The 60948-nt window shown below is 35.4% G+C and overlaps 2 protein-coding genes across 3 annotated transcripts in view; both read right to left on the bottom strand.

The window, feature by feature from the left end:
* Positions 1 to 4071: 4071 nt before the first annotated feature.
* On the bottom strand, positions 4072 to 43364 carry rfx3 (regulatory factor X, 3 (influences HLA class II expression)). Of its 2 annotated transcripts, none has more exons than XM_073830002.1 (16): positions 43233 to 43364; positions 40385 to 40476; positions 35152 to 35419; positions 32459 to 32533; positions 29713 to 29894; positions 29500 to 29619; positions 25230 to 25354; positions 25026 to 25138; positions 24824 to 24939; positions 24589 to 24743; positions 21782 to 21879; positions 21534 to 21683; positions 10689 to 10897; positions 9158 to 9311; positions 8998 to 9040; positions 4072 to 4723 (listed from the first exon to the last, which is right to left on the bottom strand). In XM_073830002.1, the coding sequence occupies exons 1-16, from the start codon at positions 43362 to 43364 to the stop codon at positions 4449 to 4451; spliced, it is 2307 nt and encodes a 768-aa protein (XP_073686103.1). In that variant the 3' UTR covers positions 4072 to 4448. The 2 variants fall into 2 exon arrangements, with proteins under 2 accessions (XP_073686103.1, XP_073686104.1); XM_073830003.1 differs by having other exon boundaries at positions 43245 to 43364.
* Positions 43365 to 51171: 7807 nt separating this feature from the next.
* Positions 51172 to 60948, bottom strand: part of glis3 (GLIS family zinc finger 3) — a 58456-nt gene continuing 48679 nt past the window's right edge. Inside the window, exons 10-14 of the mRNA XM_073830184.1 lie at positions 57981 to 58157; positions 57763 to 57895; positions 54674 to 54872; positions 51412 to 51465; positions 51172 to 51297 (exon numbers count right to left, since the gene is read on the bottom strand). Of these exons, the coding sequence (XP_073686285.1) occupies positions 51172 to 51297; positions 51412 to 51465; positions 54674 to 54872; positions 57763 to 57895; positions 57981 to 58157 (689 nt within the window). The remainder of the gene's footprint in view (positions 51298 to 51411; positions 51466 to 54673; positions 54873 to 57762; positions 57896 to 57980; positions 58158 to 60948) is intronic.

Here is a 60948-nt window from a genome sequence, read left to right as displayed (position 1 = left end):
GATGCTGTGATCTCCAGACCTCTCTGGAGATTTTTTCACAGTACTTAAAACAGCAAACAAACTATAAACAAACAACCTAGATCTATTACCAAATGATCATCTATACATGCAGATTAAAGGACTAAAACTTTCAGAACAAAAATGTACAGATAATTTAAGACACGGTCACGCATGCAAAATTCCCTCGGATGCTGCGACGGTTGTGATATAAGTTTTTAAAGAGTTAAATTTAACACGTGACAAGTAATGATAAATCTAAAACAGTGTTGGGGGTAACGCATTACGAGGAATGCAAGTTACATAATAACATTAGTTTTTCCAAGTAACTAGTGAAGTAATGCATTACTTTTTAACTGACAAGAAAATATCTGAGTTACTTTTTCCCCTCATGTATTGATTAAAAGCTCTCTTGTCCTCATGTTGAGAGAAATCGTGAGTAAGATGTTGCTTTAGTTCTAGAATAAATGTGAACATGCATTAATTCATCTCACTCACTAAAACCTGTAATAATTAAATGTTAAATAATACTAATATCCTTTATGTATTTAATCCCATTTTATTAACCGATGTCTTTGCTGCTGACCTTCGATGATCCAATTCATCCATACTAATAAGCAAAAATTACTCAAGATAATCTAAAAATTTTTTTCCTTATTTTATTGCTGAAGAGTTGACATTTTTTCTTCTGCGGTCTACTGTACAGACGTCAATTTGCTTTTCTCTAAGCCTGAGGCTTTTGGTTTAAAAAGACTTTTATATTTGACAGAAATAGAACTTTTTATATTAAAAACAAACAAACAAGCCCTGGCCAGATTTAAAAAGTAACGCAAAAGTAACGTAACACACAAGTAGTTTTTTAGGGAGTAACTCAATATTGTAATGCATTACTTTTATAAGTAAGTTTCCCCAACACTGATCTAAAATGTAAAAACACAATCTACTTGTTTCCCACAGCGCTGCATTTTTAAATGTGTTTTTTCCATTTATCTACGAGGTCATGCTGTGACACATGATGTGAACTTTTGGAATGCAGTGAAAGTTTGCGTTTCCGGTCTGACGCACTCGCATGCAAATGAATAGAAGTCAATGGAGTGAAAATTCTAGTGTGACCGCGGCTTTACTCATCCAAGATGTTCCTGTCTTTCTTTCTTCAGTTGTAAAGAAAATATTTTTTGAGCAAAACATTTCAGGATTTCTCTCCATATAGTGGACTTCTATGGTGCCTGTGAGTTTGAACTTCCAAAATGGGGTTTTAATGCAGCTTCAAATGATCCCAGCTGGGGAATAAGAGTCTAATATAGTGAAACGATCAGTTATTTTCTAAAAAAATAATAATAATTACAATGTATATACTTTCTAACCTCAAATGCTCATCTTGTCTAGCTCTGTGTGAACTCCGGTTCAAAACGATTAGGGTATGTCAAAAAACTCTCGTAATTTTCTCCTCCAACTACATCAATGTTTTAGCTTTTTTGGTAAAGGGTGCTTGATCTTCTTTGTACTTGTTTGTAAACAACTGGTCAGTACTTCTGCAGTGATGTAGGACGATTTTGAAGTTGGAGAAGAAAATAAAATGGGAGTTTTTCACAAACCTAAAGGCCTTTCCACAATGAGTGCGAAAAAGCAAAACGAATATCGCACGTGATGACGCACTGTAATAAAACAATAGATTACTATAGATGCTTCCAAAAAACATTTGCGCACCGAAAAAGTGATTGATTTTTTTTTTTTAACAACCAGACAAATATTTTCAGAAAACACAGCCGTCCAATAAGATTTGAGCATTACATCACATGCCCAAAGCAGCTGCTGTTGCACAAAAGGACTGTTTTGAAAACCAGCGTAAACAAACACAGAAGAGGAGTATTCTGAGAGAGAGGAGGATGTGCTCTTGTTTTCATCTGATGATGGTTATTCGCACATGCTCTTAATGTAATTTCTATAAATTCTCTAGTGAATTATGTGATCTAGAGGAAAACACTTCGTTTTCTTTCTCGTTCGCGAGTGTTATACGAGTCAGCGCGTTCACTCTAGATCTTTCGTATTAAAAAAATGATTAAAACATTTTTCTACTGTTCTACACATGAAATATGAAAGCAAACAGGCATATGATTGTTATATATATGATATATTTTCTGTATTTTGTATGCAGCTCATGGTATTTTGATAAAAATAAAGGCTGTTTATAATAATAATAAGCAGTGTGGCGTGCATGTCGTCCTATTATAGAATCAAAATCAACTGCAGATCACAATCAGAAGTTTTTCCAAGCACTTAATGATGGTTTAAAGTGAGTTTTAAGCAAATACATTAATAGTTTTATACATTTTCAAATATGTGACCCTGGACCACAAAACCAGTCTTAAGTCGCTGGGGTATATTTGTAGCAATAGCCAAAAATACATTGCATGGGTCAAAATTTTTGATTTTTCTTTTATGCCAAAAATCATTAAGAAATTAAGTAAAGTTCATGTTCCATGAAGATTTTTTGTAAAATTCCTACTGTAAACATATCAAAATGTAATTTTTGATTTGTAATATGCATTGCTAAGAACCTAATTTGGACAACTTTAAAGGTGATTTTCTCAGTCTTTTTGATTTTTTTGCATCCTCAGATTTCTGATTTCAAATAGTTGTATCTCAGACAAATATAGTCCTATCCTAACAAACCATACATCAATAGAAAGCTTATTTATTGAGCTTTCATATGATGTATATATCTGTATATATCAAATTTAACCTTATGACTGGTTTTGTGGTCCAGGGTCACATATAGCATGATGCCAATTTTATGTCTATTTATATTTTAAGATGTTTTCTTGTAAGCATTTATAGATAGTTTGTGTTTCTTGAGTAGAACCAAACTTAATCTTAAGTTAAAGCTTTATATTGAGTAGCGGACGATGTTAAATTAGCAGAAAGCGAACGTTTGATTCACGCTCGGTGTGAAAGGACCATTCGTCAGCGATTTGCCTCGGGTTTTAGCTTTAACTGCCTTAAACCGCAGTGAACAGAGTATGCATGCGCATCGCTAGACAAGATGAGCATCTGAGGTTGAAAAGTATATAAACTGTTATTTTGTTTAGAAAATAGCTGATCGATTCGCTAGATAAGACCCTTCTTCCTCGCCCTTTGAAGCTGTGTTTGAACTGCATTTTGGAAGTTCAAACTCACGGACACCATAGAAATGTTTTCCTCAGAAAACAATTTCTTTACGACAAAAGACAGACAGACATGAACATTTTGGATAACAAGGGGATGAGTACGTCATCTGTACATTTTTGTTCTGGAAGTGAACTTCTTTTAACAAAAATAAAGTCAAAGGTCTCATAGGTAAAACAAATGCTTTGTAAAATCAGTAGTACAATGTTTTCACACTGAAATGAGACCCACTCTTAGCGTTTGGTCCACGAATCGTGATGTGAATTCAAATGAAAGTAAAATGAGAACATGTGGGTCAGCAAAGAACAGACACAATCCCGTCAGGACTGGCGTCTGAGACCGGCAGCGCCGGCGTGAGGTAGGGTGACACACGTAAAACACACGACGACAAACACCTCGGCCAAATCGCACACACACAACTTGACCTGACTCCAGAGGCGCGGGAACGAACCTCGACGTGGGATAGGGAGCGATAACTGAGCGAGACACACGTTATAGCGCCAGTGTCAGAGCACAAATCCAGCCACGTGTCCACCGCGATAAACCTGGTGGCAGATGTCTAACGCGAGACTATGAATATTCTCCTGCCTCCTCGCTCTCGCTTGGGCGCTTCAGACGAAATGAAAAGCTGTTGTTTGGGTTAAGGCACTAAGATGAACCCGAGGTACATAAAATCCCTGACATTCGCTCTGTTCTGCAACATCGCACAGGCGCGAGAGGCAACCGAGCTTCGAAATGGCCCGTCGTCTCTCGCTCTTGTGTTTTTGGTCCAATCGGTAAAAAGAAAAACTCCAAGACCCACAACACAGTTCGCACATGCAGCATATGTACAATGACCTCCTTTTCAAGCTACGAAACGACTAGAATCTACAAACGGAAGGCAAACACTCGGACTGCAAAGTACAGAAGGTGAAAAGGCAAGCTCATTACGCTCTGGTACAAGTACGGTCTAGCCTGCTTTGATTATAGCAGCACAGTTATACAGCGAGACTTTCCACTTCCTAACCAAACAGCAAGCGACGTTTGGCCAATTACGTGTTTTCGAAACGAAACTGTAAACAATGACCAGTACAGTAATAGAGAAGTGATAAACATCGACTAGGCAAATGGTGGAACCAGTGGCTTGGATTTGAGTTCTGGCTCATCCAACAAACGTTTTCTATTCACATCAGGGCTTTAGAACTTTACAATCAGCACTTCCTAAAGTTGATTAACTAGTTTGTGGGAGTTTTGCAAGGCCTCCGTTTTTGCTGGAGACTTGAGATGAGAGCGAAAGGGAGGCTCTTTCAGACCGAGGCGTATGTGTTTCCCACGCTGCCGCAGTGGCGGATGGTGCTGGTTCCGGAGCTGAGGATGTGCTCGGTGTGATTGCCGGTGGTCGGGGGCAAAGAGCTGAGCATGCTGGGTTGAACGACGCCCACCACCGCGCTGCTGCCGTCCTCCATGGCTCCCACCTGCAGCACCTGGATGACCTCCGTCTCCGCTTTCTCACGCTTGGCCAGAGGCTCGTCGGAATCCTCCATATCATCGTCCAAATCGCTGTCCATCTCGCTCACCTCATCTAGAGTGAGAAATAAGAAATGCCGTTCATAATTTCGCTTCAGCAATTCAATTTTAACCCTTTAAGCTTGTAATACCGGTTAAAGGAGTTGCATCGTTGTTGTTGGTTTTTTTTTTTTTATATTACACGTGTTGGAGCACAAGTATAGACACATGTGACCCTGGACCACAAAACCAGTCATAAGTGTAAATTTGTCAAAATTGAGATTCTTACGTCAGCTGAAAGCTGAATAAATAAGCTTTCCATTGATATATGTGACCCTGGACCACAAAACCAGTCTTAAGTCGCTGGGGTATATTTGTAGCAATAGCCAAAAATACATTGCATGGGTCAAAATTATAGATTTTTCTTTTTTGTCAAAAATCATTAGGAAATTAAGTAAAGATCATGTTACATAAATATTTTTTGTAAAATTCCTACTGTAAACCTATCAAAATGTAATTTTTGATTAGTAATATGCATTGCTAAGAACTTAATTTGGACAACTTTAAAGGTGATTTTCTCAGTATTTAGATTTTTTGCACCCTTAGATTCCAGATTTTCAAATAGATGTATCTCGGCCAAATATAGTCCTATCCTAACAAACCATACATCAATAGAAAGCTTATTTATTGAGCTTTCATATGATGTATATATCTCAGTTTTGTAAAATTTAACCTTATGACTGGTTTTGTGGTCCAGGGTCACATATTGTTTGTTAAAATAGGACAATGTTTGTCTGAGATACAACTATTTGAAAACCTGAAATCTGAGGGGTGCAAAAAAATCTGAAATCTTGAGAAAATCCCCTTAAAAGTTGTCCAAATGAAGTTCTTAGCAATGCATGTTACTAATCAAAAATCAAGTTTTTATATATTTACGGTAGAAAATTTACAAAATGTCTTTATGGAACATCATCTTTACTTAATATGCTAATGATTTTTGGCATAAAAGAAAAATCTATAATTTTGACCCATACAATGTATTTTTTTGGCTATTGCTACAAATATACCTGTGCTACTTAAGACTGGTTTTGTGGTCCTGGGTCACATATAGTATCTTTTGAAAGCTTCTAAAGCAATCTAAACTTTCAGAATACATACATCATTTTAGCATTTATGTTCTGTTTTGCAGTTGGGAGAAAAAAGTCAGAAGTGCGAGATACAAACTTGCAATTGCAAGAAAAAAGTCAGAATTGTGAGTTTATATCTCGCAATCACAGTTTTTTTTTCTCACAATTGCAAATTTATATCTAGAAAAAGTCAAAGTGCAAAATACAAAGTCGCAATTGCAAGAAAAAAGTCCGAAGTGAGAGATACAAACTTGTAATTGCTGTATCTGTATTCGCCCTCCACAAACAAGGCGCCTGAAGATCGACGTAATAATATTCATATTAATGTCACTCAAACATAGATGAGTCATATATCAAATGAAAGCTTTCATTCCCCAAAATGTGATTATGTAGTTATCTAACTATTATTTAGTTATTTAATTGATCGAACACTTTACAGAGTATTGAGATCAAAAGCATCACGACGATGAAAATAACTTCTGTAAACAAATAAACATTTATGTCTTATTCCTGCTCTGATTGCTACTTCAGTGTGCTAACTACTTTATATCAGCACTTAGATTAGGTTGTTATCTTGGAAATGAGACTATGCTCACTTTTCTGTGAGCTTGTATGGCGACACGGATTTACAATATATTACAGATGGACCCATCAATGTGTGCGATGGAGTTGAATAGTGCAGTTTCTACTGGTTTTGCCTCAACACGTTTATATTGTCGTGCAATTACGTCATCATATAATGAGTCATATGTCTGAAAAGCTACCAATCAGATCTGTCCAAAAAGATGTCGATCAAACACATAGACCAATTCGTTGTTGATTTAAGCCTTTCTAAAGACGCAGAAGGAGCGCACTCTGAACTCTAAATGCGTACTAGCGGCCAGCTCAATGCAGAGTTGGGAAACTATGGATTGTGAACAAATACAATAATGATTATGAATTATTCCACCTATGTGTTAAACCTTAAGGTGTTTTGTGTAAAATGAGACCGTTTTTATCCATTTAGCCCAATGTATGTGGGAATGGGACACTTTTGAATCTAGGTATACCTTATCTTGCAAAATGAAGACACCCAACGGACATATTGCCTTCATTCAAATAAATCTCTAACTTTTAAAAACAAAATGTTACAAAGAAAATTATATTTCCCCTGTTTACTGGCACCTAGTGAAATCAACAGAAACTTTCTGCAGGATGATGGGCCAAACAGATTAAAAAAAAAAAAAAAAAACTTTCAAATAAAAACATCAGAATTATTTTTTTTATTTGTGTTTATCATAAAATTATGAAAAAATACTATAAAACTTCAACTTTTTTACCATTTTTATCAAGTTACTCCAATGTATGTGAGTAGGGCACTGTTTTAAATTCAGGTTTGCCAAAATCAGTAAAAAAAAAATCCAAAATATGCCAAAGAGGTTAAAGGAAAAGCTTACGCAAAAACTTAAATTAAGTCATCGTTTACTCACCCTTGTGTTTTTTTAATATTATATGTGACCCTGGACCCAATTTTTAAAAATTTAACATTCATAAGCTTTCCATTGATGTATGGTTTGTTAGAATAGGACAACATTTGGCTGAGATACAACTAAGTGTGCAAAAAAAAAATCTAAATACTGAGAAAATCGCATTTGAAGTTGTCCAAAAGTTTTTAGCAATGCATATTACTAATCAAAAATTAAGTTTTGATATATTTGTGGTAGGAACTCTACAAAATATCTTCATGGAATATGATCTTTACTTAATATCCTAATGATTTTTGGCATAAAAGAAAAAAAGTCAATAATTTTGACCCATGCAATGTATTGTTGTCTATTGCTACTAATATACCCGTGCTATTTAAAACGTAAGACTTAAGTATTGTGGTCGAGGGTCACATATCAGGGTTTCCGAATGTCCTTAAAAAGTGTTAAATTTAGTTGTATCAAATTTAAGGTCATAGATGCTAAATCCGAAATTATGATTTCAAGAGGTTTTAAATTTGGGGACAGAAAGACCATTTAAAGACCATTTAAATTTAAGCTTAAAGGGGTCCTATTATGCTCCTTTACAAAGTCTTTATTTTGGCTAAAGTTCAAAAAGTGAAAAAGCATAATGGGACCCCTTTAACAATCCTGCAGAAACCCTGTAAATGCCCGTCTTTTTTGTTTTTAAAAATAGACAACTTATTCTAGGGTGACCATACGTCCTCTTTTACCTGGACATGTCCTCCTTTTTGGCTATAAAATTATGTCCGGGGGGGATTTTGTAAAATATCATAAAATGTCCGGGTTTTTTTTACCTCATTTCACTGACCGTCATTAATTCAACACTTTAAATGCAGCCACTGCCCACCGGCATTATTCTGAGGCACCTGTCTGATGACGAGAAAGACCCAGTTGTCAAAACAAAACAAACGAGGAGCTGCGCTTCAAGAGATGTGTGTCACCATCATGCCGAAACGCAAATGTAGTTTCACAGACGAATTGCAAAAAAAATACCCGATGTTCATTCGTGGTCGTGATAAATGGGAAGCTTTGTGCACCATCTGCACCTATGCTGCCCTCCAAAGGCAAAGTGCAGTAACTACACCAACACTGAAACAGAGAAAAATGCCTTTAAAGTTTTTAGGCCAGCTAGTCAAACATGAAACACTCTCATTTCTTTGGGACAAAATCGATCAGGAGACTTTGCCACAAGACAAAACAGTTTTCATAAAGTCCATTTTAAGCCTCAATTTTGACCAAATGCGTAGTTACTGCTCTTTGCCTTTGGAGGGCAGTATGTACCTGTTGCCAATAAAGGCAAATCAATTTAAATAAGTTTAAAAAAATGTGTGATTTCTATTATTGAGCGGGGGGGGGATAGAATATTTTCTGAGAATCCAAAAATCTGATTCTACAATGCACCACCAAAATTCTCTACTTTCTATTAGTCTGAAGGACAGGAGTTTAACAAAAATTAAAGATTGGTGATGTAAGCCAAAAAGTAAAACACATTGTGCAACAATGAAGCACGATACACCAAAAATTGCCTCATGATGGAGGAGAATAAGCAGCACAGCGTTCGTACAGTAACAGCTCATCCAGCAATCCAGTCTGTCAAACGTCTCTCAAAGGAAAGCTACAAAACCTCAGAGTCCCCTACTGGTCTAAAGTGGCTGGGCTTGTTAGTCTGGACCGTAATTACGTAACTCGGGGAGTAATGAGGTCTCAGCTTGCAGTCTGAGCTTTGGCGGGCTTACCTTTGTCGAGGTTGGCAGGTGACATGGTATTCAGGTCCTGAAACTGCGACGGATGGAGCGGCACAAAGAAACGGCAATTAGAGAGAAACACTGACTTTGTGGCTTTTTACAGCTCATGCTGAGCTACACAAACACCGGCGCAGAGAGGTGAAGTTCTTACCTCTCCCATAACTCCGATGGGCGTCTCGCCCGTCGCTTGTGCCACACGGTGTTCCACCAGATAGAACATGTACTCGTCATACAGCAGTCGGATCAAGTGGAAAGAGCCGAAACTCGCCGCGCTGCGAAGGGTCAGATCTCTGATGACCATAGAGCTGTAAGAGTACGACAAAACATGCAAATAAAAGTACTGTTCACACTTTAGCAGAGATTCTGGTGTGGACTTCAGGAAGATGGATCTGAGGATCATTGGCCTTGTTTACACTGCAGGTCTTGATGCCTATATTTTATTTTGGCTGTCCGTTTACACATTCTTTCAATTGTGAGCCATTCATGCGTTTACACTCGCCATACCATCTTAAACATCGCGCATGCGTTGTTGTCGTTTATCTCCTTCATGTGCTTCCTCCTGAGAATAATATGTAAACAGTGCTGATCAAACCAGTCACAATTAACACATTTTTGAAAATATAATGCATGATTTGTTGGACTGCGCTACACCCGTTTGAAGATAGCAATCAGCAAAGTTGATCATGAGAAAGATTAAAGTTTTCCTCCAGTTCTTTTCTTTTATTAATAATCACAATACAGCTATTATTTATTTGATCTTTGCTATTATAAATAAGAGCAGATGCGAAAAAACAGTATAACAAATAGCCTAGAAAGAAAGAAATAATGCATTACCTTTATCATTTTGCATTTAAACAAAAGCATTCATGCGAAAAACAAATACTCAAATGTGTTTATTAGAAATAAATTTATTATTAAAACTACAGTAGCAGTTTAAAGAAGTGCAGCGAGTGATTCCCTCTTTTCTTTTATGGTTAGATTAACATTAATGCACCAATCAAATATAATGTTACACATCAGATGTTTTTCCCCAAGCGTTCACTCAAGACAGAATAGAGTATGTTTGCGTGAATACTGAAATACTGTAATTCTGTCCATATGTGAATTTATTGGGTTATGCGCACACTTTGGATGAGAGTCAGTGAAGAAGCGAGCAGAGAAAAGCTAATCCTCTCAGTAAATGTACAAATAAAGAAACTTTTAGATGTCTAATCACTATTTGGAGCATTTGGGATCGCTAGACGAGGGCTTAATAAACTCACTCTTGTCAAAACCTCAACCGACATTTTTCACTTTTTCACCATTTTGCCTGTAGTTAAAAATATCCAGTGTGCATTTACACTCATTTTTCCAGCAAGGGTAACATAAGACGTCATTAAACCGCGGAGAAGTACAAATTGCAGCAATTTTAATGACGTACAGAAGGCAATGCCTCAGAGAATCTGATCTGCTTGTTTACATGACAGTCACATTGGCACATATCTGATTTATTTCCACATATGAACGAGGCCTGAAACCGATCTCGAAATGTCTGAATCCATGCGTTTTTTTACCCGTTTGCGTTTTAGAACAGATCCGATCTGTGTCACATATGAGCAAAAAAATCTGAATTGAGTCGCATTTAACTGACCGTAAACAGGGCCATAGAGAAGTGTGGTGTGAAAACAGCTTAAAAGTCTTGCCTGTAGAAGGACCACTTGAGCAGGAACTGGCGTGCAGCTTTGGGGAGGGTGGGTTTATCCTCGTACGGCTTGAGTATTTGAGTGACCACGTTGTCCAGCCAAGCGGCCCACTGTTCCAAGGAGCTCTGCTGCTGAAGGGTGGCCTTGAAATCCTGCTCAAGGCGTTGAACTACGCCCTCTTCACACTGGCACACCCACGAGGCCTGTTCCTGTACGTCACCAACAAGAAATCAGAACATCACCACAATGGATCTTCTAAATGACACCGCAAGGCTGGAATAGACTACACACATTTTGCACAGATTTTTGCCCTGATTTGCAGTCTGGACACGTTTGCGATGGTTGCCAAAAGTCAGAGACAGTCTGCAAGATATTGGGTAGTCCAAAGTTGACAGATTTCACCAAAAACTGCAGTGTTTGATGGGCACAGTCTCCAATTTTTTAGCTTAGGTCTTTGATTCCATTATGTCTGAGGAAATAGGATTTTATTATGCTTCTCTTAACCCTTGTGCAACCTTATGGACATTTTTGTCCATTTTCAGTTTTGTTTTAAGTGTGTCTGTGTTAAAGCCAACTGCATAAATCCTGGCTCAGGTGTGTATTTTTATTGAAATTTTAATATTTCACCCTCATTTCCTTCAAAAAATTAATTTTACCCTCCGTACAAAAAATACTCACACTCAGGACCTTAAGGACAAAAATGTCCACATTGAAACCCATTAAAACTGCAATTTTTTTAACCCAGGGCCATTTGACTGTAAAATGATGCAGAATTTGCTAACAGGCATTCATTCTATCGGCAAGGCTTCAATTTTTTAATTTTTACCATTTTTTACTAGATTGTGCCATTTTTTTCAAATTTGGCATATAAAAGAAATACTCGCTTTTTTGTGTTTTCTGCGTATGCATATTATAGTCTATTATAGAGTCAATTGGAAAAATAATGCAGCTATAATTGTGTGGGTATGTTGGTAGGGATGTCAGAGTGTGGTTTGCGTGTGTTTACTGAAAATTTTATGGATGTAATTAGTTTGAAAGAAATGATATTGTACTGGCAAACAAAAATCCCACTCCATGTATATGAGTCTCAACCCTTGGCAGGGTCATAGGGCCATGTCAAAACTATGAATAAGATCAAAGAAGGTTAATGAGCTTTGAGGATTTTTATTTATCACCCAAACACACATTTTAATCCTTGATTGCACTTTTTCATTTGTTATTGTTTTTGTACAGAGATAAAAGGTGAGCTTGAATTTGATGTAGAAGTTCAGAAGCCCCTAAACACTTGTCTTGTTTTTGTTTTCACCACAAGAAACAATGATTGTGGAGTCTGGTAGATTTTATACAAAGTTTGAGTGTTCACACAGCCCAGACAGGTGTTAGCAAAACAAAACCTATACATATTTGGTGCTTGAGGGCTTGGTCATTTCATTGCTTGCAAGATAAAGAGACGTTACTCAGCAGAGGAAGCTCTGGAGCTGGTGTTGCCCACTGACAGCCAGCATTATGTGAAGAAACCAGCTTTTAAATCATTACAATTCTAAAATGAATGAATGTTTGGTAATTATGAATAGAAGAGATGCTGATAAAAAAAAAAAAAAACAACAGTCAGTGAAAGTAGAAAAAATATGAATATATAACATTTCTATGACAGTTTTTTGACATGGACATTTTTGTCCATTATGGGCCTAAGTGTTAGTTGTTTTTTTTTAAATTTGACACTACATAAATATAAATGCCTCAAAATTAATTTTGTTGTTCATCATTGACACACCCAATAAGCTAATAAGCAAAGAAAAAAAAATTCTGCTTAATATTTAGTATATGGAAATTAACTACTATTTTTCATTTTTTCATAAAAAAAAAACACCTGTGGCATTATGTAAACAAACCAGCAATTAAAGGGTTAAAATTCTGAAAATTAATGAATGTTTGGTATCTATGGATAGAACAGATGCAGGTTAAAAAATCAACATCAGTGAAAGTGGAAAAAATATTAATAAATTATATTTTTATGGCAGTTTTTGGACATGGACATTTTTGTCCATTTTGCACCTATGTGTAACTTTTTTTTGTGAACGCACAAGGGTTAAAAACGAGGAACATGCTTCTGCACGAGTTGTTTTTGTAACAGTTTAAAGTCAGTTGTGTGATTCTCAGTTGATGAGTGACATGATGGCAAAGTGTGGAAACCCATACTAGGAATTTATCCTTTGCATTTAACCCATCCAAATACAGGGATTTATGCTACTTTTTTTTAATTTAGGAGCCCAGTCAAAAAATTCAGAAGCACCTTCTGATTAATTATCAACAAGTCTGATGCAAAATTAGCCTTCCCATTACCAGTGGTGGACAGTAACGAAGTAGTTGTACTTCGTTACTGTACTTAAGTACATTTTTCAAGTATCTGTACTTTACTGGAGTAGTTTTATTTTGAGTAACTTTTACTTTTACTTCACTACATTCCAAGGCATAAGATCGTACTTTTTACTTCACTACATTTCAAAAACATATCGTTACTCCTTATAATATATCACGTGTTCCGAGACGCAGAAGCGGTGTCTGATTAATGAACAAACTGATTATTTTCAATCGGTTCGCAAATCGCAACAAACGATTCATTCACGAATTGGACTGATCCATTTGCAGCTGTTCTCGAGTCGACAACTTATTGATTCAAATGAGCCGTTTAGAGCGAGTCTCCCGTCAACTGGATTCACAAACAAGAACCGGGAGATCATGTGAGCGTGTGCGCGAGTGATGCTGCCAAAAGTAAGTTATAATGTCGCATTTTAGGATTAATTATTGTATCTGTCAGTTGTTTGCAAACTAAATCTGCTGTAGAGGGTGATATATTTAAGCCCTCTGAAATGCTTGAATGCAGACACATTAACATCATTGTCTCTTTTTAGGTCAAAAAACATTAAAACAACGGATTAAATAAAATAACTCATGCCCGTTCATATTCCTCGCTGCTGTAACATTAACAGTTTTATTAAAATACTACGTATGTATCCTTATGTGACGTCTGTTTTTAAATTGTTTATTAACGGTATACTTTTTTATATTGTTCGGATAAACTAGCCTAGTAGACAGATGTTTGTACAAATGTTTATTCAACCATACTGAAAATAAGTAAATATAGCTGATGCTAACTTCCTAACAAACAAGCTTGCTGGTGCTAAGTTGAGGTAATTTTCAGATATGAAGTCCACATATTTATAATCAACCACAGTTTACATCTGAGGGAAAAACAAAAGATGTGATGTTCAGAACATGGTACAGAACTGCAGTAATTATCAAAGTGGAAAGTAAAGCCAGGAGTGTTTTTACACAGACAATGTTTGAGAAAAAATAATTAAATTTTTCTTCTTAACTTCAGGCCTTATTCTCCTATCATTTATAACTGTGCCGTTCTGCAAAATAACAAGCTTTAAAATTTTCACCTTTTCTTACTAGTTGAAATGAGATGGTCAAATCAGTTTTCTCTCAGGTACATGGCAATGTAAGCTTCACAGTGAACATCACTCTTGTCAACGTAGTCCATATCAACAACACTTGACTCCATGTAGGCTAGTGATTATTTTGGGAAAATCCAAGGCTTTTTGAACAGTAGGATGTATAAAAAAAATATATGTGTGTGTATATATATATATATATATATATATATATATATATATATATATATATATATATATACATATATATATATATACATATATATGCTAATATAAAGTTAAATTAAGTAACCTTTATAAAATATCAAAATAGTTCAGTACTTTTTTACTTAAGTACACAAAAAATGTATTACTTTTGTACTTTCACTCAAGTAAAATTGAAAAAGGAGTACTTTTACTTTTACTGGAGTAATATTCTATTATACGTATCTGTACTTTTACTCAAGTACTTGATTTGTGTACTTCGTCCACCACTGCCCATTACGAGGTGAGACATGACTCCTTAAAATGCCCTCTAATATTCGACTGTTAGTCGACGAGAAGAGGCTTGGTCAACCAAAATTTTATTAAGGGCCGTTCACACCAAGAACGATAAACATAAATATGATAACTATATTTGCGTCCACACCAGTGAACGATAACTGTCTGTTTTTGTTGCACTTACACAACTTTAACGAGTAGATGTCCTCAGCATGCACATTTCGAGTGCATCTAAACAGTGAATCTAGCATAAACTTTCTGATCTCTAACGTAGTCAATGTAGTGAGATGCATGACAGATGGAGACGCCTGGTGTGGTCAGTTGTTTTTAAAATACTTTTAAAATTTTGGTCATAGATAAAAGTAACACATCGTTCGAATCTGTAAAGACTCTACGTTTATTTGTGTGCATATAGAATAACGACGAAACGTTGCACTTTTGTAAAATAATGAAAGCAAACAGGATGCACTTTCTGCAGTCGCGGTCTCTGTGAACATGAGTGTGAAACTTCGAACTTCTGTGTATACTTGCCTTACAGACATGAAAATATATATAGAGAGTGAAATGTCTGCTTTTAAATTAGCGAATTCAAATAGAAAACAAATATTCTCAGATTTTGTAACCCGTATGAAACATCCATACAGGTGTAGTCAGTGTCGCAATGACTTTATCTCTTAAGCCCAAAACAAAGAAAGCGATAGTTTATCCATAAATTAAAACGTTAATGCATTTTTCTTGCTGTTTTTTCCCCCAGACGTAATTCATAATAATTATTTCTGCTGGTGCACTGTTGCAATAGCTTATAAGGCTATGTAGGCAATTAAAGGCTTATTATTATTATTATTATTATTATTATGGTTAAATAATAAATGTGTAACTAATAGTTGTGTAATGCTTAAAATGAATACTAGTTGTGTAATGTTTAGTCGAGGACAGCCCTAGTAATGACTTTTTTTTTTTTTTTTTTACTTTTCAGAAATTAAGCTTTTTTACATTTTAATTAAAACCAATCATATCAGTATTAATTTTTTTTCCAGACATATGTATTTTCAGACATTTAATGAGGCTCAGAGGTGGCACGAGTGCAATTCAATTCAATAATCCATGTTAAGTTTAATGTTATAAATATCAGCTTTTAAATAAAGTAATATTATATGATTTAAATAACTGAAATTATAATTAAAAATTTTACTTGGGCTCAATTGATTCGTTTGAATGGTTAATTCATTCAGGAATGAAGGAAATGACAGGAAGTCATGTCTTTATGAATGAGTATTGAACTGTTGTATTAAATCAATATCACATTTGAAAACTCTCTTAATCATTAAAAGCGGTCACTTTCCTTAGTTCATCATAATCTCACAAAGTTGTAGGGCTGCCCTCGATTAAAGATTCTTCTGGTTGACTAGTAGTTGTTAATTTTAAGCATTAGTCGTACATTTATTAATAAACCATATAAATCATAATAATGAGCCTTTAATTGCCTACATAGCCAGTTTATAGCTTTTGGGAAGCAGAGTTTGATCGGGAGATTATTCCATTAGGGGCCGTTCATATGCGCGCTCAAGTTCGTTGGTTCACATTTAGACGCGCGGTATGCACGCTCATAATGGAAGCGACGCGGACACGGAGCTACGCGCTCGTTTTTTCCAGGCGCGTCCGTGCCGCATTCAGATAAATACATCTCAACTGTTCAGAATGCCACAAGCGCAGCGCAGGTCATGTGACCAGAACCAACCAATCAGCTTCACCCTTTCCCTTAATAACATTGAAAAACAGCCAAGTTGGAGGAACAGCTTATCATATCTGTACAGGAATAACCATTTTAAAATAAATTTAATAGCAAAGCTACTGCAAGCGATTTTTAATGCTGGAAATCCATTTATGCTTTGCTGAAGCTTCCGAGTCTTCATTGAGAGATCAGGGGCCAGATTCACGAAACATTCTTAAGAAGAATTTTCTTCTTAATTTTTAAAATAAGAAAAAAGTTAAGAATATTTTGTATTCCCAAAAAAAATCGTCTCAAGAATATTCTTATCTTTTTACTTAAGATTGTTCTTAGGACAAAAATTAAGAAAATTCGAATTCTTGAAAAGAATCTTCTTGAAAACCATCGTAAATAACTTCTTAAAGTTAGGATAGCCCGAGACTTGTCTTAAATCCCAAATAGTAATAATAATTTAATTAATTTATTGGGTTATTTCAAATTAACGGTTATATTTAAGCATTGCAACACTACTAGCTACATATAATACATATTAGGACTATTAATAGAGATGAGCATGAGTTCGCTGAAGTGACATGACTGATAATGTAAACCATAGGTCGGCAATTAGCGGCCCCCGGGCCACGTGTGGCCCGCGAGCAAAAACATCTGGCCTGTGAGATTGTTTGAACTAGAGAATGAAAAAATTTTTTTTATACTTTATTAAAAATCGGACTGACAGTCTCAAAAAAGCTCTTTATTTGGAAACCACATTTTTTTAGAACAGAAACACTTCAATCGATCTAAATTCTTATTTGTTATATCTGGATACGAGGGTGAATAAGCGCATCAGCGAGGTGCAGAGTGAACGCTCAACATGCAAAAACAAATGACGTCAGCGGACAGCATCTGGTCCTGATTCTGCTGAAATATCAATAGTCTCTAAAACACAAGGTGCGCGCTAGAGACGCGGCAGGCGTCATTGCACAGAATTTGCACTGTGAGACACGTGCGCATTTCTTGACAGTGTGCTTCCATCCGCTGTGTTTTACTTTAGATATGCGTTCATTTATGCCGTCTGGAATGCAGTTCTGGACGAAACTCGTGCACTGACAGACTCACGTGCGCTTTGTGTTTGTTCGTCCTAAAGCTCGATTGCATTTTGGAATAGTTTTAAACGAAACTGTACATACAGTCAGTTATGTTTTCAGAGCAGGACAAAACATCTGATATATTGAAATAGATCTGTGCATCAGTGGCGTTCCGTCCATATAAGCTGCTAATGCAAAATGTATTGTATTTTTGTATATTATATATAATATGTATATTTTCATAATTTCTCAACAATTCAAAATTTGAAAGTTCACAGAAAAAAAGCCTATATAAAATGTATATAATTTTTTTTTAATAATAATAAACAGGAAAAAGAGGAAATATTAAAATATGATTTCGTCTCTGATTTTATTGGTGTCTAAATAATCTAAAGATATTATTATTTTTGGTATTGCTGGTGGTTTTAGAACTTAGCATACCTGGTAAAAAAAAGTGTCACCACTCGCCACTGCTGTGCATTAGTTTGAATGCAGCCTGTTAACGCTCCCTGTCTATGATCTCATCAGTAATAATAAAACGGCAGTAATGCTGAGGAAAAAAGAAAAACTATTGTCTGTAAACTTTCGGATACCTGAAGAACACTTATTTTAAATAAGTAATTGTTTTAAAAAGTACCTTGCTTTTATAATTTAAAAAATAAAGTAAAATTGGCACAAAATAATTTGATATAAAACATATATGAAAATGTAGCCATGTGCAGTACTATTGAAAACTGAGAATGTAAGCATCGTGATATTTAGTTGTTAATGAAAACAGTAATTAAATTGAATCTTGAAATCAGTGAAGATTGACACCTACTTTTACAGAGATTCCAACTATAAACGAAAAGCATAGAAACTGCAATTTTATATGTTTTTAAAATTGTAAAGTTGTATTTGCACAGCAGAAGAATTAATTGGGGAAAAAATGTAGATCAATAATCGTTTTGGAATCGTATCGTGACTCCCAGAATCGGAATCGGATCGGATCATGAAGTGCCTGAAGATTCCCACCCCTAATTAAATATAGGTATATACGTAGGGACAGAAATGTGAGTAGCACGAGTTTCAAACAGCGTGCGTGTTATTTAGCCCTTTATATGACTTCGATCTTGCGCTTTCGTGCCTGTCTTCTGAGGGAACGCAACCTTGAAGTTAGCATGCTTGGTTTCGCGGTGCCGTCTAATATTGTATTCTTTGCATACCGAGACAACTTCGTTACAGATCAGGCAGGTGGGCTTTGTATTAATAAAACTGGGCAGGATGAATGCATAGTTCTCTGTCCATTCATCATGAAAGATCCTGTTTTCTGCTAACTCTTTAGATTTTTTGATTGTGCCATTTTTTTGCAGCTAACAGCAACACGTGGAAATGTGTGTGTGTGTGTGGTGGTTGTTGTTGTTTTTAACAAACGTACAGATAATTAATGCCCAGTCAGCAAATTTAACCTACATCAGCCAGCTTGAATGTCTCAGTACGTCTGTTCTGTCATTTCACGAGCGCCTACAACCATTTTCATCCTCCCCTATTAATTCAATAAATTAGCCATTGTTTTGGTTGTGGCCCGCCATGTAATGGCTTGGAGAAAATCTGGCCCGAGGCCAAACTTAATTGCCGAACCCTGATGTAAACAATGATCTGTCGTGATTAGTCTATGTATGACCCTACTTTTTGCCGACATCAAAACTTAGTAGCAACTCTACAAAATCGAGTCAGACAGGGAGATTTAATTAAACATTTTTTTTATTTTACTTGGCCGATAAATACGACATAATCTTCGGCCGTATTTAGCGCATATGTGCAGGACGCGTTTGCTTTAGCAGCGCACACACATACCTTAAGCGTTCATTCGGACGAGGGAACAAAAACAACACAAAAGTGAATAAAACTGATCACCAAAGCTTAAGACAGACCCTCTAAAAGTAACGGTTCAAAAACACGGCGCATTAAAAACATAAAGCCGAGCGCCATGTCGTGATGAAAATGTGCGTGCTTATGATTATTAGGATAATATGCCGAAACCGCAAAAAAGACGTTTATAAATGCGTCTTCAGCCATGTATTCACTCAGGTAGATGTATCATTTTTTTTCTTAAGAAAAAAATTAAGATGTTCTTAAAGGTCCACTGAAGTGCCTTGAAATACGCAGCGTTATTCTATGTGGTGACGTACTTTTAACTGAAACAAAAACATATCGCTCAGCCCCGCCCACTTATTCTGAATAGCCAATAGCGTTCCATTACTATCTGCTCGGGCCAGAGCCGTTAAACTCGGTAAAGCCGCATTTGTAGCTTACGACAGCCACAGACTAATAAATTACCCACAGATTCAATATGAAACTCTTACTAAAACAAAATAGTGATCATAATCATGCTGAGGCTGTGTAGTTTAATACATGCCGATCACACATATGAGCGCATATGATCTGCTCCGTGTATTGCGTGTCTGTGTAGGGGGCGGGACAATACGGATTCTAGAGAGCATTTGATTGGACAGACGTTTGATGAGAAACTGAAGTGCACGGTGATGTCATCAAAATCGTTGATTCATATTGGCGGAAGTGACGAGACTGTAAGTTTTGAATGCCCATATCTTGTAAACGCGAATTTTGTCTTTGTTTTGAAGCACACTAGCTTATAGATAACCTTAAGGCTAATATATTCATACTAAAAGCCAAAAAACTTTAATTTTGATTTCAGGGGGACTTTAAGAACATATTTGAGAACTTCTTAAGATTTCTTCAAGAATTGCACATAAGAACATTCTTACGAACTTCTCAGAATTTATCTTAAGAAATTTCTTAATTTATTGCTTAAGAAGATATTCGTGAATCCAGCCCCTGGTCATGGTTGCTTAGCAACGGCAGACGCCACGGGAAAGAAGTTCATTCGGAAGAAGAACGGTTCTTTTTAAGTATTGTTTGTTTTTATTCTGTCTGTTCAGTGGTGGTGGGGTTCATAATGTTCACAATGGTATTTTATTATGCTTTCACCTGCCTACCACCGTTCACTACTACACATCTACACTCCTTCCAGAAGACTGAGATCCTCTAGTGAAAGACGCCTCATTGTACCACCACAGAGAGGCATGAAATCACTTTCCAGAACATTCTCGGTCACTGTTCCTGCCTGGTGGAACGTCTTCCCACACCTATCCGGAATGCTGTCTCCTTAACAGTTTTCAAACGACTGCTAAAAACCCATCTCTTTCAAATCTATCTGACCCAATAAAAAAAAAATAATAATTACTTGATCTTGTCTTTCTAGCATGTACTCATCTAACAATGCCTGATATATGGTATTTTCGATCTGACTCGTAGGATGAATCGCTTGTTGTTCTCCCCAATTGTAAGTCGCTTTGTATAAAAGTGTCAGCCAAATGAATAAATGTAAATGTAAATGTATTAGTTGTTGGTTTAACCATGGATGAGGTAATGGCTGTTATGTTATTTTCTTTTCAATGGCGTTCCTTGTTACATGTTCAAAAACATTAACCAATATTGCATATCCATAATTATTATAATGGATATAATTAAAGAATACTTACACTATAACGTAAATTAATAGTATAACGCACAAAAAACAGGATTTTTACACCTATTTAGAATTTTACTCGAATACAAATACAAATACTTTTCCCCCCTCAACAAATACAAATACAGATACAAATACCAGCTGCTTTGCACACCCCTACTGAGAATATTTGTTTTCTATTTAAATAATTTCAATTTAAAGGAGACATTTCATTTGCTCAAGTTCACAGAAACGGCAGAAAGTGCATCCTGTTTGCTTTATTTTACAAAAGCTCTCATTTACACTGTTATAATGAGCTTGCATAACGCACTGAACAAAACAGCGGTGATTTGAACAGTGAGTGGATTCTAATTAACTCTGCGTTCTGGAATCAGCATTACTCAACAATGCAAAAACACACTGTAAGTAGAAACCTTCAACGCTCCCCTGATCACAAAAACTAATATGCTGATGGGGTCAGTAACCTAAAATCTGTTTAGATTTTAAAAGCTGTGTAGTGTGTTCCAGCCTTTATAAAACAGTGGCACAAATGGCTGACTTTATCTGTCAGGAATGGATGCTATGGAGCATTTAACGTACCTGCACATTGGCAAAGTCAACACGGTTGAGATCGCTGAGCATCTGGTTGATCTGGGAGGTGTTCTGCAGGACCGCGCGGGCCGCCTGCGCCAGATGATTCAGAGACGTGTATCTGCGGAGGGTCTGAGCAAAGGCACTAACAGCGGAAACCTGCGCAAGAGAGAATGAACTCTTTGGGATTGGGATTTCCATGGCTTTGATTATCAACTTGTCTGGATAAAACAACTGGTAACCATCTACCCTCTTACCTTGGTCTGGATCATCCTCTGGGGAATGCTGCTCATGGCGTTGGTGAGCCAGCCCTCAAGGCTTTTGGCAAAATTACGGATGGCTTGAGTCAAGGCACCTGTCCAACGCAGATGGAGATTTAGATTGACAAAGAACAGAGGATAGCCAAGATTTGATATCATCTCAGAGCTTGAGTATAGAACCAGCCAATTACACAAAGGTGTTATCAAGCTAGTACTTCCCATGAGTATTTGTTATTTGGTGCAATTATTGTTGCATAATATATTGGTACTAAAAAGGTATTGCGATCGACCCCGTTTCAAAAAAGGTACGATTCCACATTTTACTAGAACCGGTACTTTAAGAAAGCATTTAAATAAGAGCCGTGTTAACACTGTGTATTTAAGGTCTTATGATTAAAGCGAAGCGGAATCACAGGAATCTAGTCAATCTCTAGAACTGCTGTGAGAGTCACTTCATGAGCATTTTACCATTTACTTTTGAGAAAAACCATTCTCATATTATATGTGACCCTGGACCACAAAACCAGTCATAAGGTTCAATTTTACAAAACTGAGATATATACATCATATGAAAGTTCAGTAAATAAGCTTTCTATTGATATATGGTTTGTTAGGATAGGACAATATTTGGCTGAGATACATCTATTTGAAAATCTGGAATCTGAGGATGCAAAAAATCAAAATACTGAGAAAATCACCTTTAAAGTTGTCCAAATTAGGTTCTTAACAATGCATATTACTAATCAAAAATTACATTTTGATATATTTATAGTAGGAATTTTACAAAAAATCTTTATGGAACATGATCTTTACTTAATTTCCTAATGATTTTTGGCATAAGAGGAAAATCAATAATTTTGACCCATACAATGTATTTTTGGCTATTGCTACAAATATGGGGTATATTAGCGACTTAAGACTGGTTTTGTGCTCCAGGGTCACATATACTAACAGAAACGTAAAGGCAGCAACCCATAAAAATAAAAGTTTGGTTTAACTTGACAGAAATATTGCATAATGTAATGATAGAGCTACTACTACTAATAAAAATATTATTAAAACCATATTTAAGAAATATTTAGCAGGAAAAATTGTTGACCAGAATTTATTTACAAGAAAATTAATACACAAGACAGTATTGCGGGGAAAAAAGGAAATAAATGATAAATAATTCTTTATAAAATCTAACTCATCTAGTTAATAGTTGCAAAAGATAGAAATCAGATTCACAAAATTTAATCAAAATAAAACAAAAACAATAAACAATTTTTATTAAAATTAAACTTAAATTTACATAAATTTGAAAAAAATAATAAAACTGATTATTAGTTATTTCATTTGTGTCTTTGTCCTTTAGATTGTTACGTGTTATTAATAACAAAGATAAAATAACAAAAATTGACTATCGTGACATAAATTGTTATTGTGAAATAAAATTACTATATGTGACCCTGGACCACAAAACCAGTCTTAAGTCGCTGGGGTGTATTTGTAGCAATAGCCAAAAATACATTGTATGGGTCAAAATTTTTGATTTTTCTTTTATGCCAAAAATCATTAAGAAATTGAGTAAAGTTCATGTTCCATGAAGATTTTTTGTAAAATTCCTACTGTAAACATATCAAAATGTAATTTTTGATTTGTAATATGCATTGTTAAGAACTTAATTTGGACAACTTTAAAGGTGATTTTCTCAGTATTTTGATTTTTTTGCACCCTCAGATTCCAGATTTTCAAATAGATGTATCTCGGCCAAATATTGTCCTATCCTAACAAACCATATATCAATAGAAAGCTTATTTATTGTGCTTTCATGTGATGTATAAATCTCAGTTTTGTAAAATTTAACCTTATGACTGGTTTTGTGGTCCATGGTCACATATCATAAAACAAGATTTGGCTTTATCCTTTTAGCTCTTATCAAAGTTGTGTAGTGGCACTGGCATTTGATTTTTTTTATTATTATTATTATTTTTTTTTTTTTTTTTAAGGGGGATAAAATGCTTTTTTTAAATAGATAAAATAACTATAACCTTCATTTGGATTACCTATTATTTATTTACTTTACCTGTCGTTCTATGTTTTTGTTGTAGTATCAGTTCAGTAGTAGTTTTCAGATATTTTTGTCAGGGAGTCAAAATTCAGTGTTGAGGGTAACGCATTACAAGTAATGCAAGTTACATAATATTCTTTTTTCCAAGTAACTAGTAAAGTAACGCATTACTTTTTAATTGACAAGAAAATATCTGAGTTACTTTAGTTCTAGAATAAATGTGAACATGCATTAATTCATCTCACTCACTAACACACATACAGTATTCCTCAAAATGAATAAAAACACTGAAATTCAACGCAAATCTGCAATAATTACATGTTGAAAAATACAAATATCCTTTATGTATTTAATGCTATTTTATTAACCGACGTCTTTGCTGCCGACCTTCGATGATCCACTTCATCAATACTAATAAGCAAAAATTAAATTTTTTCTTCTGCGGTCTACTGTACAGACGTCAATTTACTTTTCTCTAAGCCTGAGGCTTTTGGTGTAAAAAGGCTTTTACATTTGACAAAAATAGAACTTTTTATATTAAAAACAAACAAGCAAGCCCTGCCCAGATTTAAAAAGTAACGCAAAAGTAACGTAACGCATTACTTTCCATAAAAAGTAACTAAGTAACATAATTAGTCACTTTTTTAGGGAGTAACTCAATATTGTAATGCATTACTTTTAAAAGTAACTTTCGCCAACACTAGGTGCAATAATAGGCTAGTGTTAAAAAAGGAGCATTATTATGACTCACTAGGAATGGGTCTCAGAACATCAGGGATGAGGATCTCCACGAGGGCCTGATACATCAGGTGATCACAGGTGTTCATCCACTTGAGCACTCCCTCGTTTCGGCAGAGGAGAATCAGTCTGGTCCGCGGCAAGCGGCCCTCGATCTCGCTCATACCACTGAATCAAAATTAATCACATTTACTTCATCTAATAAACTCAATGAAGCACCAAAGAGGTAGATGGCAAAAGTAAAATACCTGTTTTCTGTGATGGTGACGCCCTCTACGGAGCTGGATGGAGAGTAGCGCCAGAAAGTCTGCCACAAGTTCTCGATTAGATTGAACTGAAGGTTCACCACCACGTCCAAAATGGCCTACGTGTGAAAACGTTGACACAAACTTTACATCTAAACTCAATGAGCTGAGAATTGGATGTTAAGGGATGTCCTGAAGGACTGACCTCGCAATGTTCTCTGTAGAGCGTCTGAAGGGCTTTGACATCCTCTGGGCCGACGCCTTCCACCGGCTCTCCGAGATCAAGTTCAACAAACTCCGGAAGAGCTCTGGATCCATCTAATGAGGCACATGAGGAAATTGAGAAACGCTCTTCTAAAACACGAACGCGTGCCGTCTCCAGCAATTTTTGTAGAAGCATTATGTTTACCCAGGAACTGCTGATGGTGTTGGCTTTGAGCGATGAACGTCTGCTCTGCAGCATTGGGCGTGTGCTGCCCACCGGCCGAGAAGTTCTCGCCTGAAACGCCGTCCATCTTCTGTACTGGCTTGAATCTACAGAAGGGACAATGAGTGATGAGTTCTGTTCTGAAATGTATTGAACTGGCTTCCTGTCTAGCTTCTGAACTGAAATGGATGGCAACTCAAAGTGGTGCTGTGTTTACATTGATGCATTTGTCCTGGAGATGGACTTTTATCCAAAGTGACTTGCATTGCATTTAAAGGATTACGCCACTTCCAAAATAAACATTCACTCATCTCTTTGTCATCCAAGATGTTCATGTCTTTCTTTCTTCAGTCGCAAAGAAATTACGTTTTTTTAGAGGAAAACATTGCAGGATTAGTCTCCATTTAGTGGACTTCAATGGTGCTCAATGGATTGAAGGTTAAAAATGCAGTTTCACTGCAGCTTCAAAGGGCTCTAAACGATCCCAGTCGAGAAATAAGAGTCTTATCTAGTGAAACAATCCATTATTTTCTAAAAAATGTACAATTTATATATTTTTTTTTACTAAACAAACCTCAAATGCTCATCGAACTCCATCTCATTTTCTCCTCCAACTTCAAAATTATAGCGTTATATGTGTGCCTCAATCCTGAGCGACAAATTGTAAGCTTTGAGCACAGAGAACTATATTTTGCAAGCACATTACATTATATTTTGAACAGAAATTAACAATCGCAAAAAAAAAATTCGTTTGAGCAAAGAAAAAACGATTCCGTGCTCACGCAGTTTACTCAGGTGCTCTCTCACAAACGTATTTTCTGCGCTCCTGTCAAGTCCCCCTCTCTCTCAACCTCTTAATTCTGTGTGCGCTCAACTCTTGACACACACGCTCGCTCAATTTGCAATATCGTTACAACAAGTGTGCCACAAAATCAACCAATCGGAAAATTAAAGGTCAATTGTGATTGGCTGTTGGTCTCCAATCAAATCGCTAGTAGAACCAAAGCCCGTCTTGTAGAACTATCCATAGATATCCATATCTATATATCCATATATAATCATTTATTATATGATATCTATGGATATATCTACAGCATCCCGGAAGCTTACTAAAAAAAGAAAAAATAACTAACTACTAATGGATTAAAACACATTTTGGTAAGTGTTTTTTAAGTTAATAATAAAAAAAAAACACTTACCAAAATGTGTTTTAATCCATTAGTAGTTAGTTATTTTTTCTTTAAAAAAAAAAAAAAAAAAAACACTTACCAAAATGTGTTTAAGAAAAAATAACTGACTACAGTGAGACTAATGGATTAAAACACATTTTGGTAAGTGTTTTTTTTTTTTATTATTAACTTTTAACTTTTTATTTTTAACTTTTAACTTTAAAAAAAAAAAAAAAAAAACACCAAAATGTGTTTTAATCCATTAGTTTAATTTTAAATTTAATTTAATATTAAATCAACTTAATAGGCTAGGTTAACGACTTTTCTTATACAAATATAACGAATGCACTTCAAAATGAAGTTTTCATATATAAATTCAGGAATCGCGAATATGACAAAATAATGTTTTTTATATATATATATATAACGAGAAACGTCCTTTACAAAAAAAGGTAAAATGGCAATGTAGGATGATTTTGAAGTTGAGAGGAGTTGGTAGGAAGTTGTGCATCACAGAGCTCAACAAGACCAGCATTTGAGGTTTAAAAAGTATAGAAATTGTCCATTTCTTTAGAAAATTACCAATCGTTTCACTAGATAAGATTCCTCTGCTGGGATCGTTTAGAGCCCTTTGAAGCTGCACTGAAACTGCATTTTTAACCTTCAAGAAATTAAACTTTTTGAGGAAAACATTCCAGGATTTTTCTCCATTTAGTGAACTTCAATGGTGCTCAGCAGATTGAAGCTTAAAAATGCAGTTTAAATGCAGCTCTAAAAAGGGCTCTAAACGATCCCAGCCTAGGAAGAAGGGTCTTATCTAGCGAAATGATCCATTATTTTCTAAAAAATGTACAATTTATATACTTTTTAACCTCAAATGCTCATCTAGTCTAGCTCTGCCATCTCAACTACCGACCCAGTGTTTACAAAGTGAACGTGCAAAGAAAATCAAACACCCTTTACAAAAAAAAAAAAAAAAAATCAAACAGTAATGTAGGATGATTTTGAAGTTGGAGGATAAAATGAAATGAGTTTTTCAATATACCCTGTCTGTTTTGAACCCGAGTGCACAGCGTATGCATACACATCATAGAGCTAGACTAGACGAGCATTTGTGGTTAAAAAGTGTAAATTAGTGGTGTCACTATACCGAAATTTTGACTTCGATACCTGACTAAAATATCTATACTACTACTCAGAGCTCTACAGTGCAACCATTTCACTCGCATTTGCAACTGAAAACTACTGCATTCAGCATGTTTTTGTTTGTGCTTAGGGGAGCTTCAAAGGTTTCTACGTGTTTTTGCAACGTTGAGTAATGTATTACAGACACATCTTGCCAATCCTTTCACAAACAAAGAGTAGAGAGAGTGTAAATAAGAGATTTAATGTGCAGTGGAGAGAGCTTCCTTGATTAATTTATAATTGGAACTTTGTGAGATTGCGATAAACTAAGATGAATGACAGCTTTTAATAATTTTTAAGGGAGATTGTAAACAAGACATTGATGTAATACAATAGTTTCATAAACAACAAGTTATTATTAAGTGACTTACATTGTCTGACTATAACACTATTGCCTGATTTTGCTCTATTTCGTCGTCAGAAATAGTCTGAAACAAGTCACAACTGAGCCGCTGCGCATCTTCATTCAAACACAGCGGTGTTTACTCATCAGAAATGAAGTTTTGATATATTTATGGTTTTACAATGTACAAAATATCTCTATTGCTTCAAATATACCCGTGCTACTTAAAGGTGCCATAGAATGGAAAACTGTTTAGCTTGGCATAGTTGAATAATAACAGTTCAGTACATGGACATGACATACCATGAGTCTCAAACACCATCGTTTCCTCCTCCTTATATAAATCTGGTGTTTGCAAAAGACCACCGAAAAATAGGTCAAATCCAACATAACAGACTGTTACGCAATAGTCCCGATCGTTAATAGTTACGCCCCCAACATTTGCATCGCCCAATCATCAGTAACGTCAGTACATCAGTAAAATAAGGCTAGCTACTGAAGGGACATGGTTAGCTTAATGCTAGCGCTAGCCTGTTACATTGCAGTACATAAGATTTGACTATCCACATAAACAGAGAGATGACTGCGCTGATGATGGCCAATGATTTACAGATCCTGAGCATCACTAAAGCATCAAAACTTGTGTGGTAAGTCCTTCTTACGTTATACTACTTCGCTGCAGTATAACGTTACACAGAGCACATGCCATCACAGTAGAGATAGTAAAATGTCGGCGGATTCAAAACGGCAGATTCAACAAACCGCATATTAAAAGCCGCTAGAGTTCAATAAATAAAGCGGCTGTAATTAAATATATATTTCCTCCATGTGTTTCCTTACTGCTGTGTGAGAGCGAGCCGCTCTGTGAGACAGCCAATCAGAGCAGAGCTCCTCATTAATATTCACGAAGCTTCCAAATAAGGCAATAACAGAGCATTTCATTCTAGAGACAAATCCAAGGGTTGTAAATGGACCTGTAAAACTGTTTCTAGAGAATTTTTGCTCTTTTCTATGCCATATACCTTCTATGTATATGTCAGAGAACAATTATTATAAATTAATTATTATAAAATGCATTCTATGGCACCTTTAAGACTGGTTTTGTGGTCCAGGGTCACATATTAATAATACACTTGAATATGACATAAAAGATGCCTCTATAAAAGGTAAAAAGTCATGTGTAAATCGATTTAAAGGGGAAAATTTGACTGCAGTCTAAGTGGGGGTACTCAGAAGAATGTTAAATGCCCCAGGGGGGTACGCCACTGGAAAAAGTTTGAGAACCACTGGTTTAGGGTCCTTTGAAGCTGCATTGAAACTGCATTTTGGAAGTCCACTACATGGAGGAATGTGTTCCTCAAAAGACCTGAAATATCCTGAATCACATGGGGATAAGTAAATTATCAGGAATTTTTTATTCTGGGAGTGGAGTAATCCTTTAAAGCATACACTTGATCAGTTCAACCCTTGACATTTGAGTTGCCAGCGCCATGCTCTTCTGTTGGGAATGCTATTCGTGAGCCACATGGGAGATCGGTGAGAGAGACGAGAGTACCTCTGCTTCTGTTGGACGGGCTGCTGTCTCAACGCCATGTACTGCATGTCCTCCTGCAACCGGTTCAGAGGAGAGTCCGGCTTCACGCGAATCCCGTAATAGTGATACTTAGAGTTCCCTCTATATTCAAGAGAAAACCAGACTTGTGTCAATAGACGCAGCTGTGGAGAGAACCAAGCATGTGCCAATGTGAGGAGAGGCGGTTGATTTTACCGGGTTCCCAAGCGGCGAGTGCGCAGCCCCATGAAGATGGAGCGGATGAGCTTCCCGAAAGACGCAGCATTGACAGGGTCCAGCTTCTGCTCCTGACAGTGGCGCAGGTAGTGATTGTAGAGGGTGGAACGGGGCAGACTCACTCCCTCCGCCGTCTCGTAATTATCCAGTAACCATTGTAGCTGTGGAGAACCGCTAAATCAATCAGCTAAATTCTCAGTACATTACTTAAGACAAGAAATGCATGTTGTGTTTCTATGGAAGAAAGAAAGTCACAGTAGCTGTGTTTCCATTACAGATTTGAGCAAAACTTTGGCGTGGTTTTCTAAATGTAGATTAAGAAGTATTGCGAAATGATGGCGTGTCCATTGGCCAATGTTATGCGAATAAAACGTTATTTTTTTCCTCGCGCGATAAGTCATGGCAACGGATTTTTGTGGGACTTTGGCTATATTTAATCGAATGTGAGCTGTAAATGCGGAAAAAAAACATTTTCATTCCTGTTTTGTGAATATTCCTGGTAACACTTTACAATAAGGTTCATTAGTTAAACATTAGTTAATGTATTAACTAACATGAACTAACCATGAGCAATACATTTGTTACTGTATTTACTAATCTTTATTAACATTAGTTAATGGAAATACAGTTGTTCATTGTTTGTTCATGTTAGTTCACACTGCATTAACTAATGTTAACAAGATTTTAATAATGTATTAATAAATGTTGAAATTAACATTAACAAAGATTAATAAATGCTGTATAAGTGCAGTTCATTATTAGTTCATGTTAACTAATGTGGTTAACTAAGGTTAACTAATGAACCTTATTGTAAAGTGTTACCATATTCCTTTTTCGAATTGCCTGAAAAACCACCACATGTGAGCGTAAAAACTTTTTTGCGATATATATGAGTTATTGAGCAATTGATGCATTTCCAATAGGCGTATTTTCAATTCACAATTTCAATTTGCGCAATTTAAAGGGTAATGGAAACGCAGCTATTGATGCTGTGCTATAACCTCAGAAAATCATTGAACGTCTCGTCCTGCACAGTTACAACAATTAAAGGATTACTCCACTTCCAAAATAAAAATTTCTTGAAAATTTTTACTCACCCCTTATGTCTTTTTTTACTTGCAAAGAAATTAAGTTTTTTGAGAAAAACATTTTTCTCCACATAGTGGACTTTAATGGTGCTCAACGGATTGAAGGATAAAAATACAGTTTCAGTGCAGCTTCAAAGGGCTCTAAATGATCCCAGCTGAGAAATAAGGGTCTCATCTAATGAAACGATTGGTGATTTTCGAAAGAAATTGAGAATTTCTATACTTTTTAATCTGAAATGCTCATCTTGTTGAGCTCTGTGATGCGCACTCCGGTTCAAGAAAGTTAGGGTATGTTGAAAAACTCCCATCTTATTTTCTCCTCCAACTTCAAAATCATCCGACATCATGGTTTTACCTTTTTTTTTGTTTAATCCTCTTTGCACGTTCACTTCATAAACACTGGGTCGGCTCTTCTGCAGCGATGTAGGAGGATTTTGAAGTTGGAGGAGAAAATGAGATGGGAGTTTTTCCACATGCCCTAACTGTCTTGAACCGGAATACACAGAGCACACATGTGCATCGCAGAGCTAGACAAGACCAGCATTTTGAACCATTTAAGGGGAGACACTGCAGGCACAAACGCTGTTTTTTCATGCACGTGTAAAGTTTGAGATTTTGGGCTTTTTGGTTTTTCATAAAGTGTTTTTTCAGACTAGTGGAAAGAAAACATCCAAAAGACACTTTCTTTTATAGCACTTTATCTATTTGTGTCAATAGATTTAAATTACAATGCATATTTTTATTCCTGTTTATATCCTGAAGGTTTTTACAGAGGGATTTGTTCAAATATAATTTGCTTGTTTTATACGTTTTATTCCCCTCAGTTTTTTCTGAATTATGGAGTGACGAAATCCCCTCTGTAAAAACTTTTAACTCTAGTATGTCAAAAAAATTAAACAAGAATTTTGAAACTGACTTCATCCAGTGTTTAGATTTTTGTTCTAGAAATGCATGCAAATTAGCGCATATTTCATTAAATAATGATAAACCTAACATTTTAGAAAACTTGTAATACAAAAAATGTTTGCAATTATCAATGTGATCAATCGACTGAGTAAGTAAGGTGATAACTATTAGTTAATTTTTTACCCTATGTCTTGCCTTAAGGTTAAAAAGTATATAAATAGGTACATTTTTTAAAGAAAATAACAGATCGTTTTGCTCGATAAGACTTTTATTCCTGGGCTGGGATCGTTTAGAGCCCTTTGAAGCTGCATTTTTAACTTTCAATCCATTGAGCACCATTGAAGTCCACTATATGTGAAATGTATTCCTAAAAAAAAAAAAAATTTCTTTGCGACTGAAGAAAGAAAGGCTAAGAAAGGGGGTGAACAAATTATCAGAATTTTATTTCGGAAGTAGAGTAATGCATATTACAAGTGCTAAAAGTTCATACATGGAAGAACAATAAAAATAAACTTGCATAACCTAATAAACACAGTGCCATTTAAAAAGTTCCACGCTGGAAATCTGTGAACTACTTTTTGAAAAAAGTAAAAAATGATGATGAATTGATCATGTGACACTTTTGAATGGCACAGTGTAAAAAAGAGAGAAAGCGAGGTAGAGAGAGAAAGAGAGAGAGAGAGAGAGAGAGCGAAGCAGATTGTGCAAAGCAAAGCATGTTTACAACTTACATGGCTGTTGAGCAGCGAACTTCTCTGACTGGACAAACCTTCAGACTTTTGGAGCGTCTCAATCGCCATTTCAATCTGATAGACCAAAGGGCAAAAAGAATAAAGGAGAACAAAAACAAAAAGGGGGGAAAAGTAAATCAAATGAAGGCCGTAGCGACAGAGAGCTGTACTGACACCAGAGATGAGCAGCAGAAACAGACCCAGCCACCAAAACCACACACTACAGCCCAGCACCTCTACCGCACAGATCAGCATTATGGTCCATTAACACCTCCAAGATCATCTAAGCAACTTTTAAGACCAATTATTCATCTGCAGGGTCAGAAATTAAATATAAGAGTTGTGGAGTTGCCTTATGCCAAAAAGATGCAAAAACTTCAACACCCATAATGCACCGTTTTCACAAAAGGTTAATGCTTTTTAAGTCATTGTTCAAACAAAAAATGATGCTCAACAAAGAAAACTGGCTTTATTTTAATGCAACACGCTATATTAAAATGAATCAGTTTTAGACGCATTGGCTCTGTTCCAAAACCTAATGAGCTGCCTACATGGGGGTTATTTTAAGATATTGCATTAGTGCACCTGATGATTTAAAATGTATTTTTAGAAATACTGAAACACTTAGTAACTGTCCAATCAAATTTAAAAGTTTTTACGTAATATTTATTTATAGGATGTTGCCATCCACCATTTAATTTTTAATTTTTTTGGATGTAAGCGTGGGTGGATCTACATTGTAGCTTGAATGCGCATGGCTTCCAGTGTCAGTCACTTCTAGTTATTTTTGTTAAATAAAAATGGTATGTTATGCAGCTTGATAATGCAAACTGATATGTTATATTATTAAATGCATTTTTGTAATCATAAAGATACTGGTTTGTTGTGCAAATAGTTTCATTTACTGCATTTAGTGCTTGCTTAGTGCTATTTAATTGTATGTTTTGCATGCATTTCTGCATTGCAAAAATAAGGCGGAAAATAAAGCTTCTTTATTGGTTTTGATGGTTCCATGAATAGGGCCCTATGAAATCTGTTTTATTTTTTTCCAAAATTCCGTTTTATTTTCTAAATTCATTTTTTTCACATTTCAATTTTTTTTTTACAATGAGAATAAAGTCATATTTGGAAAAAAAAAAAGTAAAAATATGATGAGAATAAAGGCGAAATATACCACAAGAATAAAGTCATAATATTACGAGAATAAAGTCATAATATTACAAGAATAAAGTCATAATATTACGAGAATAAAGTCATAATATTACAAGAATAAAGTCAAAATATTAGGAGAATAAAGTCATAATATTACAAGAATAAAGTCAAAATATTAGGAGAATAAAGGCATAATATTACGAGAATAAAGTCATAATATTACGAGAATAAAGTTGAAATACTGCGAGAATAAATAACTTTTTTCATATTGAAATGAAAAAATTTCCTTTTCTTTTAATTTGTTTTACAACGAGAATAAAGACATAATATTTTGAGAATAATGTCGAAATATTACGAGAATAAAGTCAAAATACTACGAGAATATTTTTTTTTTTTCATATTTACATTTTTTGGGATTCCCTTTTTTTTTTCTTTAATTATTTTTCTAGACTGTTTTAATGGTTAAATTAAAAAATATCAATCAAAAAGCATGTGTAATTAATTGAAATCATGAAATGTACACAATTTAATAGCACTTTATTAAATGTTTAACAAAAGGCCCTATAAAGGCATTTTACTTTTACCAAATTCTGTTTTCCATTATTTTCATAATTACATTTTAATTGTTCCATTAAAGGTTAATAATCAAAAGCATCTCTAATTAGTTGATTTTATTAAAAAGAAAAAAAAAATGAAGTAATTTAGTAATTCATTTCTTTTCTTTTTTTTCAGAAATACTGTGTTTTTTGGCGGGTAAATATTCCTTGGAAAATAATATAATAATAATTTTAGTAGTAGCAGTAGTAGTACTATCATTACATTAAGTAATATATTTCTGTCACAGTTTTTTTGCACTTTTATTTTGACGGGTTGCTGTGAAGACATTTAAGAAAAAATGGTTCATTTCAGAACTGTTTACTGAAAGGTTCTTTGGGGAACCAGAAAGGTGACCCTGAACCACAAAAACATAAATTAAATAGCAATAGCCAAAAATACATTGTATGGGTCAAAATTATTATTATTTTTCTTTTATGCCAAACATCATTAGGATATTTAGTAAAGATCAAATTTCCATGAAGATATTTTGTAAATTTCCTACCATAAATATATCAAAACGTATGTATAATATATGAATTAATTATTTAAAATTATTCATTGACCCTTATGTGCTCCAGGGTCACAAATGGTTCTTCTATGGCATTGCTTTGAAAACCCAATTTTGGAATCTTTATTTTTAAGAATGTAGTAGAAAGCCCACAGCATTTTGGAACAGACCCATGATTACAAAATGTTGATTTACTATATTAGGTAACAGCTTATAATTATTCAGATTGACAATTCATTTTAATGAATAAATTAGAACGAAGTGATTTTGAAGTGTGGCTCTCATAGAGGTCTCTCATTAAAAATGACCCAGAAAATTACCTTTAGAGGAAATGTATTAGCCCTTAATTTCTAAAAATAGATTAATTTGGCTTTAATCGTTCCAAGCACAAATCAGAGTAAATAGAGTGAAGTGTGCGTCTGTGATTGGTGCTCACCGTGGCGGGGGAGGCTCTGGTGGTCTGAGCCGCGGTGTGAGGGGCGGAGCCGTCCATGGAGTTTCCTCCAATCAGATACGCTCCTGAGCTGCTGATGATCTGGCCTCCCGACAGCCCCATTGCCAGAGCTCCGTTCCCGTTGCCGTTGTTGGCCATACTGTGAGTGCTGACCACCGTGCTCACCTGAGCCGAGCTGCCCTGCGTATCGAAGTAGTTCCCGCTGCTGTTCTGGTTGTACAGTTGCGGTTCTGAGTATGAATACGTCCGTCTGCCAATAAAACCAGAGCGCTTGAGATACGGCTGCCAGCTGCCACTAAACACAATTATGTGACTTTTTCACTTTTTCATGTAACCGTTGTTTTATTTTGTCTATGACCGCATGAGGGACTAATTCTGCATGTTTCAGCATTTTGATGGCGTTTTAGTGGAATACCGTGAGAATAAAGTCGAAATACTACGAGAATAAAGTCGAAATACTACGAGAATAAAGTCGGAATACCGTGAGAATAAAGTCGTAATATTACAAGAATAAAGTCGAAACTACAAGAATAAAGTCGTAATACCGTGAGAATAAAGTTGAAATAGCGCAAGAATAAAGTCGAAATACTACGAGAATAAAGTCGGAATACCGTGAGAATAAAGTCGTAATAGCGCAAGAATAAAGTCGAAATACTACGAGAATAAAGTCGGAATACCGTGAGAATAAAGTCGTAATATTACAAGAATAAAGTCGAAATATTACAAGAATAAAGTCGAAACTACAAGAATAAAGTCGTAATACCGTGAGAATAAAGTTGAAATAGCGCAAGAATAAAGTCGAAATACTACGAGAATAAAGTCGGAATACCGTGAGAATAAAGTCGAAATACTACGAGAATAAAGTCGGAATACCGTGAGAATAAAGTCGTAATATTACAAGAATAAAGTCGAAACTACGAGAATAAAGTCGTAATACCGTGAGAATAAAGTTGAAATCCTACGAGAATAAAGTCGTAATATTACGAGAATAAAGTCGAAATATTACAAGAATAAAGTCGAAACTACGAGAATAAAGTCGTAATACCGTGAGAATAAAGTCGAAATCCTACGAGAATAAAGTCGTAATATTACGAGAATAAAGTCGAAATACTACGAGAATAAAGTCGAAATATTACAAGAATAAAGTCGAAACTACGAGAATAAACTCGGAATACCGTGAGAATAAAGTCGGAATACCGTGAGAATAAAGTTGAAATCCTACGAGAATAAAGTCGTAATATTACGAGAATAAAGTCGAAATACTACGAGAATAAAGTCGAAATATTACAAGAATAAAGTCGAAACTACGAGAATAAAGTCGAAATCCTACGAGAATAAAGTCGTAATATTTCAAGAATAATGTCGAAATACTACGAGAATAAAGTCGAAATATTACAAGAATAAAGTCGAAATACTACGAGAATAAAGTCAAAATATTACAAGAATAAAGTCGAAACTACGAGGATAAAGTCGAAATCCCAGGAGAATAAAGTCGTAATATTTCAAGAATAATGTCGAAATACTACGAGAATAAAGTCGAAATATTACAAGAATAATGTCGAAATACTACGAGAATAAAGTCGAAATATTACAAGAATAAAGTCGAAACTACGAGAATAAAGTCGTAATACCGTGAGAATAAAGTCGAAATCCTACGAGAATAAAGTCGTAATATTACGAGAATAAAGTCGAAATACTACGAGAATAAAGTCGAAATATTACAAGAATAAAGTCGAAACTACGAGAATAAACTCGGAATACCGTGAGAATAAAGTCGGAATACCGTGAGAATAAAGTTGAAATCCTACGAGAATAAAGTCGTAATATTACGAGAATAAAGTCGAAATACTACGAGAATAAAGTCGAAATATTACAAGAATAAAGTCGAAACTACGAGAATAAAGTCGAAATCCTACGAGAATAAAGTCGTAATATTTCAAGAATAATGTCGAAATACTACGAGAATAAAGTCGAAATATTACAAGAATAAAGTCGAAATACTACGAGAATAAAGTCAAAATATTACGAGAATAAAGTCGAAATATTACGAGAGTAAAGTCTAAATACTAAGAGAATGAAGTCAGAATACTACGAGAAAATATTACGGGAATAAAAATATTATGAGAATAAAGTCAAAATACTATGAGAATAAAGTTGTAATATTACGAGAATAAAGTCAAAATGCTACGAGAATAAAGTCAGAATACTAAGAGAATAAAGTCAAAATATTACGAGAGTAAAGTCTAAATACTATGAGAATAAAGTTGTAATATTACGAGAATAAAGTAATATTTCTGCTGTTCTGGTTGAACAGTTGCAGTTCTGAGTCTGAATACGTCTGTCTGCCAATAAAACCAGAGCGCTTGAGATACGGCTGCCAGCTGTTTTCTTTTTTTTTCACTCAAATGATTTCTGACATTTTTAAATTATATCAGCGTACACGCTTTTCTTTAATTGAGTCGAGAAACATAATAAGTCGTGTCTTGATGGGTTCGCATCCTTTCAGCTTCAGGTGAGAGTGCTGTTTCCATGGATACGCAAATCACCAAAGCATAACTATTTTACAGAGAACATTGCTTTTGATTGCCATTCTGATATGTGCTTTCTCCTTTCGGCTGATGACATTTTATTTATAATAGCCAATTTAAAAGATCTTAGCCTCGTGCTGAGTGAATTTCTAAATATGAGTGATCCAAATGTTACTGAGAGTGAGAGAGAAAGCAGACAGAAGCACTTAGGAGAGTTTCAGGTGACCTGCAGCAGGGGTGAATGTCTGGAAGTGCTTTTCCACAGTACAGGTCGCCTTCTTCTGTAAAAAGCACACGATCCCAGAGTGCTCTCGTCCTCCTTACGCCGGCCACTCACTGATACTTGTGGTCATTTCCAGGTGACTGAACACAATTCTCACACTGATGCTCGAGTCTTTCAGAGGCAGCATGTTTCAGTGACAGGACTGAGCTGGAGTGGCCTAAATCAGTTTGCCACTAAACTCAATTATGGGACTTTCACAATCTTGTAACCGTTGTTGTGTTTTATCCAAAACAGCATGAGGGACTAATTCTGCCAGGGCTCTAGACTAACTTTTTGCAGTAGTTGCACAAAAGTTAGGTGCACCCAAATTTTTGACAGCATTGCATTTAACTCAGCAGTTTTACAAGTTCACTTTTTTTTTATATATATAGGCAATTTTGACTTGTAAATGATTAACTAACAATCTGGTCATGATAAAGTTCTTTATTTGAAGCACAATTCTACAAGAAAGGTAACTTACTGAAAAAAGTGTTGGTGCTTAAAGTGCTTCACTGAGCTGAAATTTAAACTTAATATTTCTCTGGCTCGGACTTGATAGTATGTGGCTCATTATTTAATGCCGTCTCCGGACCAGGGCTTGACATAATCTGGGAGGTTGATGGCTCCATGTCAGAGCATTGGTTATGATTTTTTGGAAGGAGGTCTTAACTTCTTCTTAACGAAAAAGTTGTCAATCTATGCTTGCTTTTCTTGTTAGGAGCACTTGAGCACTTAAAAAATTTAGAAGCACAGCCAAAATTTCAGGAGCACATCCTCAACAATAATCAAAAAATCTGATAAAAAATTAGCCTTCCCATTATGAGGTGATACTTGACTCCTTAAAATTTTGTTTTTACCTTTTCATATGTTTAATGAGGCTCAGATGTTGGCATGAGTGCAATCAAATTCATAAATTGATGTTGAGATTGTTTTAAATATAACATTTTGAACACAGAAATATTAAATGATTTAACTGTAATCTGCCAGCAGGTGGCGGCAAGACACTGGTTTAATTACTGAATCATATCATTCATTTGATTCGTTCGAACAGCTGGTTCATTCAGGAATAAAGCAAGTGACTGTCTTTATGAATTGGAAATTAAATCATTTCACTAGATTCGTTTACAAACGCATGTTCATTCATAAACGAAACACTGCTGTGTTTGAATGGAGATATTATTGTGACTTATTGTGACAATATTGTGACTTTATTTTTGTAGTATTTCTACTTTTTTCTTGTAATGTTTCGCCTTTATTCTCATAATATTATGACTTTATTCTTGTAGTATTTAGACATTATTGTTTATTACTTAATAAAGTCGAAATACCACAAGAATAAAGTCGAAATACCACGAAAATAAAGTCATAATATTATGAGAATAAAGGCAAAATATTACAAGAAAAAAGTAGAAATACTACAAGAATAAGGTAAAAATATTACGAAAATAAAGTCATAATATTACAAGAATAAAGGCGAAATACTACGAAAATAAAGTCATAATATTTCGAGAATAAGAGTGAAATATTACGAGAAAAAAAGGAGAAATACTACAAGAATAAAGTTGAAATACCACGAGAATAAAGTCATAATATTATGAGAATAAAGGCGAAATATTACGAGAATAAAGTAGAAATACTACAAGAATAAGGTAAAAATATTACGATAATAAAGCCTAAATATTTTGAGAATAAAGTCGAAATACCACAAAAATAAAGTCATAATATTACAAGAATAAAGGCGAAATATTATGAAAATAAAGTCATAATATTACGAGAATAAAGGCAAAATATTACAACAATAAAGTCTAAATACGGCAAGAATAAAGTCATAATATTTCGAGAATAAGGGTGAAATATTACGAGAAATACTACAAGAATAAAATTGAAATATTACAAGAATAAAGTCGAAATACCACGAAAATAAAGTCATAATATTACGAGAATAAAGGCAAAATATTACAAGAAAAAAGTATAAATACTACGAGAATAAGGTAAAAATATTACAAAAATAAAGTCAAAACATTGCGAGAACAAAGGCGAAATATTACGACAATAAAGTCTAAATACGGCAAGAATAAAGTCATAATATTTTGAGAATAAGGGTGAAATATTACGAGAAAAAAAGGAGAAATAGTACAAGAATAAAGTCGAAATATAACGAGAATAAAGTCATAATATTTTGAGAATAAAGTCAAAATATTACAAGAATAAAATTAAAATACTACAAAAATAAAATCAAAATACTAAGTCATAATATTTCGAGAATAAAGTAAAAATATCCGTATTCTATATTCTATAGTTAGAATTTATTTTTTATTTTAACGCTGTCGTACTAAAGCACTTGTCAGCATGTGGGCTTATTACAAAACAGCTCTAACATGTATTTTAAAAACCACATGCATTCACGGCTCATAAACACACTCACATGGTTCCATTGGTGTAAACGCCGTTGTTTTCCTCCTGAACGTACTGCACCTGTGCTTGATACACATGCTGGACCTGTTGAACAGTCTGCGCCTGAAAACACACGACACACAGAGAGACTCACACCTCCATCAAGACTGGAGAATATATAAATAAGCGGTTTCAATAGCAGCTTTGCAAGATGATAGTAAAGCAAACAACAGTATGTTACATTAACAACGCTTTCAACAAGATTCAAAGAGAAAGACACATATAGCAATGGACCCTTTTGACATTTCAATGGTCTCAGATGCTGAAGTCATCATAGCTAGATACACTTCTATAATGGTAAACATAATACAACAAATATCATTTTTGCATTCCCATTTGCAGGAAAAGGGGGGGAAATCCACAATAGTGTTTCTTTGACTTTCCAAATGTGATCTTAAGTCTTAAGTAGCATGGTTATATGTGACCCTGGAGCACAAAACCAGTCTTAAGTCGCTGGGGTATATTTGTAGCAATAGCCAAAAACACATTGCATGGGTCAAAATTATTGATTTTTCTTTTATGCCAAAAATCATTAGGAAATTAAGTAAAGATCATGTTCCATGAAGATTTTTTGTAAAATTCCTACTATAAATATATCAAAATGTAATTTTTGATTAGTAATATGCATTGTTAAGAACTTAATTTGCACAACTTTAAAGGTGATTTTCTCAGTATTTTGATTTTTTTGCACCCTCAGATTCCAGATCTTCAAACAGATGTGTCTCGGCCAAATATAGTCCTATCCTAACAAACCATACATCAATAGAAAGCTTATTTATTGAGCTTTCATATGATGTATATATCTCAGTTTTGTAAAATTTAACCTTATGACTGGTTTTGTGGTCCAGGGTCACATATTTGTAGCAATATCCGAATATACATTATATGAGTCAAAATTGTCTATTTTTCTTTTATGACAAAAATCATTCGAATATTAAGTAAAGATATTTAGTACATTTCTGTAAACATATCAAAACTTAATTCTTGATTAGTAATATGCATTGCTAAGAACTTCATTTGAACAACTTTAAAGGCAATTTTCTCTTCTTTTTTTTTTTTTTTTTGCACCCTCAGATTCCTGATTTCTAATAGTTGTATCTCAGCCAAATATTGTCATATCCTAACAACCCACACATCAATACAAAGCTTATTAGTTTGAAGCTAATGACTGGTTTTGTGGTCCAGGGTCACAAATAAGGAAAAAATAGAGACATTAAGTTTGTCAAAATAAAGACTTTGATTTGACGTTGTATTAGACTGTAAAACCAGATTTACAATGTTAAGAACTGTGGAAGTGGAAACTTTGTTAAAGTCTTTAAAAAGGATCATAAAACTGTTACAGATAATAAATAAATTCAATTACGCTAAATTACGTTAAAATAACCCCCTAGATGCAGTGAGTCATACTTTAGTCTGATTGGTTCATTACAAGAACGGCTCATTTGTTTGTGAACTGGATTACTCTTCTTTTGGATGTTTGTCATTGTGTTTTTCAATCAGTGTTGCAAGTTACATTTACATACTTTTTCCAAGTAACTATTAAATTAACGCATTACTTTTTAATTGACAAGAAAATATCTGAGTTACTTTTTCAAATCAGTAACGGCAGTTACTTTTTCCCCATTTATTGATTAAAATAAATTACTTTTCAATTTACTTTTCTCTAAGCCTGAGGCTTTTGGTGTGAAAAGGCTTTTACATTTGACAAAAATATAACTTTTTTTTTATTAAAAACAAACAAGCAAGCCCTGCCCAGATTTAAAAAGTAACGCAAAAGTAACCTAACGCATTACTTCCCATATACATAATTAGTTACTTTTTTTAGGGAGTAACTCAATATTGTAATGCATTACTTTTAAAAGTAACTTTCCCCAACACTGTTTTCTAGCAAATACAATAGAGATGTGTAGGAAGCTCTACATTTTGTAGCTCTACATGTACACTGTTTGTGTACATTTCTAAGCTTTTTGATTGGTTTTATACAGAAGTAGTGATGTTTCGGGGGATACCCGAAATACAGGGAAATGCTCAGAAGTGAGAAAAGCAATATTCACTTCCAGCGAATTTAGTAAAACTTTAAGTCAACTTTAATTGACACTTAAATACCTTTACTCACTTATCTGGGCTACGAAACTTTGGGAGATTATTTTTGAATGTCTGTTCTTTGAAATTAGCTAAAAAAAAAAGAAGAATTTATTTTTTTCATTGTTTTTCCACATTATCGGACCATATCTTAAAATAGAACGTTGCGACTTCCGACTCATTTCGCACAAATAATCCACACAATTCCAATCGATCAGTTAACATCTTGATAAGACAAAAGCTAAAACAAATGCATCATTAAGATATTTTTAACTAAAATAGGACTCCATAATAACACTCCCTCCAGTGAAAAAGTCCATCTTCTGTTGTCTCATACATCAAAATCCACATATTTGTTCACAGCTGTTTTGGCTTGTAAACACTGCTTGATCTGCGCAGATTTCTCTCCACTTTTTCACTGGAGGAAGTGTTATTATGGATTATGGAGTTAAAAATGTCTTAATGATAGATTTGTTTCAGCTTTTGTCTCCTCAAGATATTAACTGATGGACTGGAGTGGTGTGGATTACTTGTGGATCATTGTGATGTTTTTATCAGCTCTCATTCTGACGGCACCCATTCACTCCAGAAGATCCATTGGTGAGCGAGTGATGGAATGAAACATTTCTACAAAACTAATGAAGAAACAAACTCTTCTACATCGTGGATGGCCTAATGTTGAGCGCATTTTCAGCAGATTTTAATTTTTGGCTGAAGTGATAATGGTTTTTCGACACATATGGGCTCACCTGTTGCTGGACGGGCACCTGAGACGCCACCTGCTGGGCACTGACCGCAGGCTGCACAGGCACGCTGGTCTGGAGGGGCACGTTGGACGTGGAGTCAGCGCCTGCCTCTGGGGTCTGCATGGCGCCTTGGAGAGACAAAAATGCTGCGTTTAACTTTAACATTTTGAGAATTAGTAACAGTGATGCTCGCCTTGCAAAAGTCTCATCAAACCCTGAGGAAAGATAGATATTTTTTTATCAGCCTCAGGTCACTTCCTGTCCTCAGCAGGGCGTGATTCAGCTTGCACAAACACCAGCGGTGATGTGAACGGGATCTGTGTGTTCTGGGCAGGTCAATGAGTGGAGATCGCTGCCCGTACCCAAAGCAATAAATGAAGTTAATATTTAATCGTCTCGGCAGGTTTCTCTCCGCTCACGCTTTAACCCTCTGGTTGTGTTCAGATCCCTGTCACACCTTTGATATTCCCGGAAACAATTGCTTCCAAATCTGTCATTTTGCTATATTATCATCAAATATTGGATTCAATCTTTTTGTCAACTTCTTTTCTTTCATTTAGGACTGGTTTTGCGTTTCTATTTGCATCTGACTAATCGTAGGCTTCATTTATCTGAGAGTAGGTACCTCATTTTGTGAGTGAAAAAAAATATTTTTCATGAATAACTTTCACAATATTAAACAAAAAATTATACAAATTTGCACTGTTTCTCACACTAGTGTGCTTTAATGTTTAATCAGGAAGTTTGCTTTTAAATGCTTTTATTTTGTACAAAATTGCAAAAAGTCACACTTGTGGTGTTCCCGGGTCAAAAATGACCGGACTCCAAACAACTGCTTATAAATCTGTCATTATGCTAGATTATCACCAAATATTGGATTCAATCTTTGTCAACTTGTTTTCTTTCATTTAGTACTGGTTTTGTGTTTCTATTTGCATCTTAGGCCTCATTTATCTGAGAGTAGGCACCTCATTTTTTGATTGAAAAAAAAAAAAGTTTTTATAAATCATCACAATATTAAACAAAAACTAAAAATATAAAAAAATTGCACTGTTTATCACACTAGTGTTTAATGTTTAATCAGGAAGTTTGCTTTTAAATGCCTTTATTTTGTACAAAATTGCAAAAAGTCACACTTGTGGTGTTCCCGGGTCAAAAATGACCGGACTCCAAACAATTGCTTATGAATCTGTCATTATGCTATATTATCACTAAATATTGGATTCAAACCTGTTTTCTTTCATTTATGACTGGTTTTGTGTTTCTGTTTGCATCTGATTAATAATAGGCCTCATTTATCCAAAAGTAGGCACCTCATTTTTTGAGTGGCCATTTTTGACAAGTCTGACTTTGTGCAATTTTGTACAAAATAAAAGCATTTAAAAGCGAATTTCCTGATTAAACGTTGAAGCACACTAGTGTGATAAACTAGAAAATTTAAATTATTCATCATAAAATGCTTTTTTCACTCGAAAAATTAGGTGCCTACTTTCGGATAACTGAGGCCTACGATTAATCAGATGCAAATAGAAACACAAAACAAGTCCTATATGAAAGAAAATAAGTTTTAATCTTAAGATTTAAAGATTTAATCCAATATTTGTTGATAATATAGCAAAATGAAAAGATTTATAAGCAATTGTTCAGAGTCGGGTCATTTTTGACCGGGAACACCAAGTGTAATTTTTTGCAATTTTGTTTAAAATAAAAGCATTTAAAAGGTGCCTACTCTCGGATAAATGAGGCCTACGATTAATCAGATGCAAATAGAAACACAAAACCAGTCTTAAATGAAATAAAACAAGTTGACAAAAAGATTGAATCCAATATTTGGTGATAATATAGCATAATGACAGATTTAGAAGCAATTGTTCGGAGTTGGGTCATTTTTGACCGTGAACACCACAAGTGTGACTTTTTGCAATTTTGAGCAAAATAAAAGCATTTAAAAGCAAACTTCCTGATTAAATATTAAGCACACTAATGTGATAAACGGTGCAAATTTTCATACATTTTTTTATAATTATTCATAAAAAATGCTTTTTTTCACTCAAGATAAACTACTCTCAGATAAACGAGGCCTACGATTAATCAGATGCAAATAGAAACACAAAACCAGTCTTAAATGAAATAAAACAAGTTGACAAAAAGATTGAATCCAATATTTGGTGATAATATAGCATAATGACAGATTTAGAAGCAATTGTTCGGAGTTGGGTCATTTTTGACCGTGAACACCACAAGTGTGACTTTTTGCAATTTTGAGCAAAATAAAAGCATTTAAAAGCAAACTTCCTGATTAAATATTAAGCACACTAATGTGATAAACGGTGCAAATTTTCATACATTTTTTTATAATTATTCATAAAAAATGCTTTTTTTCACTCAAGATAAACTACTCTCAGATAAACGAGGCCTACGATTAATCAGATGCAAATAGAAACACAAAACCAGTCCCAAATGAAAGAAAACAAGTTGACAAAAAGATTGAATCCAATATTGGCTGATATATAGCAAAATGCAAGATTTATAAGCAGTTGTTTGGAGTCGGGTCATTTTTGACCGTGAACACCAGAAGTGTGACTAAGTGAAATAAAACCCACAAAAAATAACTAAAATGTTTTAAAAAAAAGATGAGAAGTACTTATACCCTGCGTGAACGAAGTCAGAAAGTTTGAGTCCAATGCAATAACGTTAACTAGTATTTTTCAGAAAGAGAAAACCTTTTTCGAACACAACCAGAGGGTTAAACATTAGAGATTTCAAAAGCAATAGTTCGCTGCTAATGTTCAGTATTGCGTAAAGCATTAATGTAGGAGAATCTGTACATCAGAACGGTTTGCATTGGTTTTTCTTGTTCCAGACTCCAGAGCCATAATGCGGCATGTAAACAAGCCGTGTTTGAGCAGCGGAGCTCGACCGTACGCGCAGCCCAAGGCTTCTTAGCCGCAAAAGTTTCCATGATCAGGTCTCTCCAGGTTAATTACCCTCGTGCCTCCTGACAGCCGAGCATCTCTCCCCAGAGGCTTCCTGCCACCTCCTCTTCCTCTGTTCCTCATTTACCTGAAGGGTGCAGGTGGTGTTGTTCAGTTCACCTCCCCCTCAGCCCTAAACGTCTGATTACCCAGCATTCCTGCCTCACACATAATCACAGCCATTTCCAGTGCACACGCTAATGAGTCAACAGACTTCATCCAGAACACGCTTAAACTATTCACAGATAACATTCTAACGTTTTATGCCAATGTGGATTGCCATCTTTTTATTGGCATCGCTCGTAAAACATGCAGCACCAAACTAGATGACTTTTAGTCTTAATTGGATTTCTTCTTATTAAGCAGAACTGTTCATTAAACAGACTTGCATTCTAATTAAAATCCAATTTAAACTCCTGGTAAATGCTACAAATATGTCCTACGAAATGTTACAACAGATGCGGATTTGTAGTGTGTAAACACAGAAAACCCTCATCCTGTTTATAAATATGCTAACAAATCAGAGACATGTTGAATGCATTTTCTGCTGTGCTTAAACATAACCTATAGCATCAGATTCAAGAAAACATATGGCAAATGCAAATGATAAAATGCACCTAAATGCAAAATAAACTATTCAAAACATATTTAAATTACTTTTAATTTTGTCCTGTTCAATTCTACTGGACGCTTGAAAAATGAGACAGATGCTTATAGTGATATGCCCTCGTGCAAACCCAAAAATCACAACAAAACTACAGAAAATGCAGGCCAAACTACATTTAAATACAGATTCACTGCAACAAGGATTAAAATTAGGGATGCACCAAAATAAATTATTTCGTGTTTTTCCCCCCATGTATTTTGCCGATTTTTTTTTTTTTCACCATTGCATAAATTAAATGTGCTTTTATAATATAAAATATTTTCAGAAATTTTAAACTCTCAAAGTGCATTAGATAGCAGAATTTAACTTTTAAAAATTTACAAAATGTTCATATTGCAATATTTAAATAAATAAATAAAGACTTTGAAAAAACATGATGCTGCTAATGCACTTTGAAAGTTTAAAATTAAGAGCTCCAATCCATGTTCTTAACTAAGAAAACTTAAGTCTAAAAAAAATTTCAAAGGGGACTCAACCCTCTTTTCAGTTGTTATATACTGTCTCAGTCTAAATTACATTCACACTGGTGTTTTAGAAGCCAAACATATTAGAATATAATCATAATAATTAGTGTTGGGGAAAGTTACTCTTAACCCTTGTGCGACCTTATGGGCATTTTTGTCCATTTCAGTTTTGTTTTTTGTTATAAGTGTGCCTGTGTTAATGCCAACTGCATACATTTTGGCTCAGGTGTTTATTTTTATTGCAATTTTAATATTTCACCATCATTTCCTTTAAAAAATCAATTTTACCCTCCATACAAAAAATACTCACACTCATGTCCACATTGAAACCCATTAAAACTGCAATTTTTTAACTCGGGGGATATCTGACTATAAAATTTGCTAATAGGCATTCATTCTATCGGCAAGGCTTGCATTTTTACATTTTTACCATTTTTTACTAGATTGTGCCTTTTTTAAATTTGGCATTTACTTTTTTTTATTATTATTAAATCTAACACTACATAAAAATATAAATGCCTCAAAATGAATGTTGTTGTTCTTCACTGACACACCCAAGAATCTAATAAGCAAAGAAAAAAAATTCTGCTTAGCATTTAGTATATGGAAATTACTACTATTTTTCATTTTTTCATAAAAAAAAAAAACATCTGTGGCAAACAAACCAGCATTTAAAGGGTTACAATTCTGAAAATTAATGAATGGTTGGTATCTATGGATGGAACAGATGCAGGTTAAAAATTGACGTCAGAAAAAGTGTTAAAAATATTAATAAATCATATTTTTATGACAGTTTTTGGACATGGACATTTTTGTCCATTTTGCACCTATGTTTTTAATTTTTTTTTTGAACGCACAAGAGTTAAAAGTAATGCATTACAATATTGAGTTACTCCGTAAAGAAGTAACTAATTGCGTTACTTAGTGTCTTTTTATGGAAAGTAATGTGTTATGTTCTTTTGCGTTACTTTGTAAATCTGGGCAGGGCTTGCTTGTTTGTTTTTAATATAAAAAGTTCTATTTTTGTCAAATGTAAAAGCCTTTTCACACCAAAAGCCTCAGGCTTAGAGAAAAGCACATTGACATCTGTACAGTAGACCGCAGAAGAAAAAACATTGGTTAATAAAATAGAAATAAATACATAAAGGATATTTGTATTATTTAACATATTTAATTATTGCAAACAACTCCTAATAAATTTGTCATTATGCTATACTATGACCAAATATTGGGTCTTTTCTTTTTGTCAACTTGTTTGCATCCGAGTAATCGTAGGCTTTATTTATCCGAAAGTAGGCACCTCAATTTTTTGAGTGAAAAAAGCATTTTTGACAAGTGTGATTTTGTGAAATTTTGTACATAATTAAAGCATTTAAAAGTAAACTTCCTGATTAAACATTAAAGCACACTAGTGTGACAAATTTGTAGAATTTTTTTTGTTTAATATTGTAAAAATAATATTTTTTTCACTCAAAAAAAAGGTACCCACTTTCGGATAAATGAGGCCTACGATTAATCAGATGCAAATAGAAACACAAAACCAGTTCTAAATGAAAGAAAACAAGTTGACAAAAAGATTGAATCCAATATTTGGTGATAATATAGCATAATGACAGATTTATAAGAAGTTCTTTGAAATCCGGTCATTTTTGACCAGGAATATCTAAGGTATGACAGAAATCTGGACAACCAAGAGTTAAAGATTATAAAAACTGAAAGAAGAACCAAAAAATGAAAGGTTCTATTGGAACCTTTATTTTTTTTTGTGATTGTTTATTTATTGTTAAACAAAGCCAGCATATCTGGCCAACAAAACTATATACAAGCCAGGGTTTGCCTTTAAAAAAAAAAAAAGGAACCTTTTTTTTTAAGATTCTAGCCTAAATATGAATCAACTGCACTAATTGAAGCAAAAATGTCCAGAATACAATAACAACAATTTAAAATTGACACATTCCATTGTTTGGTTTTTTTGGCTGACTTTGGTAAACAACCGATTGATGCACAATCGTAGCACTTGCTGTCCAATGTAAAAGTGTGCATCTTGAAGCACGGCTCTACATTGTCTTAACTAACCCCACCTGCTCCCTGTGGCCGTGAATAAACAGGCACCTGTCTGAACGCTCGTCCACCCCCCACCCCAGCTGACTTCACCTCCTCTCATTCATCCGCTCCCCTGTGGGCCACTTAAACCCAGAGCTCCGCTGAGCAACCGCAGCCTCAAAAGCCGAAGGGTAACAAAGGCCCAAGAGGAGGGCAACACTTGCTGTCTCTCTACCCCCACGGCCCCGAATCTGCCCCGGCACGGAGCGAGGGGTCAAATGCGCTTTTGGGACGCCACACAAATATATCCGCCAATAAAATCTGAGTTTGAGCTGCAATGCATTTTGTTTTTAATCATTAAATTGTACATGCATAAAGGGGTTTCTGCAGGGATGCAATGAAAGAACCATTTGTGACCCTGGAGCACAAAACCAGCCTTATGTTGCTTGGGTATATAGACAACAATACATTGTATGAGTAAAAAAATAATGATTTTATGCCAAAAATCATTAGGATATTAAGTAAATATGATGTTCCATGAACATATTTAGTAAATTTCCTACCATAAATATATAAAAACTTAAATTTTGATTAGTAATATGCATTGCTAAGAACTTAATTTGAACGACTTTAAAGGCGATTTTCTAAAAAAAAAAAAAAAAAAAAAATTTTGTTTACATCCTCAGATTGCAAGTAGTTGTATCTCAGCCAAATATTGTCCTATCCCAATAAACCACACATCAAGCTTTCATTTAGCTTTCAGAAGATGTATAAATCTCAATTTTTAAAAAAAAAAAAATCCTTGTCATTGGTTTAGTGCTCCAGGTTTACATTTTTGGTTCCCCAAAGAAGCATTCAGTGGCAATTCTTAAAACAACCAATTTAATATGACTATCAAGAACCTTTAGTGGAACGGAAAGATTCCTTGGTTCTTCATAGAACATTCAATCCCAATTCCAATGAAGAACCTCAAGACATTGGAATCAGCCATTAAAAAACTCTGTGCTCTTAAAAATAAAGGTTCTTTATTGGCATTGAAGGTTCCATGAAGAACCTTTAACATCCATGAATCCTTTGCATTGACCAAAAAGTCTATGTATTGGAAGAACACTGTTTAAATATTATAAAAACTGAAAAAAGAACCAAAAATGTAAAGGTTCTATTAGAACCTTTATTTTAAGAATGTAGCCAAAAAACAAATCCAGTACGCCCATTGAACCTAAGAATACAGTACGAATCATTAAAACAAAGACTTCTGAAGCGATTACAGTAGCTGGTGTATATTTAGTGTTGCCAGGGGTGGTTTAGATTAAAAAAAAACACTAAAATAACAAAAAATAAAGAGTCTTGATTAATCTTAATTAAAAAAAAAAAAAAGAAGTGTAGAAGCTCTGCAAGATATATATTTTTTTCTGAGCTGCATCCGCCCACACGCTCGTGAGCTATGAACCTCAATGGGTTTAGCTTGAAATGAAATGGATATGAATTATTTACTCAATCAGTATCTCTTAAAGAGATTGGAAAGGCAACAGGATACTGCGGACAGGTGGCACGGCCCCGTTTCAACTCTACACCTGACTGTAGATAAGTGGTAACGTGAGCTGATAACTAGCGGTTTCTGACATCCTGTCCTCTTGGTTTGGCCATTAACAGACTAAGGGGGGAAGCAAACGACAGAAAATACAGCTAAGAGAAACACCTGGAATAACATGATCACCTTCATTAGCTGGATGGCTTTTGGTTCGCTTTCAGAGAAAATACTCAGAAATCACTATTCGTTCCTACAATCTCAAAGGTAGCTTTTCTAGCGAAGCGGATTGGATGGAGTGATATCCCATGCTGCCTCTCTCCACTGAGCACATGTCAGGTCTTCTCCAGCATCTCATGGCACACACCTGTTCCTCGGCCTATAATGAAGACAACAGGGGAAGCGAGACGCTACTTCATCTCGCAGAGGACCCTGATGCAACTCTAGGAAACCCTCGGCGATTTGTTTAGACGACGTGACTTGCGCGACAAACCTGCTGCGGTTTGGAAGACGCGAGGATCGCCCACATTTCTGCGTTCGTCATCATCTGCGGCGCCAGGAGACAACAAACCAATGTTGCTAAAAGTGACGCTCTTTTAGCGGTTGCACACTAATGGGAACTGCCAAGATATGCTGAGCCATGAAACCAACTCCAGCAGATGTGCATCTTAAAGGGTTCACCCAAAAATGAAATTTAGCCCATTGTTTACTCCTAGGTGTACATGATTTCCTTCTTTCAGACAAATCCAATCGGAGTTATATTAAAAATTGTTCTCAATTTTAGAGCGTGGGTGGGTGTTTCTCTTCATCAGTCCAAAACAAGTCCAATAAAGTGCATCCACCCATAATAAAAAAGAAACAAATTTATATGCCACTGACACCGTCTTAAAGGGTTAGTTCACCCAAAAATTAAAATTAGGCCATTATTTACCCATCCTAGATGTGTATGACTTCCTTCTTTCAGACAAATCAAATCGGTGTTACATTAAAAATTGTTCTGTCTCTTTTAAGCTTTAGAGTTTAGAGCATAGGTGGGTGTTTCTCTTCATCAGTCCAAAACAAGTCCGATAAAGTGCATTAAATTCATAATAAAAAGTGCCTCATACGGCATGTGAGGAGATGAATAAAGGCCTCCTGTAGCGAATCGATGCATTTTTGTGAGAAAAATATCCATATTTGAAATATAATAATCCATTTAATCTAGCTTGCGCAAACTGGTCATACACGGAAGCCCTTCCAGGTGGATAACGTATGACGTTGGTGAGTCTCACACAAACCGTTTGTTTACAGAAGCAAAGGAAGCAAAGTTTTCTTTTTGACTTATATCGAAATCCTCTGATATTTTTCTTTGCAAATCCTCACTTTGTACTTCTAATTCATGGCTGTTGTTTATCTCATCATCATACATCATTCACCCAGAATGGCTTTCGTGTCTGACCAGTTGGCGCAAACTAGATTAAAGTGAGTTATGTTTTAAATATGGATCTTTTTCTTACAAAAACACATCGATTTACTATAGGAGGCCTTTATTCATCCACCGGAGCCGTGTGAGGCACTTTTTATTATGGACGGATGCACTTTACTGGACTGATGAAGAGAAACACCCATTCACTGCCATAATAGCGCATGAAAATGGCAGCATCATTGTTAATATAACGCCGATTGGATTCAGCTGAAAGAAGGAAGCCACATACACCCAAATAATGGGCTAATTTTCATTTTTTTGGGTGAACTAACCCTTTAAGACGGTGTCAGTGGCATATAAATTTGTTTCTTTTTTATTATGGGTGGATGCACTTTATTGGACATGTTTTGGACTGATGAAGAGAAACATCCACCCATGCTCTAAAATTCTAAAGCTTGGAAATGCCAGGATAACTTTTAATATAACTCTGACTGGATTCATCTGAAAGAATGAAGCCATATACACCTAGGCTGAGTAAATAATAGGCAAATTTTCATTTTTGAGTGAACTAACTCTTTAAGACTTTGTCAGTGGCAGCCCATACGTTTGTTTCTTTTAAAACCATTGTCAAGAATTGTTGAGAAGCTGATCCACAGATGCAAACGATGGGAAAAAGGACACAAATTATGGCTGGATGTGAAAACAGCTTGAGTCTTTCATACCCAAAAATGGATTATAAATACATCATCCAGTTTCAGTTGTAAACTGAGCAGTTTTGTCAACATTCAACCGCAGTATGAGTCAGTACAAATCTTCCATTCCCTGCATTTCCTTATTTTGACAATAATGCAAGAAAAATAAAGCCATGCATCCAGACAAACTACAACTGTGACCCTGGACCACAAAACCAAAGCTCTTTTTTTTTTTTTTATTGAGATTCATGCATAATCTGAATAAATAAGATTTCCATTGATGTATGGTTTAAGATAGGACAATATTTGGATGAGATGCAGCTATTTGAAAATCTTGAAACTAAAGGTGCAAAAAATAATAATCAAAATAGAGAAAATCTAAATTAAGTTCTTAGCAATACGTATGCTAATCAAAATTTAAGTTTTGGTATATTTATGGTAGGAAATGTACAAAATATCTTCAAGGGTGAATGAATGATTTTTGGCATAAAAGAAAAATCGATAATTTTGACCCACACAATGTATTTCTGACCATTGCTACCAATATACCCGGACTGGTTTTGTGCTCCAGGCTCACATTTATCCATTTAGACAATCATGCAACAACCATAAAGCCATGCAATTGGACAAACTACGAATTAGAATGTCAAAAGGCAATGTTTGATTCAATTTGTCAATGAAAGTGAGCTTATAAACAGGTGGATTTCACACAGCTGTGCAAATAACCAGCTGCCTATCTAGACAGAGATGCCCACTGCTCTTTGACAAGTCTCTTTTTGTTTATGGATGTCCAAATATGCTGCGAACACCTCTGGTGTGCCCTATGTAGGCAGCACACTAGGTTTTGAGACACAGCCACAGAGGCTGAGGGCCAATAGCTTAGCAAGAGTAACTACTGCTTTATAACAATAGAAGACAGACAGATAATGTACATATGCAGCATTATATCAAACAAAACCAGACTTGAAATCGTCCAGAAACATCCATCAGTCGAAAATAAAAACACAAACGTTTCACTGAAGAGAAAATTCATTGTGTTTCCCACAAATGAGCGTCAGAAATGAAGCTAATGATAATGCATCACCGAGCTGTTGCAAAATGCCTCAGATATACATGTGTAATATAAATAAAGCGTGTTTAATGGTTGAAAAACTCATGGGAATGCACTCAAAGCGTTGTGATTTTAAACACAAACGCGAACTAAAGAAGAATCGCTCCATTCGGGCTCACGATGCTAACGCTAGCCGCTTAGCAACACCTGCTTCGTGAGAAAATGATGCTGCGCTTGAATAAAACGCCGTTTCGATCGCGTTTTCGCCGTTGAGGTCTTGCAAACGCCTGTCATTCTTATCGTATTTATTGGTAAACACTATTCAAACCGCGACAGATGTCGCTTGCTCTTCGGGTTTAAAAAATAAAAGCAGATGAGAAGAGAAACATCTGGACGTGCCGCATCAATAGAAGCAGAAGAGAAAGAAGCAGCAGCAGCAGCTCAAAGCCAGCACATCGACAGCGATTAAAGCCTTTAGCGATGAAATAAACACAAGCCCTTTATATTTTACTCCAATCGTCAAATAGAAATAAAAAGCCACGCGCGTTAAGCAGCGGTTACACAGTGAACATATTTATAAACGAGCGGTTAATATGGAAATATTCACCTGGACTAGTGTGTGGATGAGGATGAGGATGGTAGGAAGGTGGTGGTAAGGATGGAGCGGAGAGGAGGAGGTTGTTGTTGTTATTGTTGGTGGGTTACAGTCGCCAGGACTACGGTGACTATGGCGCTGCAGCTCAGGGCAACGGTTGCTATAAAGCTCGCCGCGTAAACGAACTTGACGCTGCGGAAAGAGGCGGAGCCTAGAGCGGTCAGTTTATAAAGCAGAGTGCTCAACCTAACCTGACGCTGGGTTGAAAGAGGCGTGGCTAGCAATGGTGCCTTTGCTTGACAGCTCAACCGAACTGGAAAGAGGGCGGCGAGTATCTTTGTGGCCTCCGGAGACTCGAGTGTGTGTTATTATTTATTATAACTTTCTTTATCTGGCTAATTAAATACATTTATTAACATTTATTGTGTTATCATAAAAGCTAGAAGGGAGAACGCAAGCGTGTATTGTAAAAGAACCAAGGAATAAATGTAGTGCACCAATAGGAGGCGCCCGTTGTCCTGTGGGCGTGGCTTTCTAAAGCAGGTCTGGTTGAGATGAAAGAGAAAGGAGGGACTGATGCGCCAAAACCACTTTCTCTCGAGCAACTGTGCGTGTGTTTTTGATGGAATCATGGGAAAAAGCAGGAATCAGAGCGCTTTTGTTGAATTCTAAAGCGAACCAGATGAGTATATTTAAAACTCAGTTTTAAAAATGTTTCTTGAGGCAACAGCAAAGAAAATATTTAAATGTTAACAGATAGATTGTGCTACATGAGATTATAACAACAGAGTACTAAATAAAAAGCAATAAATGGCATTATTTGTGCTATGTAAGAATTTAAAGTTTATCTTAAAATAAAATACACAAATACTGCTGATTAATTGGTGATTAAAGAAGTAGTTCACTTCAAGAACAAAAATGAACAGATAATTTACTCACCCCCTTGTCATCCAAAATGTCATTTCTTTACGACTGAAGAAAGAAAGGCATGAACATCTCGGATGACAAGGGGCTGAGTACATTATCTGTACATTTGTATTCTTATTCACACACAAACAGGACGAGGATATGTAAACCCCAAAGGCAATTCATGTTCATAGATGGTTTTAGTAGATAAAACATTACAAACATATGCTTTACGTATAAATATTTACATCAATATGGCTTTAATCAGTGATAAGTGCATTATGTTTTGCTTATTCATAAACTATTTACATAGAGTGGCCCCAAAATATTTGTATACTTAAAGTATCAAACCATGTCATTTGTTCTAAAGAAAGATGGACAAACGTGCTTTTTGAAGGAGTATAGTTCACCCAAAAATCGGCCATGCCATTCAAGATGTAAATGAGTATCATTCCGTCACTTGCTCACCAGTGAATGGGTGCCGTCAGAATGAATGTCCAAACAGCTGATAAAAAAATCACAATAATCCACACCACTCCAGTCCATCAGATAACATCTGAAGAAGACAAAATCTGAAACAAATCCATCGTTAAGACATTTTAATGTCTAAAATATGACTCCATAATCTATAATAAGGCTTCCTCCAGTTAAAAAGTCCATCTCCTGTTGTCTCTCACATCAAAATCCAGCCACATATTTGTTTAAAGCTGTTTTGGTTTGTAAATAGTGTTTGATCTGCAGATTTCTCTCCTGATTCAGACCAGACCACTTTTTCACCGGCAGAAGTGTTATTATGGACTCGTATTTTAGCAATTTTTTGAGGTTAAAAACATCTTGATGGATTTGTTTCGGCTTTTAGTTTCTAATTCTAATTAGTTTCTTCATCAGATTTGGAGAAATGTGTGATTCCATCACTTGCTCACCAATGGAACCTTTGGAGTGAATGGGTGCCGTCAGAATGAGAGTCCAAACAGCTGATAAAAACATCTCAATAATCCACACCACTCCAGTCCATCAGTTAACATCTGGAGAAGACAAAAGCTGAAACAAATCCATTGCTAAGACGTTTTTAACTAAAATACAACTCCATAATCTACAATAACGCTTCCTCCAGTGAAAACAAGGGTCTGGTCTGAATCAGGAGAGAAATCTGCAAAGATCAAGCACCGTTTACAAGCCACAAATAGCTTTAAATAAATATGTGGCTGGATTTTGATGCAAGACACAACAGGAGATGGATTTTGTCCACTCTATTATGGATTACGGACTCATATTTTGGTCAAAACCATCTTGATGAATTTGTTTCAGATGATGTTAACTGATGGACTGGACTGGTGTGGGTTACTTGCGGATTATTGAGATGTTTTTATCAGCTGTTTGGACTCTCATTCTGACGGCACCCATTCACTCCAGAGGTTCCATTGGTGAGCAAGTGATAGAATGACACATATCTTCAAATCTGATGAAGAAACTAATTAGAATTAGAAACTAAAAGCTGAAACCAATCCATCAAGACATTTTTAACTTTAAAAACCTGGCTAAAATACAAGTCCATAATAACGCTTCTGCCAGTGAAAAAGTGGTCAGGTCTGAATCAGGAGAGAAATCTGCAGATCAAACACCATTTACAAGCCTTAAAAACAGCTCTAAACAAATATGGCTGGATTTTAATGCTAGAAACAACAGGAGATGGACTTTGTCCACTCTATTATGGATTACAGACTCGTATTTTAATTAAAAATGTCTAAATAATGGATTTGTTTCAAGTTTTGTCTTCTCCAGATGTTAACTGATGGACTGGAGTGGTGTGGATTATTTGTGAATTACTGTGATTTTTTTTAATCAGCTGTTTGGACTCTCATTCTGACGGCACCCATTCACTGCACTGATAAAAATGAGCACATTTTCACCATTCCTTTAAGATGAACATTTGGCAAAATTAAGTTTGTCTGGTTTGAAATGAAGTTTTGTGGTTCAGTCATTGAGTAAAACGTTTTAAAAAGATGCACAGATACAAACATTGTGATATTTTCTTCAGCCATGGCTTAAAAGTCCAAAATACTTCAGGGCATCTGTGTTTCACAGTGTATACAAATCCAGTTTCTCCCACGGATTAGTCCTTCCAAAACCTCAATGATCTAAACAACCCATCTGAGTTGGAATAGAGTGTTATTTATGCTGAAACAAGGGTTCACCCTTCAGTAAAGACGCATGAGATCCGGCTCGGGCATCTCTCAGCGCTTCGGATGTGAAGATAATTGTCCTCCTGCACCGAAGGCACCTGCTGGCCCAAAAACTCCTCAGGTCCGGTCTGGCAATCGAACACTGCTGTCACAAACACATACAACCATAAGAAACCTAGTTTCTGCAACACAATCAAGCTGATTTATTGTATTCGTGTGAGTGTTATTACCAGCGACGCCTGATAGAGTTCTGTGCGCCAGGTCCAGCTCTGTCTGAGATGCGTCCGAGGAACCCAGGTTGTCCTCAAACATGGGCTGCATCTGCATCATGGAACAGGAAGTCATATGTTTGGCAGCGTGCGGTGAGTCACCGTATGAGAACGCGGTCTGGCCGTCAGCAGAGAAACCTGACGAGTGTTAAATGCAAGAAAACACCACGCCGTTTGATTATTCACAACACCAAACAATCCATCCTTCATTTAAGATTCAAGGCTTGAATGATGTTTCCTCAAGGTGACATTTGAGCTTGGGAAGACTTTATACAATCAGTATGATGAGATTAGACGTGTATTAGATGGATCTATTTTTTGACTTCGTCTGACAGACTGCCATCTGTTGCTCCAAGAGTGGAAGGACCAATTTGTGAATCATTCATCGCCGATCGGTTTGTTCTCCGCTTACAGTCACGTCTTAAATATGCATTTTGCCTCTGCTTGCTGCACATATGGAATATATGTAAATGTGCTTCTGTTTGGAGTTGGATGCTACACAGATGTGCTAGGGTGGTTTTGTCTGGTTGCTAGGACTGTGTGCATAATTATTCGGCACGTTGATATTGGGGTCATATTTTTTTTCCAAGCACATTTGACCAATTCTAAACCACATCAATCTTAATAACTACTATTCATTTTGTATTTAATCATTTATAAGTGATGATATATTTGTCCATGAAGGCTGGAAGTGAAAAACTCCTTATATTCAGGTGTGCAGAATTATTAGGCTCATTTTCTTTTACAGATAAAATGTGCCCAAAAACAGATTTACCTCAGACTGAAAAGTCAAAAACTATTAAATGCCCATGAGGGGGATGCAATACTGGAATTTGCAAAGTTAAGGCATGACCACCGGACAGAAAAACGCTTGTTGCATCTGCATTGTCAGAAAAAACAGGTGGAGGAGAAAAGATGCATGTTAATTGCAAAAAAGTAAGAATTAATGTTAAGAATTAGATATGACAATCAGGAACCACTTAGTCTCCAGCGCCAGCGTTTTCCAGAACTGCAACCTACCTTGAGTCTCCAGAAGTGCAATGTGTCAGGTTCTCAGAGACTTTGCTTGGGCAAAAAATCCTACAAAATGACCCTCACTTAATAAGAATAACATTCTGAAGTGTTGTGAAATATTGGAGACAGTTTTTTCTAGGCTTTATAGACAGTTGAGAGTGGCTCTTGTAGCACTCTTTCCAGTTTATCCTCCAGAATCTGGCAGTAAGTTTTGGGACTTCAGTTTTAGTCTTTCTCCTATCCTGAAATGTCTGTCTTGCAGAGATGGACCAAAATGAACTCTTAACACTTACTGCCAGATTCTGGAGGACAAACTGGAAAGAGTGCTAGAAGAGGATGTGGTGCTGGTCCTTTTAGAGCAACTCTCAACTCATCTGTCTATAAAACAGTCTCCATGTATTTCACAACACTTCAGAATGTTATTCTTATTAAGTGAGGGTCATTTTTTAGGATTTTTTGCCCAAGCAAAGTCTCTGAGAACCTGACACATTGCACTTCTGGAGACTCAAGGTAGGTTGCAGTTCTGGAAACCGCTGGCGCTGGAGACTAAATGGTTCCTGATGGTTTCATATCTAATTCTTAACATTAATTCTTACTTTTTTTCCAATTAACATGCATCTTTTCACCTCCACCTGTTTTTTTCTGACAATGCAGATGCAACAAGCGTTTTTCTGTCCGGTGGTCATGCCTTAACTTTGCAAATTCCAGTATTGCATCCTCCTCATGGGCATTTAATGGTTTTTGACTTTTCAGTCTGAGGTAAATCTCTTTTTTGGCTCATTTTATCTGCACACCTGAATATAAGGAGTTTTTCACTTCCAGCCTTCATGGACAATTATATATCACTTATGAATAATTAAATACAAAATGAATAGTAGTTATTAAGATTGATGTGGTTTAGAATTGGTCAAATGTGCTTGGAAAAAATATGACCCCAATATCAACGTGTCGAATAATTATGCACACAGTGTAAATAAAAACTGAAATCACTGAATGACTTTGTGCGATTTTGTCACATATCTGAGGTGGCAAGTGCTGACCATCTTCATAAACTCCTAATGAGAAGAACTTACCGACAAGCTTTAAGAACTTCCTCCAATTTTAGACAGCATTAAAAGTTTGAAAACAAAGACATTAAGACATCTATAAGCATTAATATTGTTATTTTATATTTGTAATTTAAAATTAAATTGGTCAGGAAAATTTCTCTTTTATATTTTATGTATATATAACATATGTGACCCTTAAATAGCGCGGGTATATTTGTAGAAATAGCCAAAAATACATTGTATGGGTCAAAATGATCGATTTTTCTTTTATGCCAAAAATCACTAGGATATTAAGTAAAGATCATGTTCCATGAAGATATTTTGTACATTTCCTTCCGTAAATATATCAAAATATATATGCATTACTAAGAACTTCATTTGCACAACTTTAAAGGCGATTTTCTCAATATTCAGATTTTTTTTACACCCTCTGATTCCAGATTTTCTCGGCCAAATATTGTCCTGTCCTTACAAACCAGATATCACTGGAAAGCTTATTTGTTATTTATTTATCAGTTTTCAAATAAATTCACAGGTTTTGTGGTCCAGGATCACACATAAAACATTTTAAATTGGGATTTTTATCAGTTGAAAATATTAGTTTTTATGTTGCTCTAAGTGGTTGTAAAGAGGTTGCTTTACAGAATTTGTAAAAAGTTAACTTAATGCAAATAAGCATGACTAGCATGTTGTTGCCATGTTTGCAGCATGATTAACATGTTACTAGCATGTTGTTAGCATCTTTTTAGGTTGATTAGCATGTTACTAGCATGTTGCTACCATAATTAGTAAGTTACTAACATGTTGCTAGCAAGATTAGCATGTCACTAGCATGTTGCTATCATGATTAACAAGTTACTACCATG

This window comes from Garra rufa, chromosome 23 (genome assembly GCF_049309525.1).
Source record: "Garra rufa chromosome 23, GarRuf1.0, whole genome shotgun sequence".
Taxonomy (NCBI): domain Eukaryota; kingdom Metazoa; phylum Chordata; class Actinopteri; order Cypriniformes; family Cyprinidae; genus Garra; species Garra rufa.
This window is presented reverse-complemented; position numbering and strand designations above follow the sequence as displayed.

Bases quoted from the DNA above. Each gene is read 5' to 3' on its own strand.
- rfx3 (XM_073830002.1), bottom strand. From the start codon at position 43,364: ATGCAGACCCCAGAGGCAGGCGCTGACTCCACGTCCAACGTGCCCCTC. The intron at 9,312-10,688 runs GCAAGACTTTTA...GTACTCTTACAG, and splicing joins CTCAAGTGGTCCTTCTACAG to CTCTATGGTCATCAGAGATC. The intron at 9,041-9,157 runs GTAAGAACTTCA...CATCCGTCGCAG, and splicing joins CCATCGGAGTTATGGGAGAG to TTTCAGGACCTGAATACCAT.